The sequence below is a fragment of the Taurulus bubalis genome (genome assembly GCF_910589615.1).
Source record: "Taurulus bubalis genome assembly, chromosome: 10".
Classification (NCBI taxonomy): Eukaryota; Metazoa; Chordata; class Actinopteri; order Perciformes; family Cottidae; genus Taurulus; species Taurulus bubalis.
This window is the reverse complement of record NC_136598.1, coordinates 5165271-5229812: the sequence shown is the minus strand read 5'-3', so window position 1 is coordinate 5229812 and position 64542 is coordinate 5165271. Positions and strand designations below refer to the sequence as shown.

Genomic DNA, 64542 nt, shown 5'->3' with positions numbered 1-64542 from the left:
CAGCGGTGAATAATGGGGGAGAGGAGAGCAGATAACGCTAAGAGCGAGCAGACTAATTAGCGTATTATAAAAGCGTATTATAAAAGCAATAAGGTACTCGAGGCATTACTGTATCTACAATAATGTACAGTTCAAGGGTTTGCCGCGTCGGTTTGCACGCGTCTGGCCTAACAACACTCTTGAACTGTACATTATTGACGATACAGTACTGCCGCGAGTACCTTATTGCTTAAATAATGAAGTCATTAGCCTGCACCCTAAAAAATGTGACCAATGGCAACTTAATCAAATTATGGCAGCAAAGTGACAATTAATATAATTAATAAAAGGTATTGAAGATAATAAAGGTATTAATTAAATCTAAACATTGTTAAAATGTGTTGGAGTTATATAGACCAAAGATATTTAGTAAATACAAATCAATTTTACAAGGAAAATGATTTATGTTTACTAAGAATATCATCAAAAGTAATTTACATTTATTGAATATTTGGGTGAAATTGATTTATCTTTAATGAATATTTGGGTAAAATTGATTTACATTTACTGAATATTTGGGTGAAATTGAGTCATATATATTAATTATCTGGGTGAAATTGAGTTGGATTTACTGAATGACATTACATCTATTACATTATATCTATTTAATAATATTACTTGTCACTTTGTTGCCATACTTTTTCTATGTCTAATTCACTTTGCCATCTTGGTGTCACAGTAAACTTAAGTTAAGCCAACAGATCATCATACATACAAAGTACTGCAGGTAAACATTTATTCGTGCAAATTTGTTACGTTTATCTAAAATTCTTCATGTGCAAATTCCTCAATAAAAACACACAATTTGCAATCCTGATGTACACAGTTGAAACACTATACACAAACAGCTGCTTGTGCATCAAGTAACATGGCACTCTTTAAATGAGGATGGTTTATATGTTGAACAACCACCTACAGCACTAAAACTCAGTTGAAGAGGCAAACTACACTTCTCACTGGGATCCTTCAAAAAATAATAAACTCTAAGCATTGAACGAGTTGAACTTAATCACAGATGAGAATTTGAAAAGTGACATAACAATTTATTTTGCAAGGGTCCATTCTATTAAGTAAACAGTTTGTTCTTGAGGCTGTTTACTTTCGGGGACAGCTTTGAACAGTGCAGCTCCAGTAGGAGTTTCTGGATACCTGGAATGTGTATCGGAGCTCCTTTGGATAGGCAAGGTTGACTGCATAGACCAACCCAACCAGCAGCAAGCCCTCGGAATGTTATCCAGAGCAGTCAGAACTTGTATTCCTTCTAAAACGATACCGACATCGTCTGGACCCTCCGCCGTATAGATTTTCATCTTTTGCATGGCAAGGTCCTGTGACACGCTGTCTTCATCAGCATCCTGAAATAGCAAGAAGATTGTGTATTACGGACTGTACAGCCAAAAGATAAGGTCCTAATTGAACATCTACCAAATTGCTTCCAACCCTTTGGACAAGAAAACCTGTAGCTGTAATAACTGTTGCACATAATGTACCCCAATAAATTATTGAGAAATTTCAGAGATGTTTTGCAAAAGTGTTTCGTGATGTCATGTCACATATCAAATCCATCCTCCCCCCCAACCTGGACCCTTTCCAGTTTGCATTCCGTGCCAAACGGTCCACGGAGGATGCAATCTGCTCTGCTCTCCACCCAGCCCTCACTCACCTGGACAAAAAAGACTCATATGTGAGAATGCTGTTCATAGACTTTAGTTCAGCATTCAACACCATCATCCCACAACAACTCATCTGCAAACTTGACCACCTCAACACCTCGCTGTGTAACTTGCTGCTGGACTTTCTCAGTGAGAGGCCACAAGCAGTACGCGTCGGCAACAACACCTCGAGCAGCATCACTCTGAGGAAAGGGGCCCCTCAGGGCTGTGTGCTCAGTCCTCTGCTCTTCACCTTGCTGACTCACGACTGCAGAACCAGCTACAGCACCAACCACATGGTCAAGGTCGCAGACGACACTACTCTGATAGGTCTCATCACCAAGGATGACGAGATCCACTACAGGAAGGAGGTCAACCTTCTGACCACGTGGTGCAGAGACAATAACCTCCTGCTGAACAACAGCAAGACCAAGGAGATTGTTGTTGACTTCCGGAAGGGCCACACCCAACACCCACCACTGACCATCAACGGTGCTGACATTGAGCGAGTCAACAGCACCAAGTTCCTGGGGGTGGACATCATTGAGGACCTCTCGTGGACAGCCAACACTAAATCCCTGGCAAAGAAAGCACAGAGGCGCCTCTACTTCCTCCGCAAACTGAGGAAAGCAGGAAGCCCCCCACCCATCATGTGCACCTTCTACCGTGGCACCATCGAGAGCATCCTGACCAACTGCATCACTGTGTGGGGCGGAAGCTGCACAGACTACAGCAGGAAAGCCCTGCAGGGCATAGTGAATGCAGCTGGAAGAATCATTGGTGCCTCACCCCCCCCCCATCCCCTCCCTGCAGGACACACACAACACCCGCCTCCCTCTGGGAGGAGACACCGGAGCCTCCGGGCTCGGACCACCAGGCTGTCAACCAGCTTCATTCATCAAGCTGTCAGGAAGCTGAACTCTCTACCTCACCACTCCCACATTTGTATGTTTTTGCACTATGTTATATGTTGTTTATAGGTTATATGTTGTCTATTTTTTAATTTTTCACTGTTTTGCAGAATTCACTTTATGTCAGACAGTAGAGAAACATTCAGGTCCTCTGTATGTTTGCACAAATGGAGGAGTGACAATAAAACTGACTTTGTATAGAAACTAAAATGTATGCAGTTAGATCAAACTTTTTTTGAGAGAAAATCAAAGGTAAACATTGCCTCTTAAGTAATAAGCAACTGATATTCCAACTTTTTGATCATAAAATCTCGAAAATGAAATATTTGCAAACATAATACTCAATGAATGACACCTTGAGCAGGATAGCCTTCAACCTCAGCCCCATGGTTCCGCCCTTGGAGTGGAAGAAGTTCAGAAGACTGGGAGTGAATTCATCCAGCATGGACATGAACTTTGTCTCAAGGTGCACCGTTGTGATCCTGTGAAACTCATCCTGGATCTGTAACAAACAGTGTACACACATTTACACAACATATACTGTGTGTGGAATTTGATATCACAGCATATTGTGTATTGAAGTATGATGCATACCTGTTGATCAATTTCAGTTAAAGATTGTTGATGCACCTGGGAAAAAAAATACCTATTAGATTCATACTTTATACAAAGTGATTTACTCTGTTCAGCACACTGTTGGCAGAATGGCCTCTACATTTAACTGTATTGTGAGACTAAGCAGACGAAGTATAAAAACTATAGCATTGTAACATAATATGTACAAAGGCAGCTCGGTGTAACGTTAACTATCAGCACGAGCGGAAACCACTCATTGAAACTATACTGATAGAGAAAACAGAAACATGGCGATCTGAATCTCCATTCAGCTCTGGAGCTGAATATAACATCAGGTTAAAAAAAAAGAAAGAAAGAGGAAACTGCACTCTTTGTTAATTTGTTTCAATGACTATTAACCAGAAATGTACCATACTATTAACTGCATGGTCTATCCCGACTGCTTTTAATAGCATGTTAGGTTAACATTACTTGACAAAACAAAATGCAGTGATATTAATATAACTCGTATGCCTTATTAATAACATTTGGGAGCAAGAATTTCCTACAATTGCATTAACCTTAATGCGCTCTAACTCTAAATTCTGCTACATCTTCGCTAGCTAGTTAGATTAGCTTGTTACAGTGGGGGAGGGGTGCAAACCACGAAACTCGGTCTGAGCTGGTATCTCAAAAAGGCATAATATATTAGGGATAACATTAGCCATGAAATTGTGGCATTGAATTTGACCACTTTTTCAGTCTTTGCCATGTTTTAGCAGCTTAAAGACAACGTAGACCGACTTAAAAAAAAAAAATCACATAGTTAGCTTATTTAAGACTTAACCTAAGTTAGCTAAATAAAGTTACAGCAGAGTAAAGTTTACATGTTTGTTAACTTTTCAGTAGCGCAAAACAATGTTCAACTGCTGCAACAACTTGGTTATAATTTGTTCGTTAGCTAACAATAATTAAAAAGGTCTTACCTTTGGAAAAATAGCAGCCCCTTCAACCCGTGGCAGAAGATGTCCATGTGGCGCAGAATGCGTTAGGTGGAAGTTGATTAAAAACAAAGACCTCCAAATGAGTACAATTCATCGATTTCCTGCAACTTTGACTTCACTGATGACATTTTATTAAAGTCTACTCAGTGATTCAACGCTGATTTTATTCACACAAAATTAAGTAAAATGTAATTAATTTCTTGAATTCAGCTCAATGTAATTAAAAACGGTACATAGTCTTTTTTATTATGTAAAAGTTACTATTATTTATTTAGGAGATATTAATTAATGCAAATTCCAGTTTTTACAGTGTAAATCAGGATTAGTGTAAACTCTTTAAATCATGTTTTCTTTGGAAAAAAGGCAATAACAGACGTTTGGTTCTTTGTTACGTCACACAGAATCTTCTGACAGAGCCATAACAAACACAGTAGCGATCTACACTGTTTTTACCGTTTATTATTTATATTACTTGTTTTTACTTTTTACTATGTCTCTTGTGTGCACTTGTACATTGTTTGCCGCTGTAATCCTAAAATGTCCTCACTGCGGGACTAATAAAGGAATATCTAATCTAATCTAATCTAATGTAATCACGATTGTAGTTACATTTGTATACATAACGTAAAACAAGAGCCTAAGCGTAAAATAACATACAACATTTGAAGCAAAAGAGTTATAATAATATTATATTATTATAAATATTTTGCTTCAGATGTTGTAATAAACTTGAACTTTTATGTTAAATTCTCCTCAATATTATGTGTTTATGCATTGAGGAGAATTTAACATAAAAGTTGCATAGCTAAGTAAAAAACATGGTAAAAAATCGGCTACCACCAGATCCACAAAACACAATTCAAACAACCAATCACAGAGCTGTGATATCAAGCAGCTGGAAATTATCTCTGACGTCATTTCTGTGCGACATGCCAATGGACTCCAACAAGCGCCATACGAAGTGTTGTTGCCTTGACAGCATCCTCTGAGTGTTGCTGTTTTATCAGTGAACTAGTGGGCCATCATTTAAACTGGTCATGCAACGTTTGCTATCAAGGAATGAACTGTCCGCAGCTACGTGTGTTTAACTTCAGTCTCTGACCCGCAAGTGTCCATTCAACACATCTAACGTAGCGAAGCACCGGCGCTTAGCTTCGTTAGCATTAGCAAAAAGCTAACGTTACAATAGACCGCTACCGAGCGTTACCGGTTAACCGACATTCTTCCAGCGTTTTAGCTGTTGGTGTTACCACCGCTTGTTTCTGACGACGGTATGAGTTCTGGTTATGGTGGTGGTCGAGGAGGGAGAAGAGGCAGAAGAGGAGGAGGAGGAAACAGAGATGGAAGCAGAGACCGATGGGACCGAGGAGGAAACAGAGATGGAAGCAGAGACCGATGGGACAGAGGAGGTGGAAGAGGTTCGTGTGGACAACGGTCCGACTTGGACCAGGACCAAGGAGGAGGAGGTGCACAACGGGACCGTCCTCCTCCCCACCTGAAGGGACGTGAGATTGGTCTGTGGTACGCAAGATACGGAGTCGTGAGGAGGAAGCAGGGCGACCGGAGATCGGTATGGATTGTGTTTGGTAGCATGCACTTTGTGTTGAGCGGGGCAGGTTGTCACTTCATTAGAAACAGAGATCAGCACCGATACGAGTCCGGGGCACTTAAGTGACATGTGACAGTTCCCTCCTTACAGATGTATTAACCCTGTAGTAGACACACGAGTTGAGAGATCAGCGCCTAGTGCCTCCTTTCCAAGCAAAGTGTGGGGCATATGCTGATTTAATTGGAAAATTATTAAAAGCACAATGTCTATGTGCACCCTAATCGGTGGGCAAAATCCTGCAGATGGGTGGTATGCTACCCAGATCCTGACACATCTTATTACTGCTTAAATCAAATTAGGGGGTAGACAATGGCCTGAACAATAGAGACACCGTCTCTGAATGTTTTTCAACTTTGAGTTATAAAACTGCATTTGAGTTGTTTGTCATCGGAGCCGAAGAGATATTTGTTGATTTTAATTTACTGGGTTTGGAATGGGCGTCAAACGTCTGAGGGGACCTGTCCCCCTCAGACTTTTGACGATTGACGATTGATTGGTTTCAACCCTTCAAGCAAGCCAGCCGTATTTGCGTTATACAGAAGTTACAATTGAAGTTGCTTAGTGCTAAAAGAGCAAGTAATCCTCCAGCTATCATTGAAATGCAAAAGTTACTTAACAATTTGTATCGCTCTTACATGGATTTCACATTTCAAAGGGATTCAATGGGGTCTTTCAATGGTATAAAATAAAATGTGGTACAAGAATAATAGCATTGCATTTCCCCCGTTACCTGTCCTTATGCAGCGGGCGGTGGTCCAGATGGATGAGGCCAGAGAACAGCATATTACCAAGCTGCTTAGCTCGGTTCAAAATGATTTCCCCGGTCCAGGGAGAGATGGGAGGGACGCAAGAGCCTCTACGTCTAACAGCGGGCGGGCAGCTGCAAATAGCAGTAGTCATTGGTAAGAACAGCTTCTGTAGCTATTCTGTTCGAGACTTGCACAGTGTCATTTTGGGCTTACGATAAAGAAAATGGGAACAGTAGATAAGATCAAAGTGTCTGGGGTGTCAGTTATTTTTTCAGCTGTGTGCTGACAAAAATGACACTGTAATTTGTGCTTGCAGTTACTTTGATGGGGACATGTCTGAAGAGGAAAAACAGAAGATTGAGTTCAAATCTGAGGATGAGGAGAAAGAAGTTATTCCAGGCCAGAAGAAAGCAACTCACAAATCGCAACGGTAACTTTGCAAGCAAATAAGAAGCATTGCTCCAAAAATATAGTTAAATATTTGATGGTGCTCCTAGAACAATGAATATTGTGTGGTGATCCACCGTATTCTGGATATTTATGCACTTCAATGTTTTTCCGTTCAGTTACTTCTCCCATGCAGTTGTTAAAGATGAGCCTCCAGACACGTGGGATGATGATGAAGAAGAAGAAGAGCAGCAGGAGCAGGAGCAGGAGCAGGAGAAGGAGAAGGAGAAGAAAGAGACACTGAGAAGGAAAGACAGGGACCTGGAGTTCTTAATCCAGGAAGTAACCAGAGACGCTTCACTTGATGACCGCTTAAAGAGAGATCTGCAGATCAAGAAATCAGATCCAAAGTACAAAGAAATGCTGGTGAGCATCCAGATTAATATCAAGCTCATTATGTTGAACGTAATGATTGTATCATGTCTGCAGAGATGAAAATGTCCAATGCACCAGACTTGTATTGTTGATTGGATGCCCAACCTATGTTTTAGATAGGATGCGTACCATCCAATTTTGAAAAAAAAAAAAAAAAAAAAAAAAAGTTGCATTAATTTCTGTGGGGAAGATTGGGTTAGTGAAGCAGCGAAGAGTGGAGTAAAAATAACCAACAACAACAGGATAATTGGAGATGGGCACAGCATATGTGTCTGAATAATTAGTCAAACCTGCCAGTTTATTTGCAATAATTCTTTGGCTTGTTTTGTACTCTGAGATTTACAAGTCAACAGATGTTTATGTTTAGTATAAGACCATAATACAGAGTAAGGGTGGGCAAAATATTGGTTGATGTTTTAAAAATGAATTTACAGAGCAGATTAGTCACAGTCTCACAATATTGGAATGTCACATTATTATTTGTGAATATTGAAGCCTTACTGAATTATTGTCAACCCACTGCACATAATTTGGTTTGTAAGATTGACATAAAAGATGTTTTGGTATGTAGAAACTGTACCCATCGTTAAGTTGTAAAGAAAGAACGTCTTCATTTTATTGATTTTCTTCAATCTTAACAAATGTTTTACCTTTTTTTTGCCCACAGAAATTCAGGGAAAAACTACCATCTTATGGCAAACAAGAGGTACGTTTTTGATTCCACTAACTCTTTCTCGCAAACAATCTCGTCTTCATCATTGTTTATTCTGCTAAATAAAATCATATCCTCTCTTTCCCCTGTTTGTCCTCCTCATCTGCTTCCATCTTTCTCTACTCAGGAGCTGGTTAAGCTAATCAACTCAAACCGTGTCCTGGTGGTGAGTGGGGAAACGGGTTGTGGAAAGACCACTCAGGTTACCCAGTTCATCCTCGATGACTACATCAACAGAGGCGTGGGCTCAATGTGTCGTGTGGTCTGCACGCAGCCTCGTCGCATCAGTGCCATCTCGGTATGTACTCTTTGTTTTTCAGCTCTGTGTTGGATTGTATCTTGCTCTGTGTATACCAAGGTCAGATGTGGTTGCCAAATTGTGTGATATTGTGTTTATGGGCTGCATCATTTGTTGCATCTGTCATGTCATTTAGATGGATATCCTTGAACAATGCTGATTGTGTTCTTAAACGTTTTGTGCATGCTCCCTCTCAGGTAGCAGAGCGTGTAGCAGCAGAGAGGGCAGAAAGTGTAGGAAATGCAAATTCGTGTGGTTACCAAATCCGCCTGCAGAGGTAAGAAAGTCTCTTCAAACATATGTTGTATACAATTATCGACACACCTGATGCTATAGCAGCATCTACACTAACCTCTTTAGGAGCCGCCATTGTTGTTTAGAAACCAACAGTCGCCTCTGTGTCGTCTCAAACACAACCTAAGCCCGTAGCTCCTCCGCCCATAGTAACCGTTTACTAGCAATGCTAGCTCGAGACTGGAAAACGCAGTACACCGTTTCACACACAAGTGAATTGAAAAGGGTTTGTTGCTTTAGCTCCGCCTACCCTCTATGGCGGACCAACCACTGATAGAATATGCGTCACTAACTTTGCGCCGCTTGTGATTTTTCGTGGGAATGTCGCCACAGACCTAAAAAAATTAAATATAAAATAGTAATAATACTGCAAATGCAAGAACTTTCATCAGTGGGCCTTAGGTTCAATCATCATTGTGTTACCTCATCCTGTGATAAATAACATGTCATCGGTGTGGAAGTTCATCAATGTGAGTAAAGAAGACATAAAGCATAATTTGTCACAACTAAAAGACCAAAATATGCAGTGGAGAACAACCTTTAAAACATTATGATGTTGTATAATAGTTAATTCTCATACATGCTGCTCAGAGTAATCGTAGTGACCGGCTCGTGTGCCGACAGCATGGGGTCTTTCCCTGTCCCAGCCCTTCTTATAACTGAGCTAACAGCTAATATTGTGTAAAACAATAAGCTAATTATTTTTTAGCAAAACAAAATTGGTGCAGATATGTCACCAGTTGATATCGGTATTAGTGGCTGCAGTGAGTTGCTTTCCTTTACACATCTTTTTAAAATGGGGTTGTAGACTTGTTACGGCCAAAACGCAGATATAGCTGTCTGCTTTTCACGTGGCATATTTTTCGACGCTCTCTGTCCGCTGCTGTGAGTGTGCTCAGCGCTCACCTTTCTGTGTGCGCACGTGTCTGTGCGCATCAGGGCGGAACAGAGAGCAGAGGAGAAGTGTTAACGCGCGACCATTTAGAGACAGAAGCCCATGCCGTCGTGTAGATATAATGGCAGGGGAAACACTGGTCTCTGGAGCTTATTAGCTCTATTCCTGACGAGCTGCGATAACACTTGACATGTGTCTCTAGCAGTGACTGCCATTTTATAATAACCACATTTTATAATAAGCACGGAAAAAACAAACGGTTCAACGTACGTTGGCTCCTATTGTATTTATTGTAGTACAGGCAAAGAAAATGGTGAAAATTGAGAAAATGTTTCCCTCCAGAAAACTCAAAAATCCAATCTCACTTCTCACTCCAATAAATCCCCAAAACAAAATATTCACTTCCAGTTCAATTAAATTGAGCTCACTTTCACAATCTCAGTGTAAAGAACTCGCATGAATAGGCTATGTGCAGACGGTGGTGTTGACGTATTTCCGGTAAACACTCTGCTAGCTTAACCACTTCCGCTCTAGCGTAGCTGTCCAGTCTACCCTGACCCTGGTTCGCACTCTAATCACCTCACTGTAAACTTTGTGCATTGCTGGTTTGTACCAGTTAAGTTATTCCAGGGTCACCCAAATTGACACCAATGCTGTCAACACATTCAGGAACATACTTCTGTCCTTCACATGGATATGTCATGCATCAACATCCCCAGATTATGCAGGAAAACCTCCTTCCTTTCCTTTTTGAGTTCATACCATCTAACCTGCTGGATGTTTATCCAAAATCATTTCAATAATTTGCAAAATACCAGCTGATGCATGACAATTAGCAATGCACGCATATGTACATAACAATTACTATCATTACACACAGAGCAGAGCAATATTTATAGTATCCTGTAAACCACAAACATGAGCGTTTTGATTTATTCTATTTTTAGATGAATGACTAGAGAAAATGATGGAAGAGATGATTTATTCAGCGATCTAATGGGGGAAAAAATTGAGGCGAAGAAAAACATAAATAGAAAAACTAAATGGAAAATCAAGACCTTAATTACGGTCGTCAGCGTGCAGCTCCTTTTATCCAGTCCACATAAATGGTGTGAAACCATTTCTGGCAGTATATTCTCTGTCCAGAGTTGTGAGAGGGAGAAAAAAAAGTAGAAGAAAAGAAAATTGCCCGATTGCCATGAGCTGGCATGCAAAGATTAAGGGCAGGAAGCTGGTCTGATGGGGGCACAAGCAGAGGCCAGTGATCAGAAAGGTTTTTATATAAACTAACATTTAACCATAAATGCATTCAAAGTACTATGTTCTTTAGTTAGGTACCCTAGTTCTGGGTTCATACCCCTCCTGATCAGTCACTGTGTGGCTCAGTATTGGGGGAACTGAGGTGATCTTTAGCTGGGAGTGATGTGCAGTCTGGTAAAGTTACACAAGTGCTGAGAGGTTGCACAAAGCTTCTGTAGCTGCCACACAGGTACACCGGCCGCTTTGTTGCTGCAATCCTTTATATATACAATACAACATATACAAATATGTTACTATGCATAAGTGCAGTTAAACTTTGAAACACAAGTTTTAAAACAATACATTATTAAAAGTGTGTTTATAAAGGTGAATATATGAATACAGTGAAATTTGGAGAAAAAAAACAACTGTGAACCAAATAATTACAGTTCATATACACTAAATAAGTAGAATAGCTGAATTGCAGCCAAATCCTTATTAATTACATTTTACTCATTTAAAATAACAAGGAGCAAAGATCGTAAACACATTAAGTTAGCAGTAGCATCAGCATTATGCTAGCTTTACCTACTGCACAAACATGTTAAGGGCAAATTACAAATCAGTATTTCACCGCTGTAATGCTGCGATCACACCAAACGAGTTGGGAATTTGACGTGCGAGTAGATTACATGCAAAGTCAATGCACAGACGCGATAGGAAAAAATTGCATGACACTGAGTTGCGTCAGCCAATCAGTGTTGAGAAGCTGCGCCCGTCATCACCGCCGTTGCTGAATCAAACTGATGCTGGTCCGCCTGACGTAGCGCTGGTAGCGGCCGTCATTCAGACGCTGTTGTGGGACTACGGATAATATTATGAACCCAGACACCATGGAGTTTGATGTTCCGACGTATGTGGAATTTACGTGAGTAACATTCGCAACGCGTTTGGTGTGAACACAGCATTATTGTCAAGCGAGTAAACTGACGCGAGTTACGCTTCGCGAGTATCTGAAGGCTTTTGGTGTGAACGCAGCATTACTGACGTCACCTGTTGTCGTTGAGTGTGAGGGCTTGACGTGTTGTAAATATGAATGGGACAATTGTTGGTATTTATTTTAAACTTTTTACTTTCTGATTTTAACATCTTTCAGGCTCTTTACTCACAAGATGAGGTCATTTTAAAAGATTTATATACTTGTTTTTGTCAAAAAATGAAAATATTTGATGAATAAATCTGAGATGTATAGTCTCTGCTTTCATTCCTCTGATCCTTAATGTTGTTGTGTAACAGGCTGAAAACCCATGTGCAGTCCTATTTGTTTAAATTATTTTTACTTCTCCATGCTTCCACTGCTAACTGCGTGTTTAATGTCGCATTGCTATGAATTGTGGGTAATTCCTTCGGGGCAAAATCTGCATTAAATGCTGATTTACGGGAAGAGTTCATAAAGGGCTCAAAATGTCTGCCAGAGAGCCCTCAAAACACTCAACGATGTGACAGTGGGACATCCCTTAACCCTCACGGATTTAGCGGGAGCACGCCTCAAGGTCTGAGTTCATAAGGGTGGAGATTGGGATTGAGCCACCGCTCTTCGTATACTGCGCCATCTTGGATTTGAGCGTTGTCACGATTTAAACAGAAGGTGAATTTAGGTGGTTTACGTGTGTGGGCCAAAATATAATAAGCTCTTGTAGTGATAGCGGAATGATATGGTGATAATATAATAGTATAAAAATGCAAGTAGACACTATTTGAAGATCAAAGTATGCACAATGTCCTAGTCGTATAAATGGGATGGAAAACCCGGTTGATTATTTTGACATGTTGGCTAAAGTGTTGGGGATGCTCTTATTAGATTAGTTTGTGTTACAGTATTTGGTTCTCTTTAGCACAAATACATAAATAGACAACATAAGTAAGTAAAGAAACGGATGTAAACACAACAGGCAATATTGAGGTAAAAAAGGATCAAGGTCATGTTCATATATTGTACAGTACATACATAACGTAAAAATGATCGAGCTCACGTCCATACATCGTATAATAAGTCAGTAATGTAATTATTCTGCCAGGCCCACATGTAACATACAAAATAAATGACTGATAAATCAAAGAAATCATGCAGCAAACCTGCTGCCAGTACTGCAGTATTGAAAACTGTACACATTGCACAGAGAGTGATGAATGATGGTTACTCGAGGCCCAGCAGCTCCTCTTTGCCTTGAGGCCCTTTCAGTAAATTAATCCAGTCATAGCGCCCCTGGGAAACTGCTCCTTCACTAGTTTATTTATAATAAACATGCTTGCTTGCTACATCACTCTTTCACTATTATTTATTATCTGTTTTCTTATTTATTATCTCTATGCTGTTGGCTCATTGCTATTGATGATCTTATTAGGACCACTGTATTTGATTGCTGTGCGTGTGCGTGTGTACGTATATACAGTGATTTGGGACTAACATAAATATGACATGAAGATAGTGTGAACAAAAGTGCCTATTGCAGCATTACTTAGTAGAGAGCGTTTTCTGTATCGGCAACATTCTCAGTTTTTTGTGAACTTCTGTGTTGCTGCTTTGAAATAATCTTTGAGCAGAAAACTTAAAAGTGTGTTGAATCCTGAACTGGAAAAGAAAGATGTAAATATAAGAAAGACAATGTTGTTGCAGACACAAACGTAGGGAAATTAACAGAGAAACCTGAGACTGTTCTATTTTGTCTCCACTTTGTACTCGTCTTAATTTGTGTCACTTTGGAAATGTTAAGTCTTTTTTTTTTTCTGCTCCTATTTCTTAGCCGGTTACCACGGAGACAAGGTTCGGTCCTGTACTGTACAACAGGCATTATTCTTCAGTGGCTTCGCACAGACCCGTAAGTCTCTCCCCAGCCCTGCTTCCTCCTCATCCTCATCTTCACCCTGCATTTCGTCTTTGTTGCAACTGTCCTTCCTCCAGTCTCTTATTTCATCTGCGTCACTCTGCTTTACCTCCATTGATTTGACGTTGACTGTCTACTGTCTGTGGAAGAAGCATTAGTATGGGTCCGCATTTTCTCACACACACACACACACACACACACACACACACACACACACACACACACACAGCTTCTGTTGACTCATCCTTGCATTTTGAGTGTCTTCAGAAGAAAGAAAAAAAACAGACTAAGTGAGTGCCAGTTTTTCTTGTTGTCTTGCTTCATGGTCTTTTCAGAATTGGCACAGCTCTTGTGAGTCATCTAGGACTACAGTTGTCTGGTAAAAATGGCGGAACTTTTTTGGCATTAAGATGTATTTATGCAGTAGCTTGCTTACAAGCCGACAGTTGTTGCTGTGTTTACTCTCGTCAGTTTCTGTCTCCAGCCATCAAGTGATGAAATTATATTTTAAGTCCCTCCGAGCCTTTTGAGTCATCACTAAACTACTACCCTACAGATAAGCACAGAACTCAAGTATAGTTCCAAAGATCACATATCTAAATATGTAATATACCATTTTTAGATCGCAAAAGCTTAGATGCGGCATTTGAAAAAAACAGCATCTAATTATAGCTACTGACCAAATAATGTTTTTTCCAGGCCTAATGATGACACATGCACTGCATTTCAAATCGCATACTTTTTCTTTTCACTTTTCGTACATACTGCAGCTGCCCTTACAAGGTATGTTTTGTTGCATGTGGTATGCTTTAAATTGGGACATACTTATTCCTCATCACAATGCACCTTGAACTATGACCCTCTCGCTCGTATATCTGCTGTGCAAAGGATTGTCGGTCAGAATAATCAGAAATGTATGCAAGCTTGCATCCTGGAAAATGCGACTGAAATGGTATCATGGTATTTATGGCATATTGCATTTGTCACAATGTAGTGGGACGTACTAAATACTAATTAGTGTTGTCATATGGGTATTGGAATGCCTAGAGAAACCCAACCTAAAATGAACCACTGACTAACACATTTTTCCTATTTTATTTTTTCAGATTATTGTCCAGCATCAGCCACCTGGTGTTGGACGAGATCCACGAAAGGAACCTGCAATCTGACGTTTTGCTCGTCATTGTGAAGGACATACTCGCCCATCGAGATGACCTCAAGATCATCCTCATGAGTGCCACGCTCAACGCAGAGAAGTTTTCTAAATATTTTGGTATGCAGCACACCAAGTGACATACAAAAGATTGTTCAGCACTGATCTTGCAGGTTAATTGTTTTGGATTGTTCCTCCTTCTCATCTCCCCGTTTTCCTGCATCAAACCTTTAGACAACTGTGAAATGATTCACATCCCTGGTTTGACGTTCCCAGTTGAGGAGTTCCTCCTTGAGGACGTTGTGGAGATGACCAGGTAGAACGACACTGCTCCCAAACACACACATACAAGCATCTCTGTCAAGTGTCTTTGAGCATCTGGAAAAGCTCTATATAAATTAAATGTATTATTATTATTATTATTATTATTATACAAAGACAATCGCACACTAGCATGCACACGCACGAATACAAAGATACAAACGGAACCACACCCCTTTTGTTGGGTTCTTATATAAACTGGTTGGTGTGTCTGCCAGGTATCGTTGCCAGAATATGGACCGTCGCCCCTCAAGAAAGAGAGGCTTTTGGCAGGGGAGCCACTCCAGGCCTGAGAAGGAGGAGAAAGAGGCTGAATACAAGGAGATGTGGCCCAGTTATGCACGCTCACTGCAGGGCAGGTGAGTTGATGAGAACAGCTGAGTGGTTAGATTGTTAGAGCAGCTGCCAGGTTTAAAGTGAATTTCTCCTTTTCTTTGTGAATCTGTATGTTTAAAAGCTGAATGTAGAGCAAGAGAAGTGCTTCGCAGCACTTAACCCTTCATAAAATGTGTAAGGTAAACACTAAATGTGTGTGTATATGTATATGTATATATATATATATATATATATATATATATACATTGAAGCGCTTTAGGTAGCTGAAGTACGAAAACGACAATGTTGTCGCTCATTTGCGCCTCTTCGTGTAGCTACATAGGTAACATGGTACATAGGTAACATAGCAGTGGCAGGCCATGGATTTTCTACCTGTGCATTCAGTGGATCAGCTGTTTAACAGCTGCTGCCTCGCGAGCTAACAGCGAACGCTAGTTAGCTCGCGAGCTAATGCAGACCTGCTTTCCATCGCGCCTCGGGTGGCCAAGCATGGTCAGATGCGCCGGCGGGCTGGGAGGACAGCAGGTCCAAGTAATATACAATGTCCTCAGGGAAAGTCTGCAACTGCAGCTGTTTCTTCTTCTTCAAGTTTAAATGGCGGATCCCAACCAACTTGACTAGGTTCCAGTGGCGGGCCGTGGATTGTGTACCTATGCCTGCAACTGCCTCAATATTTACAAGGGGACAAGCTCCACAACTCAACAAACACTCTTCTTCTTTTATTACTATTTGCAGTGCAATCCTTTTTCTTTGCCACCATTATTACTGCTCTGTGTCGATGCCACAGAATGTAGACAGGATTTCTTCTGGTGTACTTTACTTGTAGAAAGTGTATTCAATGTCTAAACGCACAACCCTACAATCATAACAGTCAATGGGCAGAGCTCTTAGCAAAGCTATATGCCACTTAGTACACTGTATGCAGGTACAATAAGTCCGTAGTAAGTAAGCACAATTCATACTTAAGTGGCAAATCAAGGTTAGAGCCTATGTAGCACTTCATGGCTGTGACTTTGTCTTAAAACAGCCGCCAGGTGCCCATTTAAAGATTTAAACAGTTTTTCTTCCTGTGATTGTTCCCCCTGTCCATAATGAGGTTTCAGTAGTGAGTAAGACAAATCAAGTATGTTCAAGATTCAAGAGATGTATTTGTCATTTGCACCTTTAAAAAGTACATTGGAATTATTATGGAGTCCGTTCAAAAGAAAAACAAGAAAAAGGAAAAGAGATCAATTAAATTAGCAGCGTTTATACAGTAAATAAACGATAAATAAATGCATACAGACTGCATAAAAATGGTCAATTTGAGTTTGCTACCTCGTAAAGTTTGTATTTTTACTACAAAACCCCCCGTTTGTGCTTTTTTGCTGAGCTGCAGTGCAATGTGTGACCATGTTAGAGCACGGAAGATGGAGGCTTGTCTATTTATTCATTTTGCGGGCCCTGCGTTTTACAGATACTCCGACAACACCGTTGAGACACTGGAGATGTTGGACAGTGATGATAAGATTGACCTGGAGCTGATTGTGACACTGATTCGCCATATTGTGCTCAAGGACGAGGTGAGTTTAACTTTGTATGTCTGGTTTCAGGGCAGCCGTCTGAAAGTGGCTGAATTCTGATGTCTTTACTGAAGTACATTGTACTCCATTGATGAACATGTGATTCCAGGGAGTTTGTATATGGGTCGGAACAGCCTAAAAGCCCTGAGTGCCTATGTCACGGACACTTGTCCTGTAGATTTTAAAATTAGTTTTTTCTTGGACTTGAAAAGCTCCAAACATTTTGATCGTAGACGGGTGGACAGAGCAGTGCTCCATTAGGAACATGCTTTCAAATCAGATAATAGTGAATAGTTGACAGCGATACAGAGAGACGCACCGTGCATTCCTAGGTGGAGCAGATGGAAGGAACAGGAGGGCTAGCTTCCAACCATCGAGCGACATTAGATCAGAGGAAATGTCACAGATTCTGACAGCAGAGCCGTGCTAATGAGTGGTCGAACATTTCCTTTTTATTTATTTATTTCATTATTTTTTAAATCTATTTTATTTCAGTGTTCAGTTCAGACTTTGGTTATGTGGAGTATAATCGAACTAAGTCACATCAGATGTCTCTTTTTTTCTTTGCCTGAAGGTTTTAGACATCGCTAGAGCTCTATCTAAATGGTCTAAATCCAGATTGAAGACTTTTCTGTTTGCTGTTGCCTTTAATTGAACCAGATTCAATTGCTGCATCTCACTACTTATTATATGTATTTCTTAAACTGCACTGCAACTTTTATTCATTTTTTATTTAGCTTTTTGACTGTTTTCTTAACTGTTTTTAAATCCTGTTTTCTCTGCATTATGTTTTGATGCTTTTAATGGTTTTATGTGAAGCACTTTGAATCGCCTTGTTGTTGAAATGTGCTGTACAAATAAACTTGCCTTGCCTTACCCAGAACAGGAGTTTCATGTGCAGACGGAATGAAGGCAGAGAAAACATTTGAAAAATGATTGCTATTTTAGTAAATCCCTTGTTCAAATTGTATTTGCAGCATGTTTCTTATGTTTTTCAACTGTTTCTAGTTAGTCGCGAAGGTCAGTGCAAACATATGTGAAAACAAAGCTGCACAATGAAACAAGTAAAACCATTCAGTGTGGGCTTTTGTCACTATTACAAGGGAGAAAACAATGGTGAGGACAACTTATAAAATGTGCCTGAATGGAAGGAAAACAATGCTCTCACTGTATTTTTCCAAACGAAGTGAAACTAGTTTAATTTATTTGTTTGTTTGTGGTGTTGAGGAGAGAGAGACAGGAAAATGAGACGGGCTCAGAATGAGATGTGACTAACGCAGTCAGACAGAATAATTATCCCTTCCCCTATGAAGCCGTATCTCTGCCAGTCACGGCCACCATCAGCCAGTCAACCAGCTGATTCGCCGTGGCATTGTCCAACGGTCGAGAGGGAACTGCTTGATTCTCTGTGACGGCGTTCTGAACCGAGGATGCAGCCCGTCTGCCAGGCTTTCTACTGTGATGATTGGTTAATTATGTTGCAGGAGTCTGTGATTAGACACCTAGGGGGGTGACCCACAGGCATTAATGAACACTGTGTGTGTGTGTGTGTGTGTGTGTGTGTGTGTGTGTGTGTGTGTGTGTGTGTGTGTGTGTGTGTGTGTGTGTGTGTGTGTGTGTGTGTGTGTTTTAACTTGTCCAGCGCTACAGAGCTCGCTGTGTGATTTTTTTTTTTTTTTAAGTTGGAATTAATCAGAGCCCATTCTTTCCATGTGTGTGAACATGTGTTTTTGTCAGGTTGCACACCGCCTGCATCTCTCTCCTCCTCCTTTCTCATTCACACACACATGCACGGACATTAACACACACAGTCTAGTCCCAAGTGGGTGACAGTGAGTGAGCGCTGGTAATAATAATTAGCTTTAATTAAAAGGCAGAGGTTTTCAGGACCCAGAAGCTATTTCTTTATGTCTGTTCTTCATCTCCCCTTCCTCTCAGGAAATGAAAAGTCCTTTTTAAAGACTGGGTTATTTTGTATCAGCCTAATATTATCCTGACAATAATTTATGTTTAACTTTAGGTCTTTAATGTAGCAATAGTATTAATGTAGTTTCCCTTTTGATATTACATAAAAGTCGGATTTTGCTCCGGTTTCCAAAGTTTAGAGCGTCTAACATTATTATTTGTCTTTAGTTCAAATCTAAAAAACCTTTTCATTGTTTATTTCTGACCTTGTCAGTATGGTGCATATATCACTGTCTTTAGAAGCTGCTGACTATGTGAGTAGTTAATGATTCCTAAGCCACTTATTGATCCTCACTACTTTGTGTGTGTTTGTAGCAACTGGCATCAACATCCGGTTAGGTTCTGTTTAGTTTGGTCAGATATTTCCTGTTTTAAATCAGGAAATGAGGAAAATCTACTAACTTTAGACAGTGTTTAAATAATGTAAAAATTAATGGCATTTTGTTAAAGGAAAAACGTGTTGCTGATGTTTATTCCTGTGTATTGTAATCTTTAAATCTTGATTCATTGCATTATTCTCTGTGTCCTGTTTCTTGCTGCTACAATAATACAATTGCTCCTCATCACTAATTCAAGGTATCTATTATCCATTGCAGCATTATGTGATGTTGTGTTATATTTGATTTTGCTCGCACTGGAAGACCTCCAACTTAATGAACCCCCTTCATCTGTTAATCCTGCTGATGTTTTTCTCAGCTTGCATTTGTGCGCCTTTTTCCAGGTGACAAATTGTTTTTCCTTTTTTTTTTTTATCTGCTTTGAGAGATTGTATCCCTGTGGTATTGTGGAGCAGAGGCGGCCCTGTAGTGGGAAGATGATGCTGGCAGGCAATGTCGGGGCCTACTGTGTGGCCGAACGTGGAGGCTTGGAGCTCAGCGCAAGTCAGCTCCTGGGAGGACACGAAGCCTCGCTCACTTGGCTTAGTTGTTGCTGAGGTTCCTCCGCTTAATGGCTGTTTGTTTCTGTTGGCAGTTTGTCTCTTGTTGTATTTTCTCTTCTGAAACCCCGCTGTTTTATTGTGTGGCTTTCAGTTGCTGAGTGTTGTCATGTCTGTGTCTGACAGGAGGGAGCAATCTTGGTCTTCCTTCCTGGCTGGGACAACATCAGCAAACTCAATGACCTGCTCGTGGATCAGGAGATGTTCCGATCAGGTACACGCGTGCAAACAAGCGCCTTCTAGTGACCTCAGTGTTGATATACTTCAGGGAAGATCGTTATTCACGTACGTTTGTGCTGTTTTATGTTTTTTAAGTGAACAATGTGTTTTACTTACTGTACACAAGAAGGTAGTTTTGACATTCAGCTGTTGAGAGGAGAATGTTGTTCTGTGCCCAACTTACGTAAATATAGTATATTATACGTTTGAGCATGATTATTTTACTCGTTTGGATCTGGTCCAATATAATTTACAGAAGTGTGGAGAGCTGGAACAATTAATCCACTGGAAATTAATTTTTTAGAAGTTTTAGAAAATCGATTAATCAGGAACACATTCTATGGATTCGATGATAATGTAAATAGTTGTTAGTTGCAGCCCTAGTGTCATATAGAAGTGCACATATATTGAGTAGAATAAATATTGTATTTTGTAATTTGAATAATCATACATACATTATTTTTCTTTGAGGTAGGATTATTTTTTTCAAACTTTTTTTGTATAAATCATACAAGATTACTAAAGGTGATTTTTAAATCTATCGGATACAATCTATTGTTTCTTTCTGTTCACATTTAATAACAATATCACTTGTGTTGCCAAAGCTGAACAAATGGTGATGAATTGTTGCATTCTTGATATTGACCAGGATATTCAAGGTTATATTTTTCGACATAATTGTTAAGCCTCACACACCATCAGAAGTATTATATTCTGTTGGCAAATGGTTCTTTGTTTGAGTTTTTCTTTTGTGTCCTGCTGTGTTTCAGACCGGTTCGTTATCATCCCTTTGCACTCCCTCATGCCTACTGTTAACCAGACGCAGGTTAGCGTTCTTCTGTCTTTCTCCATTGTCCTGCTTCACTCCCTCTTTGATATCAGAAAAGTCCAATTTTATGTTTCACCCCTACTCTTCTCAGGTGTTCAAAAAGCCTCCTCCTGGAGTTAGAAAGATTGTGATTGCCACCAATATAGCTGAGACCAGGTATGTGTGTGTGTGTGTGTGTGTGTGTGTGTGTGTGTGTGTGTGTGTGTGTGTGTGTGCGCGTGTGTGTGTGTGTATTTGTTTGGGTTGTGCAGCTTTGGTACTTGCTCCATTAGGAAATGTAGTTTTTGGCTGTTACTTCTGATAAGTTTGGGAAAATGAAAGAAAAAGCAAGAAGTGATGACTCTGTCCCAGTGGGTCGTGTGTGTGTGTGCACTTGTGTGTACCAGTGTAATGCAATAGGTCCAAGTAATTCATAGAAACAGCAGATTTGGAGCTTATTAGTATTAATTTCCTGGCTGATTATGGAAACTGCTTGGCTGGAGCACACAAAGTCTCTGTCCGGCAATGTGTTAATGCATTCACAGAGCATTGTGCACACACAAACTGAGCAATTTTAGAAGCTGCCTGCACTCCCCTCACATCACTCTACTAAATATAGACTCTAAACCTACCAGAGGGCTACATTTCATTTTTTTTTTACTTCTGAATGATTGAGTGCGAGTCGTCGCTAAACATTCTTCACAGACTGCTTTGAAGATTTCTTTCTGTCTGATTTGGTCTTTTATTCCAGCCTCTTTTTTCTGTCTCTCCCTCTTCTTCTTCTCCCGCTACTCTTCCTCACAGCATCACTATAGATGACGTTGTATACGTGATAGATGGAGGCAAGATTAAGGAGACCAACTTTGACACCAGCAACAACATCAGCACCATGACAGCGGAGTGGGTCAGCCTGGCCAATGCCAAGCAGAGGAAAGGACGTGCTGGCAGGTATGTGGGTGGATGTAACGAGGGCACGCTGTAAATGAGTGCCTCTGGGCATGCAATGCTTATCTGGAAGCATTTTTTTCCCCTTCTATTTGTCATCTCAGCTTTCTGTCAATCTTTCCCATTAGCCCACTCCTTCCTGCCTTCCAAAGCGTAGTCACTCCCAAGTTGTTTCCAGTCTGTGACTCGAGACGTCTGTTCTGTTCACTAGCTCTGACATCAAAGTGGAGCGTGGCCCAATTAGCAGGAGCTGCTTACCGAGTGAAGTTTCATCCCATTGATTTTATACTAAGCTCTTGTCACAGGACTGATGTAACACGCAACCTCTTTTTGTCCTCCCCTCTCTGTCCCACTCTCTTCTCCTGTGCATATATCCAGAGTGTGTCCAGGGAAGTGCTATCATCTGTACAATGGTCTCAGGGCCAGCCTGCTGGATGCTTATCAATTACCCGAAATTATGAGGACACCGCTGGAGGAGCTCTGCCTGCAAATCAAGGTTGTCTATGAGGAGAGAGAGACTGAGACAGACTGACAGAGAGAGACACATAGGTGTTGTCTGGGGAGTTGAGATGAGGACATGATGAACGCAGAAGGGGAACGAGGACCTCGCTGCTGTTTTTGGTCTTGCGTTGAATTACTACCTCTCCTACCTATTAATAATGCCTAATAATAATGAGGAATGGACATTGTGGGCTCCAGCTCTTTCACTCCCTTTTCGCCAAAAACATAATCGCTCCTCTTCCGAGCCTCGTTCTCTTACACGAGCAGGCACTTTCTTCTTTGGTTGCTTACTATATTTATTCCCCTTCTCCTTTTTTACATCCACATACACCACTCCAAATATTTCAACCCATGCTAATGGAACATTAAGCCAAAGTTCACTGAGATCTAGTGTTTGCAATGATTGTTCTCACCAGGCTTTATTGGATATGCATTTGAGTGTGTGTCTTCCTCTACTTCAGTTGGATGTATTTGAGATTGTTTGTAGTGGTTTTTGATGCTGGTGGGTGAGAGTAGGACTAATGCATCAGGCTGTCCTTAAAATGAGAGAAACACTAACAACACGCTAACCCTGAGTAGACTCTCTTGTACACAAGCACTCCAACCCCAACCTATTAGTCAGACATAGAAATGTGGTTGCTTCCCTACTCTTCAATTAGTATCATCTTTTTCATCATCATATTCTGTGCTTGGCACCTTAGTATAGCTATATACTGTACTGCCCACAATTCAGTGTTACAAATTACAAGCAGTTAGACAAAGAGAGTGGAATTTAGTATACATATAATGACATGCTTTTGCTGATAAATGTGTAATGTGATGTTGTGTGCTTCCTAGATTTTGAATCTTGGGTCTATAGCTCAATTCCTTGAGAAATCCTTGGACCCTCCCACTACAAACGCCATCAACCTAGCCATCAAGAACCTCGTAGACCTGGTAAGAAAGAGTTCAGATCATTCATTTATTTTTAAAGCTAGTTAAAGAACACATGAGAAATAACAAGACGGCTGCAACTGACAATTAGTTATCGTCAATTAATCAGACTCATTGTTTCAGCGTTAATCAATCAAGCATGTGGTTTCAAGGTGTCCTGTCTGGAAGCATTATTTACACATCTGCTAGTTCCAAGGATGCTTGTCCTCTAGTGGAGGAGGTAGATTGGAAAAGAAGTTAGGACTAAAAGAGAAATCAGGACTCATCCAAAGGGTTTGAGAAGTTAAAGCATGAGAATTAGTTCATGCCAACAAGGTTAAAACACAATAAAAAGATCAATGGAAGAAAAGCAGATGCTCCCGAGAGCCATAAAAAGCCTTAATTAATAATGAATAATGAATCTTTTTACCCTGCTTTATATTTTGGGATACTATTTCCCTCTCTTGTGGATAATTGCAAATAAAATGTGTGTTGAGCTGGAGATGACTAAAGATGTGTGTTTCTCTTCTGGGTTTTGTGACTACGTTGTGTGCTAGAACGCCCTGGACCGCTCAGAGAATCTGACCGCGCTGGGTTTCCACCTGGCTCGCCTGCCTGTGGAGCCTCACATTGGCAAACTCATTCTGTTTGGAGCTCTGTTGGGCTGCCTCGACCCCGTACTCACCATTGCGGCTTCACTCAGCTTCAAAGACCCTTTCTTCATACCCCTGGTAGGGCACTGGGTTCACAGACATGAAAGCTTGTGTCAGCAGCGACACAACACATTGCTGCACTCTTACCTCCTTCTTCTTCTTTCATTGCAAAGTAGGTCTTAAAGGAATACTAAATGCATGTGTCTGTCTCAGGGTAAAGAGAAGATGGCAGACATGAGGAGAAGGACCCTGTCCAGAAACTCCAAGAGTGACCACCTCACTATCGTCAATGCCTTCCAGGTAAGACGGCGCACATCTGCCACATCTGTCTTTCCTCTCTGTCTGCTGTATGAATTTATTCTGTTTTAATGCATTTGATTAACCAGGGCTGGGAGGAAGCGAAACACAGTGGCGCCAGGTATGAGAGGGAGTACTGCTGGGACAACTTCCTGTCTGCCAATACCCTCCAGGTGAGCCAGTCTGATTATGAGTGTTGCACTGAGCTCTATACTGATGTACCACATTACTTGTTCAAGTTGACGTTAGAAGCAATGTGTCCTTTATCATTCAGATGCTGCACAATATGAAAGGCCAGTTTGCTGAGCATCTAATGAATACAGGCTTTGTCAGCAGCAGGGACCCCAAAGACCCCAAATCCAATGTCAACTCGGGTAACTAAGAATCAATTATTCATGGATCGGTTTGCGATTCAGCTGTCTGAAAATGCTCTTTCTTATGAATCTTAAAACCAGACCATGGAGCAGTAATGAAATATCATATGCAACATGCTAATTTTGTATTTCTCTAACTCTCACTTCCTCTGTCAGACAATGAGAAGTTGATCAAGGCGGTGATCGTAGCTGGTCTGTACCCGAAGGTGGCCACGATCAGACCATCTGGCAGCAAGAAGAGGCCTGGGTGAGTCTGCCGATTCAATGCGATGAACAAAGACAGACAGGAAAAGGGCTGCAGAGTACACAATAGAGAAGTGGACAATCATTCTTATGTGACTTTTGATCGACAAATGGCCTCCACACTACAATATCTCATCAGACCGCTCAGGTAAGAGGTCCTGTGACAATCACCTGCGGCTATGCAGAAACCATGTTAGAAAAATGGTCAAAAACAGAGGCGCTTTTGCAGCTGAAGATCAATGCAGTCATCAAAAAACTGGCCTCGGGCAGCTGTCATGAGCAACGGCTGTGACCGCTGTGCAACAGGGAGACGCACACACTCTCACAGTAAGCTTGTCACTTTTGTTTGCCGTCTCAGTGACGGCTTTAGACCCAGTTGGACAGTGAAATTGCCAGGGTCATTTTCCTCTGCATAAGTAGTTCTCAGCACTTGTGGTGCTATGCCGTTGGAAAGTTTTTCACATGTCGGCACCCGACATATTTAATGGATCCTTGTTTGTTTTGCTGCTCAATCAGACTGCTCTCTGGCACAAGATGCTCTGTTCCCTGCAGTCAAGCGGCTTGGTTTAATCGGTCTGACACAGGAGTCTGAAACGCGGCGCTACCTTCATGTTCGGGATGATTTGCAGACTGCATCGTATGTCTTTGATATCCTCCGTGCTGAAATGGAAGGAGGCAGTCGTTTTGCCTCGTATTAACAAGCCAAAAGTACCTGATGGGTTGTTTCTAGAACTAATTAATAAAAGAGGAGCAAAATGAATCTTGACTAGGAGTCGTTGCCATATACTGTAGCGCATGGTGGCAGTCGTGGAAAAATTGTTTACCCTTTGGTTCTGTTGCCAGTTATCGAATACTGATGGTAGTAAAACTATAATATATATTTTTTTAATAGTTTGAACCAATGTACGTAACCCTGACACCCAGACAAACACACACACTCTCTAACTTCCTATCTTTCTCAGGGTTAAGGTGTACACCCAAGCTGACGGAAAGGTGTGTATTCACCCGAAATCAGTCAATGCTGAAGAAACGCAGTTCAACTATACATGGCTCATCTACCACCTCAAGATGAGAACGAGCAGCGTGAGTAGGCGAGGGGGACATGGGAATGCATGAATGTTGTGTTTTTATATTCAAGTGTGTATTTGCTTGTTGATTCTGTATGTGTTCCTCTGAAGGGTGCGTGTGAGTGGAGAGAAGGACTAGTGGTTTATTCCAGCTTTATTCTGAATGAATATTTGATTAAAACGCTGCCTTTCAACTCGCCCTCAAAGGCTCTTGTGCTTCAAAGCTTCCAGACACAATGTGAGAGGTGGTGGTGGTGGTGGTGGGGCAAAACGGTCAATGCGGCTCCTGACTGCCCTCCTCTCTTTCGCCCCTCTTCACACTCCCATGTTCGCCTCCCTTTCATCTGTCTGTCTTTGTTCTTTCCGTGCCATCTCTCTTTGTGACTGTTACCCTTCAGCAGAAAAACCTTTCATGTCCTCTGATTTCTGCCTTTGTCTCTCACTTTGCCGCCTGGGTATTTATAAGGAAAAGTATTTTGCTGCCACTATTAAATGTTTTTTTCTTCTTCTGTAGTCTGTTAGTGGTTTTGTGCGCAATGCAATGCATTTGTGTCTATTCTAGAAGTAAGGTATTCAGAGAGTGCAAGCTTGTCAAGGTCACTTCTTTACTAAGTCAGAGAGAAGGAAGAAAAAGGAAGGATAGTGAGTGATGACGTTAAACTTTATCTCCTCTGACGCACTTGCACCTGGTGGTCCGTAACATTACACATTCATGGGGCCTCCTGCTCTCTTTGCTTATTTTTTTACTTTGTCTCCCACCCACTCCTCCGACCTTCCTCTACCTTTCTCTGATGCTAATTGTCAACACTTCTGTCTGTTACTTTCAAAGCTGAAAATACACACACACACACAACTGCTCATGTAGTCTCTATGGCGTTTGACCTTAAGAGCTAAGCAGACTTTGTAAGTGTATGCAGAGAGTGCATTAAATAGAGTATCACTTTTATGTTCTGTCTAAATATTTCACATTTTCAATTACATAGGAAGCATCTTTACTTACTTAGCCATTTCTTTAAGAAAAGAAAGAAAAATATGGTATTTTTTATTTGGGCATAAGTAGTCAAGCTGCTCGACATGAGCAGCTGTCAGTTGAGCACAGGAAGGAAAATGGATGGAAAAGAGTGCAACACATTTGTGAAATTCACAGACGGGGCAAGATGACATTTCTCTTAACACCGGAGGCCCTGAAACGCATTTCAAAGTCGCACAGCCTCGCTCCACTAATGGGACACTTTCAGCCCACACCACGGAATAGCTGTCGGGCACGGTGTGTCATAATGATCCCGCTCCCTGTCACTGTGTTTGTTGTCAAGCGTCTGTCATTGTGCGTTAGCGACATCTCTCTGCGTGTCCTCAGATCTTCCTCTACGATTGCACCGAGGTGTCCCCGTTCTCGCTGCTGTTCTTTGGAGGAGACATCACAATCCAGAAAGATGAGGACCAGGAGACCATCGCCGTGGACCAGTGGATCGTCTTCAGATCCCCGGCACGCATCGCTCATCTTGTCAAAGTAAGCAAAGGGAACACGCTCGCAAACAAAGAGAGCAATGATGCATTGGACTGACCGACCTTTTCCTGTTGTTTTCCCACAGAGTTTAAAGAAAGAGCTGGACTCTCTGCTCGAGGAGAAGATCCGTAACCCTGCTCCCGTGGACTGGCAAAATCGTCAGTCAAAAGACTGTGCCGTCATCACAGCCATCATAGACCTCATTACCACTCAGGAGAAGTCTACAGGCAAAACGTGGGCATCTGCCCCAAGAGGACAACACAGTCACTTCAATGACGATGACGATTAGGTGAGGCCAGGTTTTGGGCTGGTTTGAGGAGAAGAGTTTAGGAAATGACTGACTGGAAAAAGTGCACTTGAATGACTCACATTTTTTTTGGTGCCTATTCTGTTATTATTTTGCAAGGACCAATCCATGTTCTAATCCACTCAGTAGCCGTTTCATGTGGTTAATCCGGCTCCTTTTCAAGCAATGTCACTTAATGGACTGCGTAATAAATAAAGGGTTAATACATAAAAACGCCTGGCTTTGCTTCATCTGCTTGACTAATATGAAATTTAGGAATTCAAAAACCAGGTGATCACCATTACTGAAATAGTGCAGGCTTTTTTATGGGAAATCATAATCTGTTCTATGATGTGAGAGCACCATTCGTTCTGAGCTTTGAGGGCGCAATCACGCAAATCACCTGGGTAATATTTGGATGGAATGAACACTGCATAGATGATATCTCAAATATCTGAAAGTGCTACTGGCCAAATTAATTACCGGTATATACATTTCTGATTAATCTGCACTTAATACCCAGACAACAAATGGCTAATTTATTGTTCCAAACTTTACTGGAGGAATACAAGTATTATTTTTCTTTGATCTCGCTAGCAGTGGTCTTCAGGAAAAGTACACGTCATATTGATCATTGAGCTTTTATTTAGAGTGGTTGAAATATATAAAGGTTGTCTGCAGTTTCTGCAATATAAATCTGTATTTTGGCAAGCATATGTTACAATTCAGGCTGGTTTACATATTTATATGTACACATGATTTACAATAGTTACAAGTACAGGAAGTGATTGAAATAAAGATCAATTCATGCTTGTATGTGTGGTATTGCAGAGGTCATTTTCCCTGAGTGCAACGCTTCATCTGGATATATACATCTCCTTCCTGCTGGGTGCTCTGCCCGCTACGTCACGCCTCGCTTCATGTAGCTCAACAGTTGAGGTTGTCGCATCGGCCGGGGCCAGAGCAGTGGGCCTGGTGGATGGCGTTATCGCCACACTATGACCAAGCCATGGCAACACTAAAAAAAGATGACTCACACTGGGCAATCACATAAAAAGCAGAGGCACTCTTCTCTTCCGGTCTTCACCATCAGCACACACACATTAATTCAGCGTGCCTCTGTAACATCACAGATATAAATCCTGAGGTAGGGTATTTATATTTACAACCTTGGCTGGCATCTAAGGTGCGTGATATTTCAGGCTGTCCAAATTATTGAGTGGATGGAGACACAAATGTAGAGTCTGATTCATGGTGGTGATATTAACTGGTGACACAGAACGGTAGAGGACAGATGGCCCTTCTACGCAACCCCTGGATGTCATGACATTATACCTGAACTGTAATTATCATTCAATTGATCATGACCTATACTGTTGACACAAAGTTTCATGGGCCTCAGACAAGTAGCATTCATGTTTGTCTTTCTGCAGCTCAACAACCCTTCTGTATTTTCTTGTAAATCTCATTGTACTGGTTTCACTTGCCCTCAGATGCACACACACACACACACACACAAACACACACAGAGTAGAGAAGCTGCCAATCCCACCGCCTTGCCTTATCATCTCTTTCACAACCAACATCTTCGTAGTTACATTGTTACTGACAAAGCTCACATGACCTGATGATCCTCAGTAACAGAGCACACATCAGGCCGCTGTCATCTTCACACTATTTGGTCTACTCTACCTCCTATAGCGATACTGCAGTTCCAATTATTACATAGCACATCGGTAACGCGCAACAAATGTTTGGATAAAATAACATTGACAAATTTCACACCAAAAGTTGTTAAGTAGCGAGGTGTTGAAAGAAGTGACTGTCAGTGGGTGTGAAGTTTTCCTCCCGACCACACGGGGGAAGGAAATCTCTTCTTTTTCTGCGTTTGCTGTGAAACGCCTGATATTTAGTGGACGGCTGAAGTCTGAAGAACTATGGCTTCATCTTTAACCCACTGAACAGTCAGGCAGCTGGGTCCACTTGGTCCCTGAAGGCTGGCCACAGATGTGCTTGCTGAACTCATTTGTTTGGGTTCACCTCTTAAAAAGGAAGGTCACAGATGAGCCAAAGGCCCACTGCCAGCTGAGAAAAGCCCTCTGTGGTTGGAAGCGCCGGGCTCACACGTTGGTCTCCAACCCTTGCAGGCGGTCCATCCTCTGCATGTTGCGCTCGATGGTGGCCTGGCACGTGATTGGTTCGGCACACTCGGCGAGGAACCACCCCCTTTCTCCGTCGCGTAGTCGCTCACCTTCATACCAGCCTAAAGAGGGGAAATTGCACTGATGCATGAAAACTGAAGCATGTGCTGTGTTTCCACGTGATCTGCTTTTGATGCTCACAGCTGTCTGTTCTTTAGCAGGAAAAACAGTTGCTATGGTTACCAAAAGGGAAAGGACCTTTGGCCTCTGTGTGTTTGTGTTGGTTTGAACCACATCTTCAAAGGAGGTGTACAGCCCATTATATTAGACAGATGGGTTTGGAAAAAGATATAAAAGTATATGATAAAATGACAGTTGAAATGGGAATACTGATGAGGTAGAAAGAGAGAAAGAGAGAGAGAGAGAGAGAGAGAGAGAGAGCTAACGTACCGTCCTCCACAGTCTGCGAGACCAGCACCACATCAGCCACCTGCAGGGACAACTCATCTGGCTGCTTGGCGGTGTAGGTTCTGATCACCTCCACCTGCATGACATCTACAACACAAATATAAATATATAAATCACTTCAGATAAGTTACACCAGCCTTATTGGAATATATCTAAATTAACTCAACAAGCCAATTGTTGTGAAATCTATCATTTAAAAAAAAAAAGACAGTTCGTCAGATGACCACAAGGTGGTGCAACAGGCCAAAAGGAGAGTCCAGGGAGCCATTTGAGTGTTTGTGGCAACTTACTGGTTCTGTCCTGACTCTTGTTGTTGTCCACATTCTGGCCCAGGGCGCTAATCCATCGAGCACGCTCATTCCTAAAAGCACACATTTCAGCACATGAAGTTCTGGCACTGAAATACTTATGAACACTATAGGAAGTTGTATAAACTTCACAATTTCTAAAACTTGACAGTGCTGTGAGGGTTGTACACCTCCTTAACTGTGGTTGAGGTGAGTTCAATTCGTTTGAGCTACGTCACAGCGGTGTTGAGAATATACGCAGCTACAAAGGAGCGTCACAAGCTGACAAGCTACTGAGGCCAATGGATTACTTGGTTGCACAGCAAGTTTGGCCTTTTCCCTCCCTCCCCTCTGTCCACGAGAGAACAGAGGTATGTTTTCAGTCGCAGAGCACTGAGTAGAACAAGCACAAGGCCGATTCCCAGGAGGGGACAGACCTGCTTTCCCTCCCTCTTGTGTGTTTCATGGGAAAGAAACAGTGGGTGGAGTCGCACAGGTCAAGTTCCACGAAACTCTCCCATTTCACCTGTTCTCATAGACTACTGAAGGGGGGAGGATTTAGATAGAGTGGGAGAGATAAAGGGGGTTTAGGAAATTAACCAGATGGGGTTATGTAGGCCCCTTCTGACTCAGCACCGTTGGCTTGAATCATGGAGATATATGCAACATGCCCAGAGAATCACAGACAGAGCGGGACACTCTTCCGAGAGGCACAAATGCACCTCGAACCGGCAAGTCCCATGAGTCAGACCTCATTATTGTGTTCCCATCGTACGCATGCTGTTTTGATCCTTTACCGGTCAGCTTTCCACAACTAATTGGACTGTATGACATCACTCAGGGTTCTTACGGTCATGAAAAACCTGGAAAAGTCATGGAATTTTAAAAATGGTTATTTCCAGGTAGGAAAAGTATCCGGGAAAATTGTTTTTAAAAATCCGAAAGGTCATGGAAATGTGTTCATATATTCATATGTTCATGACGTTCATTTACGCTGAGTTTGTCTCATTTAAGGTATACTGTATGCTTTGGAATTCTAAATGTTAGTTTAAATACTACATTTACTCACTTTTTCATGTTTACACCGTGATTTCACAAAATGTTTGGTCATGGAAATGTGGTTTAAAGTCATGGAAATCCATTGGTCAAATGTGTATGAACCCTGTATATAAACCTTGAAATAAAAGGATTACTTTAGAGCCATCTTTGTGCACCCACAATGCAATATTATGACTGATAAAAGTGTAACCTTTGGAGGCAAATAATACATTTTACAATCTCAAATAAACACCTATCATGCCAATCATCTCTCTTTGGTACCCTCTACTACAGTATGTTTAATAATTTACCTATCATCTTAAATATTTCCTGATGGAGTCCAAAGTCCAGGTGGAAAATATTAGTAATGTGGTGTCAATCATTTTCTATGTTCATCAACAACAACTAGGTTTAAATTATTCCTTTTGTGAGCCATTGCATTCAGGAATCAATCAACACTTGTTTATCTTCAAGACAACTGTACTTAGGCAGATAACTTCATGTTAACTTCAGCATGCCAATAATAATAATAATAATAATATTAATAATAGGTACAGGTATAATGTCGGCCATGTTAACTCGGCAGTCTTAGTTTACCATTCAAGATATTTTTGTATCATCATATGCACAGATAACAGACTCAAACACTGTACAAACTCTGTACAATGAAAAGCTTATTTTGCTGGGTCCTCCTAACACACAGAATTACAATAAACTTAAGGTAAAACAAAAAAAAGAATTATAGTAAAATATAGTAACAGTATTGGAGAAAAATAAGTCATGCTACCATTTGCTAATTAGAATTAAATAAGTACCAAGTACAGCGAGAGTCGGTTGGGAATGTCATAAACTCATCTTTGGTCATTAACCAAAAGTATGTGCTGACGATGGGGCGAGATGAAAAGTGAAATTCATTCCGACAATACCAGGATTGTCTGGACCAGATTCCATGGCAATCCGTCCAATAGTTGAGACGGCAAGAGGAAAAGTTCCTGCTCACTTCTCCGTACTGAATGCGGAAGTCCTCCTAACATCCGAGCCGCTCTGTGGGAAAGCCATCTGCTAGGTGCTGCGTTTGACAGCTGGACACACATGCTGACAGATTCATGTGCACATACACTCCATCATGACAGGTCGCTTTTGCGTGATTGAACATCTGAAATACTTCATCAAAACTATGAATGCACATATTCAACATATCAAGCACAGGCGACTACATGTGTTTGAGAAGCACTTAATGGTTATCTGTGGAATGTGAGGCACATACCAAAGGGTTCAGGTAAAAACATTTTTAAAACAGCCGTTAAACTGCAACAAGTGTGTATGTGTGCCTACATGCATGTGAGTACTGCATATGCACAAACAGCAGGCCCTTGTCCTCTTCTCTCAATGGCTACAAGCCTTTTCAAGTAGTAGAGTGGAGTAAAGTTCCCTCCACATTCATCCCACCGTGCACGGGAATGCTAAGAATCATAAATCTATTGTCAAAGGTTCTCGCTTAACCTCTGAAAAGGAGAGAGGCCTTTCTGCTGCCCTATAAAAGCTCTTTCTCACAAGCAGATAAGCCTCTTTCTAGCCTCTGCCAACTTAAAATCACCACCAGACCACTGTTTTTGTTTTTTTACCCCCTCTTTTCGGCTCACTCCTATCAAATTGTTTACTCCTAACCTAGGTTCCTCGCTTGTTTCCACTTAACCACAGGTCAGAACGATATTCGGGTACAATTTCTTCTCCACGACATCTCTCTGACCGGATCTTTCCAGTGAGGGAAACTCCCAGGCACAGAACGATTCCCATCAGCGAGTTTGTCGTTATCACATAAGCAAAAACAGACTTGGTAAGATAATCAAAAACAACAACTTAAACGAAAGCAGACAGAGTAAAAAAAGTATTTCCAAAGTGTGCAACAGAAGTATAGACTCCCTCCTCCTCCGGTTGGGGCCGTTACGTAAGCGGTGCTGCTTTGTGTTATCGCTGCATATCTGACTAACAGAACTGTTTTGCTGCAGACTTCTGTAGCTGCTCTGTTCCAGCACAATTCACCGACTCTGGACAGGGCACAACATCGGGGTCATGGGGAAGACGCACCAACATGTGCACAACGAACAAAAGGGTACAGAGAAGAAGAGGAGGACGCAGACAGAAAGGAGGAGAATCACAGACGCTACACAGGCGTCCTTGTCCCGTCTCCGATCCAGCTGTCTGAATTCCTGGAGTATCATGTCACTGCCGTGGTCAATGACCAGTGCATTGTATGCAGCTTCTGAGCCCTCACACAGTGATGCACACAGACAGGTACGGCATTGACTTAACTGAACTGAAAGTAGAAACGCCCACACTGATCAATATGAGAAGAAGTCCATTTCTACGATTTCATTTCCACAAAAAAACAAACCTGTCTTCGGTCAAAATGTGCAGATTTTCATGTTGTAACCTGACTTGAGTTGCACTCACATTCAGTGGTGAAGTGAACAATATAGGGAAGTGTATGTAATAGAGGCACTATTCTTTAAAAATATGCATAAACCTGGTTTGGCAATTATTAACAGAGGAGCCATGCACAAAGTCGTTCTGCAAGTTTATGGCCTTTCCCTTTTGTACTGTGACAACAGGAACACACCAACAATGTAAATGTAACACCTGTAGCTCTTATAGGTGACTCCGTGCCTGACGGTTACCATCAAAATAAGCAATTTAAGGTTCTCATCCTGGGCTCTTGGAACTTGTGAAAGGCATGTTTTACTATTTTCTGACATTTTATACACTTAAGGAGTATTCAAAATAAGTAATTTCATCGTGTAAATATTCATTAGTTGCAGCCCTATTCTCTTATACCAATTATATAGCCTCAGTACTCCGTATTGTCCTCGCTACCTCACTTAACTCTGATAGAAACTCAAAATAGGCCGGCTAATGTAACCCCACTTCCATGTGTCATCCTGGGTTAGATCACCAAATTGGGATGGATGGCCGAAAGAGGATGAAGTTATTCTGGTCATCAAAAACAAAAGAGCCGACACTGGCTGCCGTCTAAGAGATGAGACACGGGGCTCTGAAGAAGAAGAAGAGGGGAGAGTGAGGAAACGGGTCGGGAGGCTTAGTCGTGGGAAACAGCCCACTTAACAATGGGCCGCTGCTAAGCAACAGCTCACACAATGCCTAGCAACTACCGTAACAATGGCTTGCTGCCAGGGTCCCCGCTCTTCGGCTTAATCAGAGCTACAGTGAGCGGAGCGATGCAGTCGCATACATCGTTACGTCTTTGCAGAGGGCCCCAAACTCAAGCTATTGAGGGAGGGAGTCGTGGGGATTTACACACACACACCCACACACACAGGTTAGATGTGGAGACCCCCTCATGTATATGTGGGCAGCACATACAAGTCATGTCACACAGATTCCCTCCTACACAGGCCCATGACAGTCACACTTAACACTATTACTGCAGTCGCTTTGTCAGGTTTCATTAGAGGCAGCATGGGGCCGACATCAGTGGAGCAAACTGTTATTCAGCAATGTCACGCCCCGTCCTGTGGCAGCCCTCTGGGCCGAACAACACTCAACCACCCACAGAAGACACCTTAAAAACAATCAAATCCATGGGATGTATCCACATAAAGACATGCAAACAAGACGACTGCATCCCAGGTTGAGCGGCAGCGTGGATAAACGGATCGCAGGCAATACAGGCTGGTAACGGCTGCAGTAGGCGATGCTGAAGGGTTAACAAGACGTTGCATTTTGATGTCAATTTCAAGTTTGAAAGCTGCATTGACTTTAAGTTGTTTCTCTTCATCCACATGTTTCTGTTCAGCTGACCCCCGTGCACGTCACACTGTGTACTGAGCTGCTAGGAGGATGTTCAATTACCATTAAATTGATCCTTTCTATGACCTTTAACAATACACGTTTGAAAGCTGTAGTAAAATAGTCATATGGAAACTCTTACAGATTATAATTTAGTCGTCACAAAATTACACAATATGTACCTGAGGAACATTTAGCAAAACAAAAAAAAAGCCTTGAAAAGAGTTAAGAGACATTGAAAAGCGGTGTGTTGTACAGTGAAACTGGAAACCACTCCTTCTGTAATGATAATGCAGAAGGAGGTTCTCGAACTACCAAGGAATGAGGCGGAACCGGCCCTGTGCAAATGAAAACACTCTTTAACAAAGCCTTCAACCACAGAAAATAATTACAGTGAACTCTGTGCGTGCGTTCGCACTTGCCTTGCACTTGTGTGTACGTGTGTTCCCATGGACTGCAATTTCTATTGCAAACTAGAACAAATACACTGCGTATGCAGCCCAATATGACAGATCCTCTGTGGGAGTTATATAATCAAAACAACCTCGCGTTTCACTCTATTTTCTGTACAAAGAGAGACATCAGCGACAGAATATCAAGGAAGCTCAAAGCAGCTGACTGTATTTCTAAGTCGGATGTATGAGTAATCATTTACGCCGCTCATGCAAAACACAAAGAGAGATGCTTTCCCCAGAATAGATGGTCGGGTAGAAGATGCTCAGTCCACAAAACAATGATCCGGTACACAGCCGGACTGTGTTCCAGGACGACGGCAGACAGCATGGCTAATAAACTTCCCTTTCCTAGGTCACATTAGCAACAAGCATTCAGGCTCAGGCTTGGAAATAGATGTAACAAAATATCCCTGTGACTTGACATGGTCCAAAAAGAGTTTAGGAAATAAGAGCTAAGAAGAGAGGATAATGGGATTTTCTTCCTTAAAAAGCATAATAAAGGAAAGATAAGGGAGTAGTGTTTTCGGGAGAAGGGAAGGACCTGAGCTCGAGACTCTGCTCTCTTGACAGGAAACCAGACTATCAAACCTGAAGTGTACTTTGAGCTACTTGTGTGTGTGCAGGGGTGATTTCATCAGAGCAAAGTGATTCACATGCTGAACAGCAGAACGTGTACATCTGTGACTGAAGCACCAGTGATATAAAAACAGCACAATAAAGGTTGACAAAGGGAATAAAATCAAAAACACTCACAGCAACTCCGTGCCCAGAACCATGGGCACCTTTTCGCCGGAGTGGTTGCTACGGAAGCGCAGACGGAAAAGATTGCTGGCGCCGGCTTGCCGTGAACTCAGCATGCCGCCGCCGCTTCTGACCGGTGACAGGCTGAGATCCTCGGGCTGGCAGGAACCCACCCAGATCTGGTCCCTCAGAGCGTAGTCGATCACAGCGTAACTCTCCTCGCTGAAAGAGACACAAAACTTTAGTTAGAATTCACCAACTTTACTTAATTCGGTGGCAGATTCACCAGATTCAGACAAGTGAGATTCATTTGAGACGTTTTGGTGACGGAGGAAGCGACTAATGCCAATTGAACTCGCTCCTGGACTGTATCCCACCAGCCAAAGTAGTTCGAGACAAATGCAACAAAAAAAACATACAAACAACATATTAGAAAAGGGCATTTTTCATTTCATTGTTTCAAGATAAATGTTTATTTTGAGCATCATAAAGGCAGATATTCAGAAACTCTTTTAGCAGGTTTTTATTCAAACAAACTGTAGATGTGGATTCATCTGCTTTTCTCCCCTTCTTACAACTTTTCTAAACATGTAGACAACATTTAACAAAAGGTTATTGAATTTGTTTCAATGACTTATTTGTGTTTTAGCAGTTTGAGGAAAGCCTCAATCCTCATTTATCATAAAGCGCCCTTCAGCCTTGAATGTTCAGTCTGCACTCCTGTTTAGGCCCCGACATGGACATGTGATAAAAAATATACTATATTCCTTTATTATATTAAATCAAAATGTTTATATCCAGATTAAAGTGTTTAAAGAATGAATGTCTGTTATGACAACATTGTTCTTCTTTTCTTATTGTCTAGTTAATTTAGAGAAAATACAATATATATAATTACAATAGACAAATACACCAAAGCAAATAATTGTGCTACATTAATAACTGACAGCAAAATTACATTACAAAAAATATAATATTTGCTGATCGTTTTGTACCCAAGCCATTAGACACCACCCACCCTCGTCCTCTTGCACATCACAATGAAGCTCGTTGTTTTTAGTAGAGATTTAGTTTCATGGTACCGCAGTGACTCAACCCCTGAGAGGTTACAGACTGGAGTTAATCAAATTCACCTGGATTAATAAATCAGCTCTCACATTCTGTGCCACAAAAAAAAGTCCAAAACATTCATCTGTCTACATGTCCTTACACTAAATCTGCCGCCCTCTGGTTTAGTTGCATGCCCTCGAGTACCTTTACCATGACCCTGTGTCTAGCTGTACAGAAACATCTGGAGCTGATTGTGAAACATGGTACCTCCAATACCTGGAGAAAAATTGTGTGTGTGCTTTCATAGTGCTCTGAAGAACAAGAGCTTAAGTCCAGCCCACACGCATTTTATCAAGCTATGACTGAAACAGAGCTGAGAAGCTACTGGACACGGCTAGCGTTGTGTAAGCCAACATGCCATTAGTGTGCTGAACACACAGACCCAGGGATGGACAAAGGTAGGGGTCAAACAAGCTGTCTCTGTCTTTTACTGGCTTGTTCTTTCACTCACACACAGATGTGCTCACACTCTGGGGTCATGACTGGTTGGAGCATCCAGTCATGGTCGGGGGACGCTCAACAAGGTTTAAATGTTACCCATCAGCCCCTATTGTCCGCCAATTGGTCAAAAAAAGCCGGTCGTCCACAACCAATTAGACTTCTTGGGAGAGGAGAAAGAGTTCAGGGAGAGATAAAATGAAATGAATCTAGCTGGACTACAACAATCCCTGTTTTATCTTAAAATACAATAAAATAAAAAATAAAATACATTTAAGTAATAATAATATGCACAGTTTACTAAAGAGTAAAAACTCCTTAAACTGTGCACTTAAAAATGGACCAGCCCTGAAAACGTCCCTTAAATGTATATCTTAAAAATGGCTTTACTTTTTCAATTAAGGTGAAAATTTAGAGTTGGTTTGTCATTTTGGTCATTTTGGTCGCTTCGTACGGTTTCTTTACCCCTGATACCATGCAAAAAGTAATTATCAATTAATGCATCTCCATGTTTGTCACCATTTATTTTCACCTGAAACATTTCCGACCTTTATGTGAACCAAAATCCTAATGATCCCATCTAAAATATAATAAAGAACACACCCAAATACTGTTCAGGGTAACTTAAGAATCAAGTGTCTTTAGGGTCGTCACCATTTTAGCTCCCGACAGCTCTACTGTTGAAATGCCTGAAATGCCATTAACGTGACGCTGGGAATGGGATGGGTGGGGAATCCTCAAGTGTGGGGGGGTGGGAGGGTATTCAGTGTTGGAATATTGCTAAATAGAGGAATGAAGGTGGGAAACAGTTTAAATATCCTATGTGGGAGAGCGTGTTAGAAACGGATTTAACAAGCAAAATAATACAAAATAATCTATCCACTGTTTGGCCTCCTCATAAGCTACTTACACAGAAACAAACTTGCTGGAATGAAAATCCCTCTGCCGCTAGAGCGAGAACAGGCGTCTACCACACACTGTCATCACAACTGTGCCAGCAACCATCTTCCTAGTGTACACCCAGTTCTTCAACACAACTTTAATTAACACAAATCCTCAGATAGATGTTGAGATGCAACTCTGAGTCAAGCATGCAGGGAGGCACACAGCTACACACAAGCATTGTAAGAGCAATGGTGCAAAGTACAGTGTTTGAGTGTTGAGACTATGGCATAGTCAAACAAACAGTGATGGGATTATAGGCTTACACACACACACACACACACACACGCACGCATAAAGCTAAAAAGGAAAAGAGAGAGATGAAGACCTTAATAATACTGAATGTTTTGATGATGCGCAGCATCACACAGGAACAAGGGGGGAAGTGAAGATGAGAGCCAGCTGGTGTGGACTCAGTGTTATGTAAGTGTTCCTGTGAGCCAGAGAGCAGCAGATCAAAACTCCCCCCGCTGCGTGACAATAGCCCAGTCTGAGTCTGACATGGGCTTGGTTTCCTAGAGCCAGTTTCATTTTGGATCCAGTTCGAAGTTGATAAAATAAGCAGATTTGACTCGATTTAAAACTCAGAATCTCTTATTGAAACTGTTATCTTGTAGATAATACCAACATATGTGAGGTAACAAAACCTTATGGTTTGAAACTTGTATTGATATTATAGTATTGTTGATTAATCTCACAATTATATTCTCGAGTAATCAATTGTTTGGTCTTTTGAACATCAGAAAAAAATCAATAGCAGCAAATCCCCACAATGGAGAACTGGAACTATATTAGATTATAACTAGTTTTGCATTTGTGCTTTAAAAGTCATCAACGGATTATCTAAATAATTTGACTTTGTCAACTGACAGTTGTTGTTTTTTTAGCCCTAACCTTATGATCTGTATCAAAACAGATTTTATAAAAGACTTGAAATAATTTAGATTTGAAAAATTTCAGATTCAATAAGTGATTCAATACGAGATAGATTTTCAGTTAAATGCTATTAAACGTCAACCAATGACAGCATATTAACCCTAAGGATTCCCAACCAAATAAAAACAGGCTCACACTCTGTTTTCTGAATATATTTGATGTATAGTCCCATAAAACCGAAGACAGTCTCAGGTCTTTTGTATGTTTTTTCCTTTAATGTGTAAATGACTTTGACCTTTGCCCTATTCCTTCTGGTGTTCATGGTACTCCTTGAAATGTGTGCTGAAGAAAAAAGAGACGGGAAGCAGCCGAGAGGATTCAAGCACACAACATTATTGCATTTGACAACGACGCTGGGTTAGCTACACACTCCAAGTCATAATGACAAGGGAAAGACCTATTACACCATTATGTCCACGGCCGTGCTGTGTCTGGCTAGCCTTCTGGTGTGCTTTTGTTTTGATTACTGCAGATGGAGTGCAGCAGAGTAGCGTGCCACAGCAGGGCGCTCACCAGCAGCACAAACCAATATTACAACAGCGTCTCCCATTCAAAAAAAAATACACACCGTGATTCCGGAGCGCTCCCTTTCGCAAATCCCTCTTCCAAACCCAGGCCTGACACCACACACTGCTGGAGTATGCCGTCCAGGATCAGATTCCCAGAAAAATATATCACATGGAATGTTTTCTTTCCATTTTTTTTTTATGATTCTTAGGAAATCATAGTTTTTGCGAGTGGCGGGACAATTGGTTCCAGGCCCAGAGGGAGATGGGATTTTATTTTTTGGCAAAAGTAGACACACTCGCGCAAACCCACACTGCACGCACACAAATGAAAAGCACACCATTTCAAGGAAGTCCGCTTTGTGGCTTGTTTCATGGTTTTGCCTCAAACTAGAGGAAACGGAGGAGACTCACTAACAAGGCTGACAATAAGCAGGTCTACTAGCTCCAGATGAAGCATTGCACCAGGACATGTTGAGACCTTGACAACATTCAGAAAAACAGGCTCCGATATATGATGCCAAGTCGGAGCAGGTTCAGGTAACTGCACCTGTTCAATAAACAACACGCCCAAAAAGCAGGGGGGGTGGGTGGGAGGGGGAGGGGGGATCAGTCAGTGCATCTGAGGGTGTTACATTCTTCAATATCTTCCTCAACCCTGCTGATAATGTCTTCACACTATGGTGTTTTTTTTCTCAATCGTTTATTTTTCATTCCAGCATGGACCTCAATAATTGCTCTTTATGTGAACAGGCTAATATCACAAAACAAGTTCAAACACGAGGATGGAGAAGACGATATTACACGCCCTGCACTCAGGGTCTTGGCCCATAGGCGGTCCATACATTCTCACACAGTAAAAACCAAGGGCTTATGGTTACACTTTCACCCACAACATGTCAGAACAGGTGAGTTATGAGAAAAGCCTGCACAACAGCGATATCAAAAACAGGCCCAGACTCACCTCTTCTTCTTCGTGACAATGAAGACGTCATTGAAGAGGAAGAAATAGACTTGTTGCCGCGACTTCCGCTTGAGGAAGATGCCATTATCCTCCACAAATGCAGTCAGTTCTCCTCTCTTTACCATCCACCTGGAGGATGAGACCAGGGGGAAGGGCTGGGGGGAAATGAAAAAGGGAATGTGAGTAACCAGAAATAGCAATACATCTAACCATATAAAGTATTTCAAAATGTCTGATATGTTGGTGCTGTCAAGAATTCCTGAATCTGTGTTTGCATGTGTGAACAGCTGGCTATGCAGACTGAAACTATGTTCGCGAGACATCTGTGAATCCCAAATGTGCCAACAGCTACTTTCCCACACTACTTAGACACCGCCTGCCAAGTCTTGTGTGCATTTGTGTACAGACGCCCGCCAAGCGAGTGACAGTGGTGTGTTGCATGCCAGTGCATGACTGCAAAGCCCGTGTTCTACCTCATCCTTACCGGCCGCCGTAGGCAGTGCTTTAACACTAAATATCTCCCGTCTTGTGCACACGGAGGTCTAGTCTTTATATCAACAATGTCAAGTGTGACCTTGGATGACCCCGGTTGCTTATAAGTTCTGGTGTCATCCACAAGATCATTCCTTTTCTATCATCTCGCTTACGCAGGCTAACCACTGTGGTAGCATTAGCTTGAGCTACACGAGATTATTCAGAACGATAGACTTTTCTATCTTCGCTCATCACCAGCGTGATGGACCATCTTCACTTGTGAACATCAACCGGTGAGATCGATTGACATGGTTTTCTATAACGTCAACACCTTTACTGTTTTTTACTTTACAGTTAACAGAGCACATTGCACTAGCTAATTTAGTGATGTGCTTACAAAAGTGTTGTTAACATACTCAACGTCAGTGAAGAGTGTCCCAGCTCCCCCTCTAGCTGGAGAGTTGTACACATACTGTTTTCACAGTTAGCAGAGTGCTCTCACTCAGGCTAAGTTGGAAGGATGCTAGTAGAGTTAACTGATATTGATACCTTACGGCGCTTCATTCAACAAACTCAGCGATGCTTTATTGCTGGCATTTGCTCTAATGTCAAGGGGATTTGGGTGTCTGATGTCCACTCTGGTTCAGGCTTGCTGCCAGGTCACCCTTGTCAGAGGCATGTAGGAGGACCTTTGATAGTCTCAATGGAACCGAGGGAGCTGTTTGGTTCAGCTGCTCTACAGGCGCATAAGCGGAAGTGATTGCATAAAGCAAGTGAGAAGGACTATTCTGAATGCCAGAGTCCACCTACCCATCCACAGTACAAGAACAGGTGGACATTGAAGTGCCACTCTACCAGGAGTGTCTCAGGGTCGTTGTGGGCATTTAATAATAATAATAATTTTGACATTTCGGTAAATACATGTTTTTTTTCTTGCTGAGTGTTAGATCAGAAAATCCATAACACTCTGGTAAATATCAAGCTACAGCCAGTAGCCGGTTAGCTTAGCCAAGATAGGAATCGTGTACGGAGCTAGCATGGCTATGCCCAAAAGTAACTGTTAGTTAGTGGTCTTTTTGTGTTACCTCTTCATACTAAGCTAAGCGAACTGGCTGCTGCCTCATATTTAAAAAGGATATCTTCCATCTTCTCATCTAACTCTCGGTAAGACAACAAAACTATTTTGTTAACTAGAATACTACCCAAGATGCAAGTGTGTAACAATTTGTGTCCATACCTTGATCTTGAACTCCAGCTGAGAGTTGATGGTATACATCATCTCTGTTCTCTCCATTGTGCGAGCTCCCTCATTACACTTTCTTACCACCTGCTCACACACACACACACACACACACACACACACACACACACACACACACACACACACACACACACACACACACACACACACACACACACACACACACACACACACACACACACACACACACACGAATGTACAGATTCCTTCTATTTCTCACCTTGTATCAATTCATTGAAAGCTGCATGCTATGGTGATAGTTACATCATTCCGTAATTGATGTGCTTATATATCTAAGTAGAAGAAGGGCTGGAAGTAGAAGTGCTGAAAATTATTTACCAAAATACAATAAATAGGAAGTGATATCTCCAAGCCTAACCCTCGTGACCTCAAAATCCAGATTGCATAACATTTGTAGTCGACCCTTTAAACCCACGCACCTTGCTGACTGCTTGTAAAGCCTTCTTACACTCTTCGTATTGTGCCGAGTCTTTAGGTGTCTTCTGACAAATTGTCTGCAACACAGATAGTCAGGGCTCAAATCAGTTATACAACTTTATAATGGAATAAAGTAGCTGGCAACGGCGGCACATGCAGAGTCATGTAGCTCACAGACTTTGCTACATTTATGACAAAATTGGAAAAGTAAGTACGAGGATCGGCCCAGGAAAAGGGGGAAGAGAGCTGGGAAAAGGAATAAACAGCTTGGACATAAGTTTATTCCCAGCCTACTCCTAGCTAATGTCCGGTTGCTCAGATCAGAGACTGTTGTGCACACATCATAACAGAAACATGGCTTCATCATACCATCCCTTATTAAGCTATTGCACTTGACAGACAGACTCCGGTAAGAAGAGGGGAGGCGGGTTGGGTGCTTACATCAATGATGACTGGTGCTTAAACGTCGTCAAAGTTGATCGACAATGTTCCCCTGATGTTGAATTTTTTTATGTTTAAGATGCCGGCCATATTATCTGCCCAGAGAATTCACCAGTGTTTTTGTCTCGGATCTGTTTTACGTAAATTCCACCAGCATGTCCACAACTCCACCAGATGAAATAATTCACTGAACCATGACGACACAAATGTTTATGTTTAATACCGAAGCCCTCCAGGGCTTTGTGCTCAGCCCCTTCCTGTTGACGCTCTACACCCCAAGCATGAAGAGAACTTTGCAGTTAGCAGATGACACTACCGTCATCGGCCGGATTACAAACAACAATGAGACTACATGTAGAGAGGAAATCAACAACTTTGCAGAGTGGTGCTCAGAGAACAATGGACTGCTCAACGTCAGTATAACCAAGGAGCCGATTGGTAATTTAAGAAAAATGGAGAAGACTACGTGCAAAGCTCAAAAATGGCTGTGGCAAAATGCCATTACCAAGTTCTTGTCAACTTTTAAAAGAGGACCAATAGAAAGCATCCTGACTGCAAACATTACAAAGTGGCATGAGATGTGTGCAGCAGGCTCTATAGCGTTGATCAAAAACGCCCAGAACATCATTGGCACTCATCTACTGAGCATCAGTGATATCGGTGAGAAGAGGAGCCTGCAAAGAGCTAAAGGGATATTAAAAGACCAAACCTACCCCAGCCACAACCTGTTCTCCCTGCTACCTGCTTCTTTACTCTGGCTGAGAGACTCCTCAATTCAACCTCCACCCTCCATGTATACTGTAATATAGTTTTATTGTTGTTTGTTTTCTTTCCAATGTTAAAATGAAATCTACTATTTGTTGTGCAACCATGTCATACAATGAAACACAGGAAATACAAATCCTGTGTATTCATGCACGAAAACAAAAAGAACAATAATTTGCACTCATAAACAGCACTATCAAAACCTTAAAAACATACTGATGCATAAAGAAATCTGTGGGAAGCAATGAATTAAAACAAAACTTTCTCAGGATCCAAAAGCCTCCAAGTGTACAAGCATAAACCCCATAGTCCCTAGAGAGACACTGAGGGAGGATGGGAGAGAGGGGGGTGAACGTAGAGCAAGGAAGAGAAAGAGAGAGAAAGGCACAGTAGGGACAGAATAATGCGCTGCCAAAGGAAGCAGGAAAAAAAACATTAAACGAAAGAGGAGAAGGGTAAAGATTAAGATTATCGAGGAATGATGTAGGGTCACATAAACATATTTGAGGTTAGAACACACCCCATGTAGAATTAGTCAGGTTAGTATGAATAAATAAACTGTTGCGTAAGAGTCAAAGTCTTGTTATTCCAAAGCTCATGCTACTTTATGTCTTCAATGCACTCACATCCATGAGTAGGGGGAGGCGAGTGATCCTCTGCATGGGCAGGATAAGGAAGGAGATCATGGGGAGGTTCCTGCAATCTGGGTGGCTCTCTATCCTGGTCAGCACCTCCTTAAAAACTGGATTCTTGGAACTGCAAGAGATGACAGTTTGGGTGTTCAGAAAGAGGAGTAACTGATACAGAGAGAGAAAGAGGGAAAACATGAGCGGGGAGGAAGAGCAAACCCCCTGGTTCACAGTGTCAGAACCGTCATGTTGGATCAAATCCATGACAGATATGATAAGAACGTCATTTGTGCGAGTCTGCTAGGTCACTCACACCAGCCTCTGCAGGGTTCTTTGCTGGTAGACCTCGTTGGAGCAATATGTGATGAAGGGATCAAAGTTGGACTGAGCATGCTTGTCAACGATGTCGCTGATGTCATCGATCACAATGTTCTGTTGGTGTCTCTCCTCCAGTTCCTTAAAGAATCTGAGTACAGGATGAATAAAGGTTAGAATGCATAGGGATTCATAGCGTACGTGGAAACAGCTTCAAATCAAGAGTCATTCCACACGGGAGAAAATATAGGACACAATGACAGATATAAAAAGGCAGGAAGGCAGGAAGCAGAGACAACACATGTCTTCTAAACCCGCTGTAAGATCACAAAAGAGGAACTCCCCGCCTCTTAAAATAGACTCAGCCTACCATTAACCATAACACAGAGGTTTTTCCTCTTCCTGAGCTCCACCAGATGGTCCTTTTAACGGCACGCCACATGACCAACTTCAAGAGAATAAGTGTGTTTGCGTGCACGATCCAAGGTGACAAACAGGAAGGTGTCACACGACACAGGACGCTGACCTTGACCAGTTGGACAGAGTTTGAGCTCATCTGCAAAATCACCTCTAATGCCTCCTCCCATCCCCATCTACTCCACACACGGTGCTATGACTAGCTTGTGTCCACGCCGGACCCCCATACTCTTTGAACTATGATCTTTCTAACAAGGGCATGAGCACACAGGATAACAGAGAACAAAGTATGTTGCGCTGTCCTCTGGCACATGTCCAAAAGGTGTATCCAGGGCTTTAGCGGGTCAAGGCTGTTTAAGTTCAGGCAGCACTCCATCCTGGGGCCAAACTCACTGGATTGCCTCAGGGTTAAAGCACGCTGCTACAATCATAAAGTATGTCATGATGATGTCATATTCCAGGGCTGCAAGTGAATTACAATCAGTTACAAACATGCATGTAAAATACTCAACAGCCCTCCCACTCACAATCACACAGGAGCCCGCGGGTTGAGTGATATTTCTTCTATTTTCTTTGAGAGGCTAAACTCAAAGCCTGACTATTTGTTCCAAGTAAAACATGTTGCTGAACCAGTGCTACTGGCCAACGGATAACTTAAGAGATGCTGTCCCTTCGTCTCCATGCCCTCCTCTCTACTCCCTAGGCCCATGCAGGTCTCCTTATTTAGGGGGAGGGTAAAGTATCGCATTAATGTGGGTGGTCTGTGTATAGGAATGAGAAAGGGGAGTGAGATGGGCTGCAGCACGTCCCAACACAGGAAGGAATTGTTGAGGAATTTACAGATACCACCATTCGTGCAAAGTGGGAATGAGGGGCAATTAAATGTACATAATACTGTTAATGTCAATCCACATGTGCTGCAGAAAGTATTATTCATATTATTAACCCACATTATTGACACTGGGTTATTGAGAATAACTGCAAAAAAGGTGGGAACAACTTGTTGGCAGAGTAGGTGCAGTAAACATGTGGCTAAGGTAATGTGAAAAGACTGTAAACCTTGGATTAATTGTGGAGTCTTTAGTTCTCATAGCAGACTTGTTGAATGATATGAGACTGCTGCCACGGTGAACAGTGACTTCAGACCAGCATATTAGGCTAGCTTACCTAAAAATCACACATTAAACAGTTATATCATAGTTGCACTTGCACTCGGTCACATAGAAGAGTTTCTAAGACCACATGTTCTTTGTTAGGCTTATGTCAATCATTTGTAGAAATAATGGATCCCCGTACAGCACAGTAATTGCTGAGGCAGCACCGTTTTCATCAGTCTCAACTTTCACGGCTTCTCATGCACGAGTGTTTCAGTTCATGGGATCATTGCAGGTTCATGGTTACCCGGCCATTCATGTTAAATCATGATGGACGGGTAAACTCAGAGGGCTCATAGCAGCACATTTTGGCCTGACAAAACATAAATAAATGAAAGAAGCAAAAACTGTCGCATGCAGTCTACTTGTGAGCTCTCTCAAACAGGAAGAAATATTGATTTGGATTGATCTATCACTCAATTTGCCCCACAACATGTGACCACACATGCACACAGAAAACAGCTCGGCGCTGCCTACCTGCAATCCCTTCGATTCAACTAAAAACAACTCTGATCTCAGCATACAATAACCAACACTTATGAGAAGTCCTCGAAACCCCAAAAGTTCTAGAAACATACACTGAGAGAAGCAACATGACAACATACAGCAATAATACATCCGATGATAATTCAGTCTCCAAAAGCTAGACATTACAACACAACCGCGCACTTACTTTTTGCTAGCCTCACAGACGTCGGTGATGTTGGAGAAGAGGTGGTGGTGTTCGGTCTTGGTCATGGCCTCGCTGAGCGCTGCAGAGTTCTTGAACATGCGGATCAGGATCTCCAGACTGTGGAGGTACGAGTGCTCCGACGAGATCACCTCAAAAATGGACTATTGAGGGGCAGGCGAGCGCAACAGGGAGGAAACAGAAAAGACTAATGTTTTTAATTTTTTTATGATTTCATAACAGTCACTTTGATACATCCATTAGTGACTGGCTTCCGTAACCTCACTAGATCCTGACTCACTCACTGCTTCATGAGATGGGCTCAGTCATGAACATGCTCGACATACCTGTTCTCCACAATCATGTTGGTATGCGAATGAACAATTCCATACCGATGTGAGCACCAATCTGTCACTGAATTTAATGTTTAAACTCATTCGCCTTGTCATTCTTAATATGACAGGGATTCAGGTAAATATTTATTGGAGCATCTGTTATCCTTCCACTATTTACAAAGCATCTGCTTTAAGTACACAATAGTTCATGATGAGTGTTTCCTAGCCCTTGTGTTGTCTTGGGGTCAAAATGACCCGTGTACGAGTGTATATGTATGTGTGTTGATGGGTCATTTTGACCCCAAGACAACACAAGGGTTAATGTGCTCTTTTAATGGCTTTTTAAAATTGGCCTTTAGTTTACAGAGACCAAATGAACAGCCATCCTCCCCCTGGTGCTTAGTAACTCTTAACTTAGCATGCAAGTAGCCCACACTTGTATTTTTCTCACTCTCAACACAAACGTCAAAGTGTGAAATATGATTCCTACCTCTTGTCTTTTGCGTTCCTCCTGACTCATCCGGTCAGAAAGACCACTTTTCTTCACCTAAAGGAGGAGGGGGGAACATGAAAAGATTTAGAATACAAAGTCACACTTGTTTGACTACTCTGGGTTTTTTTTTTCAGGCCTTTGCATTTGTAGCAGGGGTGTGTGTGCCATATGTGTGCGCGCGTTTGTGTGCCACTGTTGTCCTCACACACACAAAGACAGGAGCACTTTGCATACCACACTGAATAGAGAGGCAATGAAGTAGCTGTATAAAATGGGAACAGGAAGATCTTCACTGAGAAAAGAGACGAGTGTCGAAATAGGAAATTTGTTGAAAGCAAAAAAACTCTTGGGTTAAAATGTAATTTGGCCGTAGCCAAACGATTAAAAAGGAAAGTGTCTGTGTGTGTGTGTGTGTGTGTGTGTGTGTGTTGGCATGTGGCCGGTGAGATTTGGTCCAGAAATATTTGACTAAGTTTGAAACAAAGCAATCTTTTGGAATTAACTGGGTGTGGAGTGCTATTGAATTATTCAGCCTGTGGCTGAAGGCAAGGTTGAGTAAAAAGCACGTCTCCCTATTCTGTTCCTCCAAATACAACCACATTCACATTATACTTTACCAGATCACACGTATTGGAAGATATGCTAAGAGGCCGTCCTTCCACACCTTCCTTGAACAAACAAACAAACCCACAGCAAACCAAACATCTCTTGTGGTTCTTTCTTTGTACTCCTTTCGCACATACATCAGTTTCCCTTCCGCCAAACCGTCAACACCATATCAGTATAATGAGCTTTCAATGTGAGGCTGTTTTAATGAGCGAGCAACCGTGCACCCTGTCATGCCATCTGAACTTTGCCCTGTTTTGCAGTTCCCCTGGGTGTGACTGAAACTCAATCAATTAGGTCTTATTTATATTTTATTCTATAGCCATTTTTTTTTTTTTAAAGCTTCAATCCATAGATTGTAACTCCATTGAAGCTCCACCTTCTGAAACTACAGAGGGGGATTCCTGGAAATGTGTAAATCCGGGGATGTGACATTTCACCAAACCCAAAATGACGAGAAGTGCCAGGTTGAGAGAGGGGAGGAGTCGAGTGAGATGAGATTTGTTGGAAAGGCAAAACTCACACGATGACAACTTGTAGATCCGGTTCTCGGCTTCACTGGAATTAAACTAATTTCCTGGCACACCATGACAAGGAAAGTGTCACGCCGGCATTTCATACCGAATGTAAAAGATCCCGCAGCGTTACATCACGGACTGTCTGGCTGGACAGATTCATGGCAAAAGAGTGTGTGCTGGTCAGCATTGAAGCGTTGACCCACTTCACCCCTGTGAATCACTGGTATGCACGAGAACAAAAATGACAACATTTTCTGAATGTTTTCGACTTTCAATCCAATCTCCCATTTATTAGAGTCTGAGTGCATATCATTCTCTGCTCAGCAATTTCAGAACTAATCATAATAGCCTCCTTCTACGCCCTCGCCTGATTTCACTCCCACCCTTTCTCTCCTCAACAAGTAAACAAACAGATGGGAATGCTGCAGTAGAAAACTAAATTATCTTATCCCTCTCCACTGTATTCCTCTATCCGTCCATTCCGATCCCAAACTACATTGCGTAATGTAGAGCCACCGCACTTCTCTCTAGAGGCAACATTTTAAGCATATTTGCAGTCTGACGAATATATAGAGTTTGCCAAAACACTGGCATTAGGCCCACCAGTGCTTGCAAGACTTCCTGTGAGTCTGGCTGACTGTCTGCCTCCCTGCCAGCTCCAAGTCCTCAAAGAAATGCTCCTGCCCTCCCTGATAAACAGAGTTAGGGGCAAAGGAAGGAGCAGTGGGAGGATGGGGTGTGTGTGTGTGTGTGTGTGTGTGTGTGTGTGTGTGTGTGTGTGTGTGTGTGTGTGTGTGGGGGGGGGTTGTCTGACCACAGTGAGCTGGCTCCAGGAGGTGCGTATCGGTCTGTACTGCACCACAATGCCGTTATCGGGTTTGGGTTCTCTGGAATCGGCATCCTCATCCGAGTCATTATGCAAGGCCTTTTCCTGGTAGTTCTGGTACAGCTCCTCTTCTGAAACAGACATTTTAGCGGCAGAAAAGACCAATCATGTTGAAAAAGTTTTGGTTGAGAGAGAGAAAAGGGCAATACAAAACACAGAGTAAAGTAGTACAATGAAGAGGCTAGTGTGGCGGAAGCAAGGTTTTCTCACCCTCACTGTCAAACGTCCGCTGGGAGGTTAAAACTTTCTTCTTCTCTGGACTCTGAAAGAAAAAAACAAGACAATTGCCATGACTTGGACAAACTCTGAGGAGCCGAGCAGGTGCGCGCACACGCACACACACACACACACACACACACACACAATGAAACCGGTCTCTGTACCGGTGTCACCTGCCTGTGCCCTTTCTGCTGACCTTCCTCATTGACCCCTGTCTAATTACAGAGCCGTTGTGAGCATAAGTGTGTACGTGTGGCGTGGTGTCACATTACGTCACGTCTCCCAACACAACAACCACATTAATTGTTTCCTCGTCATGCCTCGTCTGACCTGCTGCCGAGTTTGTCCCACAGTCCTCAGTCTGTGTTGTCATTTTATAATCTGGACTTCACCCCACAATACTGAAGTCCATATCAATGCCATCTGTGTGCACAATCAAATATAAACCCATCAGATGGGTTATGATTAACTGAATCAAGAAAACTGTCTGTTTCAACGCAAAGGAAAAAGTAACTATCTCCAGGGCTGTACGTGTGTAGTTCAGCAATGGGCATTTGGCAGATATGGCAGAAACACATTCTCTATGAGCATCAGAAAAGTCAACCCAAACATGTAAACAAACAGCAAACCAGACCTTAAAGGCACAATGACTAGGATTTGTCGGATGAAAGCCAACCTCACAGATTCAGTCTGGTTTGAAACAAGCTTGGCGTTTTGCCTATCTATATTTGCATTATTTCAGCACCTGGACGCCACGTTTTGATAGAGGTTGACGCCCAGAGAGATCCTGAACACAGCAATATTAAAAGAAAAGAGAAAATACAGCCAGAGGGCAGGGTCATTGTAGACACAGACACCACCTAACACTTCCAGGGGTAATAGGTGATGATTGAGAAGGATTATTTTAGTATGAGTATATACATTGTTTTGAGGAACTTCCTATTCAATGTGCCTTGAACTACATTAAGATTAAAAGTCCTTTAGTTTTTAATTGTCTGATGAAAAAAACATTAAATGAATACCTTTTTATGGTAACCTCCACATTGCTCCTGCTCCCATTAGGTGATTTTGTTGAATATTGTGTGAGATTTCAAACCCTTTTTTCTTCAAGAACTTTTTTTTTTTAAAACGCACCCACCTTGATTTCCCCTGTGCTGGTAGGCTTTGACATCCTGGGGATGGCTAGTTTCGGTGTCCCAGGGCTGGTAAGTTTCGGTGTCCCCGGGCTGGTAAGTTTAGGTGTCCCCGGGCTGGTAAGTTTAGGTGTCCCCGGGCTGGTAAGTTTAGGTGTCCCCGGGCTGGTAAGTTTAGGTGTCCCCGGGCTGGTAAGTTTAGGTGTCCCCGGGCTGGCGGGCTTTGCAGTGCCAGGACTTGATGGGCTAACTGATGAATCCGTCTGATCCTCATCTATCCATCTGATGACAGACTGGGACAATCGATGGGCCTTGGAATCTTCCGATGGGACCTCCAAGTCTATTCCACTCACGACTGCCCTCCTATAGGAAGTACTCCTCAGGCCTCTTTTTAGTGTCCCCGAACTCTCAGTTTCCCCATCTGTCCCCTCAGCGTGACCCCCTCCTGTAGAAAAGTAGGTTCCTGTCTCCACCATGCTGAGGGCTTTCAACGCCCGCTTGGAATGGTCCAACCCCAGCAGCCCTGTTAAACCCTGGCCCTGCGGCTCAGGCCCCTTGCTCTGCCGAACATCGGATGCTAAGCCCTTGGGAATGAGCTGCTGGGTGCCCATCTTCAGGGCAGCAGGGCTGTGGGTGCTGAGGACGACGCAGGTAGAGGGAGAGACAGATGGGGAAAGTGAGGGAGAAGGGGAGGTGGAGGAGATGGAAGAAGAAATAGATGCATGCCTGGTGTCCTGTGAGGAGGCAGGCGAGAATGAGGACGGTCTAAGGAGCGCTTGTCCTCTGTCTGCTGGCGACGGGGAGCGCGGGGTGGGGGGATCTGAGGAGGTAAGGGAAGAAAGGGAGGGGATGCTGGAGGTGGAGCTGTGGGAAGGGGTGGGGGTACACCGTGCTGGAGGAGAGGGGCTGGATGCGGACGAAAGGGAGGAGAGTTCTTGGGAGTTGTAGTTGTTGTTAGAAGTGCGTGGAGACAGGACAGGAGAGGAGTTAAGAACAGATCCAGATGAGGGCGAACTCATCTCAAAGGCTTTCTGGTCTCTCCATGAGCGCATGCTGAACGGGTTGGACATGCGTTTCTGGGGGTCTTGGAGATGCTTTTCCTGCAATACCGTCACTCCATTACTGGCTTTCTGCCGGTCTCCATTACACACTCTATTGTCCAGTGAGGCGGATCTGCTATCCTCAGACCGAAACTTGGACAGTGAGAAGAGTCCGCTGGAGAGGGGCCCGATGCTAATGCTTCGGACAACTCTGGTTTTCCTGGAGGGCTTGTGCAGAACGTGCTTCAACACCACGGTGTTCTTGCCCCACCGCGGGGGAGCGACCACCAGCCGCTCAGCAGGTTGGCTCAAAGTGAAGGAACACTTGTTGTCCTCCACTGGGAAGTCCGTCGTCATGAGCCCATTTATGTGGTAACTGAGGGGTCGTGGTTTGGGTTTGCTTGAGTCCTGGGGGGGTTTATAATTGTCTGTGCGGCGCCTCCACAACGGGGTGATGTTTTTATTGGACAGATCCACATCGTTGCCGATGTCCATGGTGCTAGATCCTCCGTGACCTCTTCACTATCTGTGTCCACACCTCCAGGTCACAGTGCAAACACTGCAGTCCTGTCGAAAATGGATCTCACCCCTGCGAGTAAACAAAAAGAAGAGGAGCTAAGTTCAGTGTCGAATTGCACTAAAGATTACTCATTAACAGGGATTCAGAGCAGAGACTGGAAGCCAAACTTCAACACATGAGTGAAGAAGTTTTTGAACAGCGCGAAACAGAAGCCAAGCCAGTGAAGACAGCTGCACATCCTTTTGTATATGTTCACTGGGTGGAATGCCCTTATTACAGGCACAAAGCAGACAGGATGCTGTTATCTGTGAGCAATCACTGTAATATCCCAAAAGGGAAACAATTGTCCGCGACAACAGGGAGTTTAGAGAGTATTGTTATTATTATAATTATTATTTTTGAATCTCTTTTACCCCTTATTAAACTCCAAACACTCACATTTCTGTACGTGTGAATAAACATATCTACATAAACATGCATGCTGCCGTTATGTGCTGCACAGCAGGGAGATTCAGGTGTGGAAGACTCTACTTTCCCAATCATCGATAGGTTGTCCGAGGTGCTGGTTCCACTCACCTCTAACCAGTGGCTCTGCTGCAGGACCCGGGCATTGTACCTGCGTGCGCCGTCGTAAAACGAACCTTCTCTGGCCAAATAACACCGGTCAGTGGGTTTAATCCAGCATGGTATGGACACCAAATGAAGTTTGTGAAACCAAAGTTGGAGCTCGCAAAGTCACTGTGAGTTATGAGTGGTCGACTGGAAACTCGTGAGCGCGTCTGAAGCGCTGCTCTCTCTCAGCTGCACCGTTTCTAGGAGGAGGAGGAGGAAGAGGAGGAAGAGGGAGGGGAGCTGAACAGAAGCGAGACAGGAGCAGAACTCCCAAATTCACTCATCTCCGATGGGCGTGGTTATGTTGGATTGGACGTCCACTTATTTTAATAAAGCTTCACAATGAGACGACATGATTATCGAAGTCCTTCCACAATTATTATGTTATTTTAGTTTAATTGAATTGCTATAAATGCATAAATCCCTAATATCAAACTAAAAAAGTACAATGTTGTTCTTTGTTTAGTTATTTTCCTGTAGCCTTTAGTTCATATTGATCATGTAATATATATTCTATGATATTTTATTAAATTCACAATCATTTATTTACGATTAAAAATAAATAAATTCAAAAAGCATTACTTATTATGTTTAAGCGGAACAATACGCGTTTTAATATTATCGTATACTGCTGTAGCTCCACCAGGAAGTCTATATAGAGCTACCCTGTCCAGGTAGGTTCAGAAAAAAGATTTAAAAAAAGATTTTAATCCACCTGCACATCGGCATTCACATTTAGATCGTTGCTGTTGTGCGCCATCTTGTGTTTCGTGGCGTAATTGCAACAGGCACGCGGTCATAAATATATATGTATTTGACGATTTCACAAAAATGTCCCAAAAGTAGCCAACTTGTGAGTGCACTGGTATTCCCAAAATATTCCAATACAGATTTGTGGTTTGTCTACTCATAATTTAACAATAACACACCCTGCATGTTACTTTAACCTCCTCTCAGGCTCCATACAATATGCCTTTTGTCTTTTTGATTTGCAGTGACAATGGCAGGTGCTTCAACAAAATAAATGATGATGGTCTGGAAGGATGTATAGTTGTTTTATTCCCGCTCCAATAAAAAACAAATCCCTGTTGTGCAACTTGAGACTGGTTAATTCATGCATCACTGAAAAGTGGAGATTGCAAAATGTTGTGTGACAAAACTATGTTGTCATTAAATCCACACATGCAATAACCATTTGTTCCTTTTCAAAAACATAAAGACACAGATAGAAAGTAGCATAAATAACTTTAAATAACTGATCGGGCTGACTATTATTATGTTGTATGGATGGAGCCCAACCATGTGGCTCTTGTGCACCAGTATGTCATCTATTTGACCACTAGAAGGCGCCACTGTCATGTTTACTACAACGAGGGGTCGAATATCATTCTACAAAGCAGGTTACATGTTTCATTTAAGTGCAAATAATTTATAAATGGTTGGTTTTGCTCTCTGATTGCATTGCAGTGACATACCGTAACATTTATTCTCATTTCCCATAAACATTTGTGAATCAATAGTGTCATCTTTAGGTAAACATCAAGCAGTGTTGAAGAGATAAGCTGTGTAAAGGCCGTCAAAGCACAGGATTAGTCAACTGTCACCTACATTAGAAGTATACAGACACAATAAGAGCGAGAAAGACATCACACACATCTTTACACAGCTTGTTCTTGCAATCAGATAACAGCATTTGTTCCCCCAAGATGTAGAGGCGAGGGAAACATTCATTAGCTAAACAGGTCAAGAACATACTGTTTAATGTGTATCATCAGTGTTTCATTCTGTATATAAAGGAATACAACAACTTATAAACATTCTTCTACCTTCTTGATGTGTATCACTTCTGCATGCAACATTGCTGAATTACTCCCCCATAAATCCACAGAAACATTAACCTTGCTGCTTTAATCAGTACAAATAAAAATAATATTATTTAGCATAATTATCATAATGCATTACCACCTAGCATTCATCACAGACCCATGTGGTGTGACAGTCCTCATTATGTGCTATAGAGGAAGTGCAGCTGCTTCTCCTGGTGTATTGTTTGAAAGAGCTATATGTTTCCTTATGTTGTTTTGGTTCCTCCGCCATCGGACATGACACTCACCTCAGAATGGAAAGCCCAAAAGCAAGTCCCCTGAGCCCGAGGACATCCGCCCTGATGAAAACTTCTTGAGTGAGACGGTAAATTTCCACACTGTTCTGACCAGGACTCTTTGTCAGGGAGCAAACTAACTAACTTGCTGTTTGTGGATCAGTGAAGTGGGGCAATGGGGCGAGAATGGTAGAGAATCTAAGGAGCAAGCATTGGTATCTTCTCCAATCGACCATTTAAAGAAGCTACAGAGCAGGCATGCTTTGTTCTTACAGACGGAGATTACACCTTCAGCTTCTCGAGATAGCTGTCTTATTCTTCCACACACCGAAGACTGATAAGGCAGGAGCAGTTGCTTTGTCTGTCTGTGTGGGCTTTTGCTTGTCTGAACAAAGTCGGCTTCAAGACAATTTGGAGCGGCGAAGTTACATTGAAAGTAGTGAAAGAGACAAGACAGCATGGCAGGAAAAGCAACACTAATATGATCAATACAACAGAAAGGATCCTCAAAAAACCATCCATCTCATGTGGGAATTCTGATTCTGGTTCTTATTGCTGTGAAAATGAAGTGGAAGACTGTGGAGGTGTTTGCAGACCGTCAACAACAAATAGAAAGATAACATTTTAATTGAACTGAAAACTGTAAATGTCTTTTGAATCATGTATGTAACTGAGGTAGTGTTGTTTGTGTAGCATGGTGATATAAGGACTTTCATCGCATCAATTTCACCGACGTGGATTGCATTTTTATTTAAAGAAATGTTTGTTTAAACTGCTAGGAAAGGGGAAGTTAAACCTCAGTGGTCAGGGCGGATAAACCAGTTTTTCTGGTGGAGTTATGTTTATGAGGAAAAGACAAAAAAAGAGAAGAAGAGAAACAATAGGTTTCTCTTCTTCTCTTTTTTTGTCTTATACAAAGGCATCTATTCTATGTAAGTGATCAAGTTTATCTTCAAATGAGTCATCGCCGCTTTATACTTGTATAAACATGTATAAATGTATATATAAATTATTATTATTTATCTGTCTAAACTAGCTTCCCTTCTGACCCTCTCTCAATAGTCCAGCGTTCCCTGCAGGTTTGCTCTCTAAGGCAGCTCTGCGCCAATGATAACGCTCACTAAGTTCATTAAGTTCATCCTGCAGAGAATACTGAGTTCATTGTGTACTTCTTAAATATTGCAGCAGATTCAGATCCAGATTCTTTTTGAAAGAAAAAATAGGCCAATGCTCCAAAATATGGTAAATAAGGTAAAAGGGCTTACAGCCTAAATGTAGTGTATGTTACAGGAAGTGACACTTTTCCTTATAGCTGCTCAACCTGCAGGATTTATCTTAAAGTGTTTTGTGTGCAATATTTGAATTGTGTCAGACTCCACTGAAAAGACATCGAGTGTTAAGTTTTGAAATTGTATTTTCGATACATGATCTATTGACCCTACTTGAGGTTAAGATAGACTACTTGTTTTCAAAGAAAGTGAACTTGCTTCTTTATGTTCCTTGTACACAGTCCTCTGATTTAATTTATATATATATAAACTATAATGTGCGTGTTATGCATTTGTCTCCGTTTTTTCACTTGTTTAAGAGGCATTTCACCCAAATTGCAAAAACAAACAAACTAAAACAATATGATCTCTGGTTTTCTGCGAGATTTTTGGTTTATTTGTTTCTGGTATTTCTGCTTCTGCCGCAGTACAAAGAGAATGGATGGAATTACATCCTCGCAGGATTGGAAACAAACACACACGTTTTTATAGGGGCCATTTCTTTGGGTAAAAAAATGGGTCAAGGGTCACTGAGTAACAGGGACACTGTTTCGGAGGTTTGTAGGTGTAATTGTACTATCCTGTGACCACAAATTAAATCCCATTCATCTCTATTGTATGGTTGTGGAGGCAGAAATATCAGAGTTGGATATCTAGAAAACTACAATTGATATATTTACATTTCTAAAGACTTATCCCTCCTACAGAATGCGTAACAATGATTAATCAAACCAATTAATGCAAATACATGAGTAAAGCTCTCGCTAAAGGCAGATGTGTGACACCATCTGATCTGCATGTATTGTGGTCAGCTGTGTGTATGAACAGCTTGGATGACTGTGGTGTGTGTTTTCCTGCAGGCTGTGCAAAGCAGTGTAGCATATAATTCAGTCACAAACCTTGGGAATAACACCGCTGTGTGTCGTCCTGGGAGTGGAGAATGCAGGGGTCACATGATTCCTCGTCAAGATGATGGTGTGGCAAAACAAATATCTGTGATTTGGGAAGCAGGAGGGACAAATGAATACAAATACAAATAAATGTATTCTAGGAGGAGAAATGTATTGCTGTATGTCGTTTAATACATTTTCATGTTGAGCGTCGGTTGAGTAGCGCCCCCTCTCTCTCTCTCCGCTGTTCATCGTGAGTCACCTGCTGGAGTCTCGCCAGATATTACCATTAAAGCCATGAAACAGAGAGATAGTATGTACGAGCACAACATCCCTGAGCTTTTCTCGTCTTCTGACATTTTATTTTACTTTTAAAAGCCCTCCACATTGACCTTTTCTCAGCATTTATTTCTCTCTTCCCTCTCTCCTCTTCTTCCTCTGACTCACAGTCCATTGTACTTCTCCTACTCACCAGTGCTGTTTGCTCGCTGTCCTTGCCTCCCCTTCCCCTCACCACCTACACGTCTCCTCATCCATCCTCTCCGAGAACAATGCAGAGGAGAGCAAACGACTGTAATTACCATAGCTGAGTAACAAGGGCTCAGAGAAAAAAAAGTGAGGGACAAAAAAGAAGCTGGAAAAGAAGCATGTCTAATACATGTACGGATCACATTATGAATGCATAAGCCATATGTTAGCAAACTAGGACAACAGCTCGTTATTGTATGTGCGTTCACCTCAGTGTCCAGTGACAACAACTCTGTGCCCCTTCATGCACATGCCCACCCACAGTGAAGGATTACTGCAGCGGGCCCGTCTATGCACACAAGTGCATAAGGAACCAACACAGGGGGCATCTGCCACACATACACATATTTGAACCCAGGTTAATCGCCATGGTTACGGGCCTATCGGCTTGTGCCGATTGGCCAGCGCTATTGCGATGACCCGAGATCGACTCCCCCCCCCCCCGTGGGTTCTCATTGGCTGTTTGCCCCGGGACGATGATGTCATCATGTGTGCCATGCACGTTGCAGTAGATGTGGCATTGGGACATGCACCACTGGGCATGGATGGAGAAAACTAAATTAGACCATAGCTGGAGGTGATGGTCTTTTTAGCATCCTGACAGTCGATCTAGGAGACCCAGACTTGTTACAGTGGCTTTCTGTTTGGATCAGAGTTCTTGATAGATTAGCAGGATGGTTTAGAAATACATTATTAGCCAGTTAACTGAAATATTGACCACTATCACCAGTGGAGGGAATGTTTTGAGAGGAAAAAAGAAAGATAGAGAGACACTCATGAGAGAAATACGTGCCGATGCTTTAATTTACACTTTAAAGTGTCCTTTCTCACATTTGACTGAGCTATTTACCCCAGGCCCGAACATTCCTGTCACAACATATTGTTGGATGAAATCGTAAACTTTTCCGCCCATCTGGTCTTTAATAAATTACTATTTTCACAGAGACAATATGATATCATGCATATACACACAATAATCTATAGGCTGTGGCTTCACTGGTTTTAGTGCAATCCACTGCTTGCAGAGTAAATAAACTGCACTCATTGATCGGCTCGGTTCTTATGATCAATGAAACACACCAAACATTTACATTTGTTCGAACGCTACTTCATAGAAATATAAATGAAGTATTGACTGCGGTATCTTGTGAATGACAATCTAAAGGTGATATTGCTAGAATCCCCTGTGGAGCTTATTATGTTGCCACAAAGTTTGCAATTTGAAGAACAATGAACAGTAAATGTGACAATGTGACTCTATGGAATCTTAAGACAATATATCAATAACACAAGAGGCATGCACAAAGATCAGCGGACACATTACTGTAAAACGAGTATATATATATATATATATATATATATATATATATATATATATATGTGTGTGTATATATATATATGTATATACATATATATATGTGTGTGTGTATATATATATATATATATATATATATATATATATATATATATATATATATATATATATATATATATATATATATATATATATATACACACACACACAGATCTATCTATCTATCTATCTATCTATCTATCTATCTATCTATCTATCTATATATATATATATATATATATATATATATATATATATATATATATATATATATATATATACACATATATGTGTGTTTTTAAATAAATGGGCAAACATAACATGAAATCAAATGCAGAAGAAAGTCATATAAAAAAATAGGCATATATGGAACGGCATATAAACATTCATTGGTTAAGTAAGATAAGAAATTAAAACAAATAGAGGAGGAAAGCATCCGCCCGTCTTTCAGCAATCAAGCTCTCTGTTGATGAAGAGGAAGAGGTCAATAAAGTCATAGTCATACCCATCTAAGCACATTAGCATGTGCACATACTCCACGTACACACTTCAAGAGGACCAACAAATACAACACCAACAGGAAGTGGTGATAGCATCACTTCCTCCCTGGGAACTATGGAGTGGAGTCTGCAGTTGAGAGTGGGAAAGAAATTGTGAATGTGTATCTTGGCTCTGCAGTTTCTTAACATCGCTGGAGGGACTGAGTGTTATATCGAGCTTCACCAGAACTGCAAAGTGAATATTCTTTTATTAATGCAGTGTAAAAACTGATTAACTGATGGACCCTGATACATCTCCCTGGGTTATTTCCCCCTGCAGCTAATGATTCATCCTTACAATGTAGGTAAATAGCTGTAACAACTGAGACACATTAGCAATATGTTGGCTGTAATTAGGGATGATTGCTCACCTTTGGGATTCCCGACAAGACACAAGTCCCGAAGTTCGCACCTCTCTGTCTTCCCACTTACAAACACACACGCAGCAACAGACTTGCCATTTACCCTGCAGCTTCAGTCTAAGGCATCTGGTGGCAGAAAGTCTCACATAGGAACAGAAGCAAAGCAAAAAGGACAAAGTGTGATATGGAAGCAGGGAGAAGAAGAAGCTCTCGTGGTGCGAATCACATCAGAACTTTTTATTTGTGGAAGAGGAAGTGTGAAAAGAGACAGGACGCAGGAATGTTGGGATATTGTTAAGTGATTGTTTGTGTGTCTGTGTTTGAACATGAGGTCGCCAAACAGCCACCGCAAATTACCCTCAGATGATACGAACAAACAAAAACATTTTGTTTAGGTTTCTCACCAGCTGACAGGTAAATCAGGGAAGACACAGTCATGAAACGTATTTCCTCCAAGCTGCATGATAAGCGAAATCTTTACAGTGGAGATAAACAAAGAAACCGCTACCCATCGCACGCAAGCAAGCAAGCAAAAACACACACACACACACACACACACACACACACACACACACACACTCACAGAGGGCCACATCTCTGTCCCTCTGCAATTAAAGTCTTAGTCATACTGCACCAAAGGCTATTTCAGTCTTCTTCCAGCCCAGTTTCCCCAGGCATCTTCATTGCATGTCCCCCCCCCCCTCCCCTTTTCCCCTCCTTCTGTCTCTTTTGCTCGGTGACAAGGTTGTGAGTCAAAGTCTATTGATGCTGATCACTATTGACGCACGTTAGAAGATCAATCTGAACTTACAAAACTGGAGGAAGTTGAATAAGCTGGAAATTTATGTGTGTATTTTGAGGGGCAGTCAAAATTGCTCTTTTCATTCCTGTCACTGCACACACGCACACACACACACACACACACACACACACACACACGTACACATCTCATCTGCTTGACATGAGCACACACCATGCTCAACACTAATCCCTCTAAATCACTGGGATTCTCAGCCCTCTTATACGCCTCACTGTCCTGTCACTCAATCATAACACAAAGAGGCCCTGTGAATAGATCCCTCTGCTCCGGCTCTTGTCAGTCTTCCCTCCCACACTTCTCAGTTTGCTGTAGATCCGCTGCTTCTGAGCGGCTGTATGACAGTTCAGTCCAACATGCCACGTCTGCTGCCGCTGACAAATTTGGCAGCATCCCTTTCTCTGCCATCTCTCAGTCCCCGTATTTTGCAGCTGGTTTCATTTCGCACACCTCTTTGTATACGCTGACGCTATTGTCAATTTGTCAATTTGGTCCGGACATTTTTCCCCCTGTGAGTGTCGCCGTTGCAAATTGAAATGTTTCAAAAGCGCACACACGTTGTGACAAGCAGCTGGAGGAGAGACATGTCACTCACCGCCGTGCAAAGGCTACCCAGCACCCGTGAAACGTTACGAAAGCACCCCAATGGAAATGTTCTCTGTCCTCCTCTAAATGCGATTTTCTGGAAATACCCCGCGGCAAGTATTGATGCAGCTTACACTCTGAGACAAAGGCAGTGATATCAAGTCAATGTCAGATAATCAAAGTCTGCAGGGCGACGATATCTACAATAAATGATTTAAGATGGCTTGTCTCCACAAAAACAATGATCTCATCGGGGCATACAGGCTGACATCACTGACACATTTACGCCCTCCACTGCAGTGTGACTAAAACGATAGTGGACATCTCAATGGTCACCATGTGAGAAACAGGTAGAGAGTTTTTTTGTGTTTTTCTTTTTTCCAAAGAAGCAATCTTGGCCATGAGTGAAAAAAAAGACACTGCAGCATGAGCTCACCAGAAGTGAGCTCATGTCTTAACAGTTAAAGCAATACGACCTTACTTGTGATTTTGGTTTTGCAACTTCTTGGTCCAAAATAGAGCTCTGCCCGAAATCGCTCCCTTGTTCACTCATTCATTATTATCAACAGTAAGCGGTAAATGGAAATGTTGGACACTTATATGCCCTTCAAGGACAAAATTGATGCAGCAGAGGAAGCATGCATGCTAGCATGCGTTAAAATCCCCAAAAGCTGTCTTAATGCAAATCTGTAGCGACACTGATAAGAGCAGTTCTGCACTAAGTACCCACAGCTTTCAGTCTCCATCATTACAGATTGTACCACAGGAATAGTTGATGGAAATTTGACAGGCTTAATCTGAGACAACCTCTCTACATCACCGGGGTTTATTTTCTCAAACTCTTTTCTTAAAGTTCCTCCAGCCCAGAAAGTACATTATTCAACTGTTTTCATTATCCTCCCCAGGACGAGTAAACTGATCTCCATGTGTAACAACGATGGAGTGCTCATTCAAGACTTGACATTGATGCGGCCTCAACAAAGCTCCTCAGAGCCACAGAGGGTATTATGCAACAGCTTTCATCATCTGTGTCGTACTCTCAGCCGGTAAATTGACTTTGACGTGTAAAATAGATGGAGTTCCCCGTTGATAAAACTATTATTTTATATTTAACAGCAACAAAATCAAAATCTATCTGAATGCAAAAATCCCATCATACTCATTATCATATTTGTTGCATATGCCTCATCTTGTTTTTTGTCAGTCATGTAATGAGTTGTGCCATAATGCAAATGCCTGCTCTTCATCTCAGAACAATGTAAAAGCTCTGCTGACTGACGCCCACACAGCAGGAGAGAGAGAGGCAGGGAAGCAGAAAACTCATATTTAGAGAGAGACATAGATGGATGGATGGTGATAGATAGATAGATAGATAGATAGATAGATAGATAGATAGATAGATAGATAGATAGATAGACATTAGACAGACAGACATATAGAGATAGACATATATATATATACATAAATACATACATAGATAGATAAATATATGTTTTTTTTGTGCCGAGCAACAGGTTTTATTTGTGCACCTTTCTTTCACTCTTACAAGATAAATACGAGATAAAATAAAAAGCCTGAGGGTCCAGAGG

At 42.0% G+C, this 64542-nt stretch overlaps 2 protein-coding genes across 2 annotated transcripts; one reads left to right on the top strand and one right to left on the bottom strand.

Annotated features, from left to right (window-relative positions):
* Window positions 1-5434: 5434 nt before the first annotated feature.
* On the top strand, window positions 5435-27963 carry dhx36 (DEAH (Asp-Glu-Ala-His) box polypeptide 36; the record flags this gene model as incomplete). Its single annotated transcript, XM_079225319.1, has 26 exons — window positions 5435-5731; window positions 6515-6672; window positions 6836-6949; window positions 7086-7332; window positions 8009-8047; window positions 8181-8351; window positions 8549-8628; window positions 13584-13658; window positions 14771-14937; window positions 15052-15133; window positions 15357-15497; window positions 16931-17036; window positions 20065-20152; window positions 20928-20983; window positions 21078-21142; window positions 21770-21913; window positions 22289-22406; window positions 23249-23347; window positions 23881-24054; window positions 24190-24276; window positions 24363-24446; window positions 24548-24647; window positions 24804-24894; window positions 25853-25973; window positions 27315-27467; window positions 27550-27963. 26 exons carry the CDS (start codon window positions 5435-5437, stop codon window positions 27751-27753), a joined length of 3261 nt encoding a protein of 1086 aa, XP_079081445.1. The 3' UTR covers window positions 27754-27963.
* A 428-nt stretch (window positions 27964-28391) lies between these two features.
* Window positions 28392-53872, bottom strand: LOC306742729 (rho guanine nucleotide exchange factor 26-like; the record flags this gene model as incomplete). The annotated part of the gene is made up of 14 exons (XM_079225140.1): window positions 28392-30013; window positions 30342-30446; window positions 30650-30720; window positions 36700-36909; window positions 41584-41738; window positions 43295-43384; window positions 43759-43833; window positions 45589-45718; window positions 45905-46057; window positions 48151-48311; window positions 48973-49029; window positions 50914-51056; window positions 51196-51247; window positions 52343-53872. 14 exons carry the CDS (start codon window positions 53870-53872, stop codon window positions 29871-29873), a joined length of 3075 nt encoding a protein of 1024 aa, XP_079081266.1. The 3' UTR covers window positions 28392-29870.
* Window positions 53873-64542: the final 10670 nt, after the last annotated feature.